Here is a 72,089-nt window from a genome sequence, read left to right on the forward strand (position 1 = left end):
TTTGTTAATACACACATGGTATATCTAGCAGTAGTACAGGTAAGTGTTATGTTCGTACACGCTTGATATATCTAGCAGTTATACAGGTAAAGTGTTATGTTCATACACGCTTGATATATCTAGCAGTTATACAGGTTAATGTTATGTTCATACACGCTTGATATATCCAGCAGTTGTACAGGTAAAGTGTTATGTTCATACACGCATGATATATCTACCAGTAGTACAGGTGAAGTGTAAGGTTCACACACGCATGTTTTACAGTTATACAGGTGGTGTTTAATGTTCATTCATGCATGATATATCCAGCAGCTGAACAGGTAAAGTATTATGTTCACACACGCATGATATATCTAGCCGTTGCGCAAGTAAAGTGTTATGTTCATACACATATGATATATCTAGCAGTTACACAGGTGAATTGTTATGTTCATACGTGCATGATATATCTATCAGTTTTACAAGTAAAGTGCTATGTACATACACGCATGATATATCTAGCAGTTGTACAGTAAAGTATTTTGTCCAGACACGCAAGATATATCCAGCAGTTGTACAGGCAATGTCATATGTTCACACATGAATGATATATCTAGCAGTTGCACGGGTAAAGTGTTATGTTCACACATGTATGATATATCTAGCAGTAGCACAAGTAAAGTGTTATGTTCACACATGTATGATATATCTAGCAGTAACACAAGTAAAGTGTTATGTTCACACATGTATGATATATCAAGCAGTAACACAAGTAAAGTGTTATGTTCACACATGTATGATATATCTAGCAGTAGCGCAGGTAAAGTGTTATGTTCATACACGCATGATATATCTAGCGGTTGCACGGATATAGTGTTATGTTCACACATGTATGATATATCTAGCAGTAGCACAGGTAAAGTGTTATGTTCATACACGCATGATATATCTAGCGGTTGCACGGATATAGTGTTATGTTCACACATGTATGATATATCTAGCAGTAGCACAGGTAAAGTGTTATGTTCATACACGCATGATATATCTAGCGGTTGCACGGGTATAGTGTTATGTTCACACATGTATGATATATCAAGCAGTAGCACAAGTAAAGTGTTATGTTCACACATGTATGATATATCTAGCGGTTGCACGGGTATAGTGTTATGTTCACACATGTATGATATATCTAGCAGTAGCACAAGTAAAGTGTTATGTTCACACACGCATGATATATCTAGCGGTTGCACGGGTAAAGTGTTATGTTCACACATGTATGATATATCTAGCAGTAGCACAAGTAAAGTGTTATGTTCACACACGCATGATATATCTAGCGGTTGCACGGGTATAGTGTTATGTTCACACATGTATGATATATCTAGCAGTAGCACGGGTAAAGTGTTATGTTCACACATGTATGATATATCTAGCAGTAGCACAAGTAAAGTGTTATGTTCACACACGCATGATATATCTAGCAGTAACACAGGTAAAGTGTTATGTTCACACATGTATGATATATCTAGCAGTAGCACAGGTAAAGTGTTATGTTCATACACGCATGATATATCTAGCGGTTGCACGGGTATAGTGTTATGTTCACACATGAATGATATATCTAGCAGTAGCACAAGTAAAGTGTTATGTTCACACATGTATGATATATCTAGCAGTAACACAAGGCAAGTGTTATGTTCACACATGAATGATATATCTAGCAGTTGCACGGGTAAAGTGTTATGTTCACACATGTATGATATATCTAGCAGTAGCACAAGTAAAGTGTTATGTTCACACATGTATGATATATCCAGCAGTAACACAAGTAAAGTGTTATGTTCACACATGTATGATATATCTAGCAGTAGCACAAGTAAAGTGTTATGTTCACACATGTATGATATATCTAGCAGTAGCGCAGGTAAAGTGTTATGTTCATACACGCATGATATATCTAGCGGTTGCACGGATATAGTGTTATGTTCACACATGTATGATATATCTAGCAGTAACACAAGTAAAGTGTTATGTTCACACATGTATGATATATCTAGCAGTAGCACAGGTAAAGTGTTATGTTCACACATGTATGATATATCTAGCAGTAGCACAAGTAAAGTGTTATGTTCACACATACATGATATATCTAGCGGTTGCACGGGTATAGTGTTATGTTCACACATGTATGATATATCTAGCAGTAGCACGGGTAAAGTGTTATGTTCACACATGTATGATATATCTAGCAGTAGCACAAGTAAAGTGTTATGTTCACACATGTATGATATATCTAGCAGTAGCACAGGTAAAGTGTTATGTTCATACACGCATGATATATCTAGCGGTTGCACGGGTATAGTGTTATGTTCACACATGTATGATATATCTAGCAGTAGCACAAGTAAAGTGTTATGTTCACACATGAATGATATATCTAGCGGTTGCACAAGTAAAGTGTTATGTTCACACATGTATGATATATCTAGCAGTAGCACAAGTAAAGTGTTATGTTCACACATGTATGATATATCTAGCAGTAGCACAGGTAAAGTGTTATGTTCATACACGCATGATATATCTAGCGGTTGCACGGGTATAGTGTTATGTTCACACATGTATGATATATCTAGCAGTAACACAAGTAAAGTGTTATGTTCACACATGTATGATATATCTAGCAGTAGCACAAGTAAAGTGTTATGTTCACACATGTATGATATATCTAGCAGTAGCACAGGTAAAGTGTTATGTTCATACACGCATGATATATCTAGCGGTTGCACGGGTATAGTGTTATGTTCACACATGTATGATATATCTAGCAGTAGCACAAGTAAAGTGTTATGTTCACACATGAATGATATATCTAGCGGTTGCACAAGTAAACTGTTATGTTTACACATGTATGATATATCTAGCAGTAGCACGGGTAAAGTGTTATGTTCACACATGAATGATATATCTAGCAGTAACACAGGTAAAGTGTTATGTTCACACATGAATGATATATCTAGCGGTTGCAGGGGTAAAGTGTTATGTTCACACATGAATGATATATCTAGCAGTAGCACGGGTAAAGTGTTATGTTCACACATGTATGATATATCTAGCAGTAGCACGGGTAAAGTGTTATGTTCACACATGTATGATATATCTAGCAGTAGCACGGGTAAAGTGTTATGTTCACACATGTATGATATATCTAGCAGTAGCACAGGTAAAGTGTTATGTTCATACACGCATGATATATCTAGCGGTTGCACGGGTATAGTGTTATGTTCACACATGTATGATATATCTAGCAGTAGCACAAGTAAAGTGTTATGTTCACACATGTATGATATATCTAGCAGTAGCACAGGTAAAGTGTTATGTTCACACATGTATGATATATCTAGCAGTAGCACAAGTAAAGTGTTATGTTCACACATGTATGATATATCTAGCAGTAGCACAGGTAAAGTGTTATGTTCACACATGAATGATATATCTAGCGGTTGCACGGGTAAAGTGTTATGTTCACACATGAATGATATATCTAGCGGTTGCACGGGTAAAGTGTTATGTTCACACATGAATGATATATCTAGCAGTAGCACGGGTAAAGTGTTATGTTCACACATGAATGATATATCTAGCAGTAGCACGGGTAAAGTGTTATGTTCACACATGTATGATATATCTAGCAGTAGCACAGGTAAAGTGTTATGTTCACACATGTATGATATATCTAGCAGTAGCACAAGTAAAGTGTTATGTTCACACACGCATGATATATCTAGCGGTTGCACGGGTATAGTGTTATGTTCACACATGAATGATATATCTAGCAGTAGCACAGGTAAAGTGTTATGTTCACACATGTATGATATATCTAGCAGTAGCACAAGTCAAGTGTTATGTTCACACATGTATGATATATCTAGCAGTAGCACAAGTAAAGTGTTATGTTCACACATGTATGATATATCTAGCGGTTGCACGGGTATAGTGTTATGTTCACACATGAATGATATATCTAGCAGTAGCACGGGTAAAGTGTTATGTTCACACATGTATGATATATCTAGCAGTAGCACGGGTAAAGTGTTATGTTCACACATGAATGATATATCTAGCAGTAGCACAAGTAAAGTGTTATGTTCACACATGAATGATATATCTAGCGGTTGCACGGGTATAGTGTTATGTTCACACATGAATGATATATCTAACGGTTGCACAGTAAAGTGTTATGTTCACACATGAATGATATATCTAGCGGTTGCACGGGTATAGTGTTATGTTCACACATGTATGATATATCTAGCAGTAGCACAAGTTAAGTGTTATGTTCACACATGTATGATATATCTAGCAGTAGCACAAGTAAAGTGTTATGTTCACACATGTATGATATATCAAGCAGTAGCACGGGTAAAGTGTTATGTTCACACACGCATGATATATCTAGCAGTAACACAAGTAAAGTGTTATGTTCACACATGTATGATATATCTAGCAGTAGCACAAGTAAAGTGTTATGTCCACACATGTATGATATATCTAGCAGTAACACAAGTCAAGTGTTATGTTCACACATACATGATATATCTAGCAGTAGCACAGGTAAAGTGTTATGTTCACACATGTATGATATATCTAGCAGTAGCACAGGTAAAGTGTTATGTTCACACATACATGATATATCTAGCAGTAGCACATGTAAAGTGTTATGTTCACACATACATGATATATCTAGCAGTAGCACAGGTAAAGTGTTATGTTCACACATACATGATATATCTAGCAGTAGCACATGTAAAGTGTTATGTTCACATACATGATATATCTAGTAGTTACACGGGTAAAGTGTTACGTTTATACACATATGATATATCTAGCATTTGCTCGGGTGATTTTTTTATGTTCATACAGGCATGATGGACCATGCAGCTGCACAGGTTAAAGCACAGCTCGGTATCGACATCTGTGAGTATGGAAAGTTAAACGAACCTGTCAAGTTCTTTATTTGATCGCACGGTTCTAACTCAAAATCGAATTTTCATTTCGTTCTACTTTATTGTGTTTAGGATGCATTATATTCTGCATAAAATGGAACGAAAGTCAGAAATCCTTTTATTTTGCATTAAAACTAGATACCCTATTAGACTTACTTGTTTGCCTACACATCGTTCCAAGTTTGGATGTCTCAGATTTATGTTAACTCAACAAAGCTTACTCGTGTCAAAAAATGAACTATATACAGTATTAACATCTTTAGCGTTTCTATCATGGAAGATCTTAAATTTATGCCGCCAATGGTTTTCAAAATCAGACAATTAGGAAATGTATTACAACATTTTTTAGATTTCGTGTTAGGTTACGAGTTGCATAATATGTAGAATTCAACAAAATATATATTTTATAATATACCTTTACACGAGTCAACAAACCAATTTGAACTGTGAAGAAATCTAAATGGATTTCAGGAACAGACTTATATTTTTCATACATTCAAGGACTTTGTTTGAAACCTATGGAAAACGACCATTTGTGATATTTTAAACTTTAACAATAAATACCCAGCTGTAGAAGAGTAAACTTGCCTTTAATCTGAATAGATATTTATCTAAAATGTAAAAATAACGACTGATCGCATTCATGGAATGTGTTCACGCGGCCTCCTGAACTCATAGAGATGAACACACACATATGGGTCTTATATTAGTTAACCAGACCAGATGCCGTAATTTAAATTCCTATTTTATAACGCACAAATGTGGGCCTTATATCTTGTACAGCATGTACACACAAAATGATGACTTTGAGTAATGTAAACAGAGGATGTTATATAATATTATTGCTGCTCCCAATGAGTTGCATAGCAAAAACGTTGTTGTTTCTACATCATCTGTTTAACATGTGCACAGACAATTTGATAAGAAGTTTGTTTGGGAAACATCAGTATAACATTTTGTTAAAGAAAAAAAAAGATATTACATCGAGCACGAAGTGTTTACAAGAATGGGACAAAATGATAAATGAGTTCTTATCTTCCATTCTTACCTACTTTTGTGAAATTTACGTCACCATAGTGCTCAAACACTTGGATTGATCGCTAATATATCTGCATATAAATTATGAAAAAGCAAGATTTGAATATAAGTTATATGATCCAAAAAGATGAGCATAAACAGAAACAACTTAAGAGTTGACACCTTGTGTCGACTCTGGTAAACCAAGCTCTGTCATTAGTTCATTGACATTTCTTATTTAACCACAAACGAATTTTTGCTTATAGAATTGCATCACCCATTATCTTGCCGATAAGGCCGATATGTTTCAGTTTGTGTTTATTTATCATATTTTAAGCAATCATAGACCTGTTGAACACACATCCCCAACCCCTTCCTCCATGCACGCGAGTTGTTTTTGCGCTCATTAATTACAACCGTTCTTTAATTTAAGAAATGTTAACATGCGTATTACTCTTGTTGATTGAATACGACCGTTTTGCGCATCTCATACTCGTATAAATTTGAGATAATAGTTTCAAAAATAGACATGTTCAAGTACACATTACTTATACTACACTAATTTAATGGTTTTAATTCTTCCCCAATAAAAACCATCTCAAGAACACTGCAATGTTTTGGTGACATACAATTCATACAATCGCATTTTGAGATAACCGTTTCAAAATTCGACATGTTCAAGTACACAATACTTCATTATACTGATGTTTGTAATTCTTCTCCTATAAAAAGACCTAAAGAACACTGCAATGTTTTGGTAACGTACAATTCATACAATCGCTATTTGAGATAAGAGTTTCAAAATTCGACATGTTCAAGTACACAATACTTCAATTATTTGATGTTTTTATTTCTTCCCCTATAAGACGACCTAAAGAAATGTTTTGTTAACATACAATTCATACAATCCGCGATATATCCGCAGTATTTTTCTGTGTGTTATTTTAATGAAGTATAACTTATCATTTAAGCTTATTACATTTTTAGAAGTAGAATAAAATAAACACTTAATTACCTGTCATGTTTTTACATTGTACACAAGTAGTGAGTTTTGATAAAAGCAAGTTTCTTTTCAATGAATTGAATTCGACTCGCTAATCACTGTTGTCATTTCTTCATTTAAGTCTACCTTATAAACACCCGCGATACCTTGGGATATGCATATTTCATTATTTCCTATGAGTATGCTTGCAAAGTAGTCGTGCAGACTGGTACAAACATATTTCATCAGGAAAACATGTGTATTAAATCAGGGCATTGCTTCCGTTGCAATTACATTATTTATAATGTGAGCAAATGCAGACTTCGATGGTAGGAATCCCTTGAATTACTTTCAATTTTTTAGCTGAACATCGCCATTTGAAAACTTATTCACGTCACTTAATACTCAATCATTGAACTTTACGTCCGAGTGTCTCACTCCGTCATTGAAACAGTCAAGAGTATGACTGTATTGTGTCGGAGTATCGATACAGTACATAATAATAAACCAACTAATAAGATAATCAATAGATAAAGGATATACTAGTATTACTTATGTTTAATCGAACTTTAACCATTTTGTAAAACTAAACTTCACTTGAAAATTATCAATTTGTGTAATCGTTCGTATATTTGTACACATATGATTTATTTAATAAATAATAAATACATATTTTAGTCTCATTATATGTAGAATAAGAACGTTCATTATATATTTCACTTTTGACTTTATGTTTGCATTGTATTCACGTTTTAAATGTTGAAACATTTGAACTGGATCATGTTTAAAATCCCAAATGTTTGCGAGTAGCTTGTACTGAATGAAGCAATAAGTGTTTTAACCTCTACTATAGCTTCACTGTAAAATAACGGTATTATAACAGTTAGAACAGAATGTGATAATAATTTGCAAATGACAACAATCATTCGATCTGCTTTAATATGACAATCAGCCAGATGTCTTTATTAAATGCGATTGTACTAACAATTTATGAAAGGTATTAAAAGAATGATAATATTTTATCAAATATGATCCTTAGTATACTTTTATTTTACCAGGTTAGTGCATTGGTAAGCGCACTCGTTCCGGGCTCGATTCCCGACATGGAATTATGTGAGATTTGTTTAGCACTATGCCGGACATGTGGTTTTTCTACGGGTATACCGGTTTCCCCAAAACAAAACTAGATCCGTGTTTGCGTAACATGAGTGTCTTAGCATAACCTGTTTCACAATCTCTGTAAATAAAAAGTGATTATGCTTAACTTATAAAAACATGAGTCATGACCCTTGTATTATTTCCGGGAAATGCGCAGTGTGTCAAAATAGTCAGTTTATGTCTCAAGACAACATATTTGGAGAGTACAAACAATTATGACTTGAATTGTCATACAAGTATGCTTTGAAATTGCAGTGTTTTGATTTTAAGCCACTATCAAACATATATCAAGAACTATCATTACCACAAACCTTTATAAAAACCCATCATTGACATAAAACTAACCTGAATAAGCACCAACTGCGACGTCGCTGACTGAGATTTACTGGGGAAATACGCATTTAAGATGAATTAGTTCGCTGAATTAGCTGTTACAGATTTTCTTCTTCAATTTAGCACAAAACGTGTTCCTAAAAATTCCAGTCCGAATAAATATTTCTAGAAATGGTGTAGCCAAGCTGTAAAACATATTTCCTTAAATAGGAGACGTAAACTAAACAGCTGATGAAAGTAATAACATCGAATCAATAAGAGCATTCGAATCAAAGACAAGTACTTGGTTATTTCTGATTATTCTTTTAACATATTTTTCCATTACTTTCACGTATGTAAACGAATATAACGATCGAGGCTGCATTGTTCCGAATTAAAATGCCCCAATGGAAACTTAAGGGTAATTATATTTTAATACCAATATACATTGTCTTTCATAAACTTGGTTGAACATGCCATATATATCTAGCAGGTATACAGGAAAAGGATTATGTTCACATACGCTTGATGAATCTAACAGTTGCACAGGTGATGTGTTAAATTCACACACGCTTGATATATCTAGCAGTTGTAAAGGTAAAGTGTTATTTTCACACACGCATGCTATATCTAGCAGTTGCACAGGTAAAGCATTATGTTCACACAAGCATTATATATCTAGCAGTTATACAGGTAATGTGTTATGGTCATACACGCATGATATATTTAGCTGTTTTACATGTAAAGTGTTATGTTTATACATGCATGATATTTCTAGCAGTTGCACAGGTAAAGTGTTATGTTCATACACGCTTGATATCTAGCAGTTGTACAGGTAAAGATTTTTGTTAATACACACATGGTATATCTAGCAGTAGTACAGGTAAGTGTTATGTTCGTACACGCTTGATATATCTAGCAGTTATACAGGTAAAGTGTTATGTTCATACACGCTTGATATATCTAGCAGTTATACAGGTTAATGTTATGTTCATACACGCTTGATATATCCAGCAGTTGTACAGGTAAAGTGTTATGTTCATACACGCATGATATATCTACCAGTAGTACAGGTGAAGTGTAAGGTTCACACACGCATGTTTTACAGTTATACAGGTGGTGTTTAATGTTCATTCATGCATGATATATCCAGCAGCTGAACAGGTAAAGTATTATGTTCACACACGCATGATATATCTAGCCGTTGCGCAAGTAAAGTGTTATGTTCATACACATATGATATATCTAGCAGTTACACAGGTGAATTGTTATGTTCATACGTGCATGATATATCTATCAGTTTTACAAGTAAAGTGCTATGTACATACACGCATGATATATCTAGCAGTTGTACAGTAAAGTATTTTGTCCAGACACGCAAGATATATCCAGCAGTTGTACAGGCAATGTCATATGTTCACACATGAATGATATATCTAGCAGTTGCACGGGTAAAGTGTTATGTTCACACATGTATGATATATCTAGCAGTAGCACAAGTAAAGTGTTATGTTCACACATGTATGATATATCTAGCAGTAACACAAGTAAAGTGTTATGTTCACACATGTATGATATATCTAGCAGTAGCACAGGTAAAGTGTTATGTTCATACACGCATGATATATCTAGCGGTTGCACGGGTATAGTGTTATGTTCACACATGTATGATATATCTAGCAGTAGCACAAGTAAAGTGTTATGTTCACACATGTATGATATATCTAGCGGTTGCACGGGTATAGTGTTATGTTCACACATGTATGATATATCTAGCAGTAGCACAAGTAAAGTGTTATGTTCACACACGCATGATATATCTAGCGGTTGCACGGGTATAGTGTTATGTTCACACATGTATGATATATCTAGCAGTAGCACAAGTAAAGTGTTATGTTCACACACGCATGATATATCTAGCGGTTGCACGGGTATAGTGTTATGTTCACACATGTATGATATATCTAGCAGTAGCACGGGTAAAGTGTTATGTTCACACATGTATGATATATCTAGCAGTTGCACAAGTAAAGTGTTATGTTCACACACGCATGATATATCTAGCAGTAACACAGGTAAAGTGTTATGTTCACACATGTATGATATATCTAGCAGTAGCACAGGTAAAGTGTTATGTTCATACACGCATGATATATCTAGCGGTTGCACGGGTATAGTGTTATGTTCACACATGAATGATATATCTAGCAGTAGCACAAGTAAAGTGTTATGTTCACACATGTATGATATATCTAGCAGTAACACAAGGCAAGTGTTATGTTCACACATGAATGATATATCTAGCAGTTGCACGGGTAAAGTGTTATGTTCACACATGTATGATATATCTAGCAGTAGCACGGGTAAAGTGTTATGTTCACACATGTATGATATATCCAGCAGTAACACAAGTAAAGTGTTATGTTCACACATGTATGATATATCTAGCAGTAGCACAAGTAAAGTGTTATGTTCACACATGTATGATATATCTAGCAGTAGCGCAGGTAAAGTGTTATGTTCATACACGCATGATATATCTAGCGGTTGCACGGATATAGTGTTATGTTCACACATGTATGATATATCTAGCAGTAACACAAGTAAAGTGTTATGTTCACACATGTATGATATATCTAGCAGTAGCACAGGTAAAGTGTTATGTTCACACATGTATGATATATCTAGCAGTAGCACAAGTAAAGTGTTATGTTCACACATACATGATATATCTAGCGGTTGCACGGGTATAGTGTTATGTTCACACATGTATGATATATCTAGCAGTAGCACGGGTAAAGTGTTATGTTCACACATGTATGATATATCTAGCAGTAGCACAGGTAAAGTGTTATGTTCACACATACATGATATATCTAGCAGTAGCACAAGTAAAGTGTTATGTTCACACATGTATGATATATCTAGCAGTAGCGCAGGTAAAGTGTTATGTTCACACATACATGATATATCTAGCAGTAGCACAAGTAAAGTGTTATGTTCACACATACATGATATATCTAGCAGTAGCGCAGGTAAAGTGTTATGTTCATACACGCATGATATATCTAGCGGTTGCACGGGTAAAGTGTTATGTTCACACATGAATGATATATCTAGCAGTAGCACAGGTAAAGTGTTATGTTCATACACGCATGATATATCTAGCGGTTGCACGGGTATAGTGTTATGTTCACACATGTATGATATATCTAGCAGTAACACAAGTAAAGTGTTATGTTCACACATGTATGATATATCTAGCAGTAGCACAGGTAAAGTGTTATGTTCATACACGCATGATATATCTAGCAGTAGCACAAGTAAAGTGTTATGTTCACACATGAATGATATATCTAGCAGTAGCACGGGTAAAGTGTTATGTTCACACATGTATGATATATCTAGCAGTAGCACAGGTAAAGTGTTATGTTCACACATGAATGATATATCTAGCAGTAGCACAGGTAAAGTGTTATGTTCACACATGAATGATATATCTAGCGGTTGCACGGGTAAAGTGTTATGTTCACACATGAATGATATATCTAGCGGTTGCACGGGTAAAGTGTTATGTTCACACATGAATGATATATCTAGCAGTAGCACGGGTAAAGTGTTATGTTCACACATGAATGATATATCTAGCAGTAGCACGGGTAAAGTGTTATGTTCACACATGAATGATATATCTAGCAGTAGCACAGGTAAAGTGTTATGTTCACACATGTATGATATATCTAGCAGTAGCACGGGTAAAGTGTTATGTTCACACATGTATGATATATCTAGCAGTAGCACGGGTAAAGTGTTATGTTCACACATGAATGATATATCTAACGGTTGCACAGTAAAGTGTTATGTTCACACATGAATGATATATCTAGCGGTTGCACGGGTATAGTGTTATGTTCACACATGTATGATATATCTAGCAGTAGCACAAGTAAAGTGTTATGTTCACACATGTATGATATATCTAGCAGTAGCACAAGTAAAGTGTTATGTTCACACATGTATGATATATCAAGCAGTAGCACGGGTAAAGTGTTATGTTCACACACGCATGATATATCTAGCAGTAACACAAGTAAAGTGTTATGTTCACACATGTATGATATATCTAGCAGTAGCACAAGTAAAGTGTTATGTCCACACATGTATGATATATCTAGCAGTAACACAAGTCAAGTGTTATGTTCACACATACATGATATATCTAGCAGTAGCACAGGTAAAGTGTTATGTTCACACATACATGATATATCTAGCAGTAGCACATGTAAAGTGTTATGTTCACACATACATGATATATCTAGCAGTAGCACAGGTAAAGTGTTATGTTCACACATACATGATATATCTAGCAGTAGCACATGTAAAGTGTTATGTTCACATACATGATATATCTAGTAGTTACACGGGTAAAGTGTTACGTTTATACACATATGATATATCTAGCATTTGCTCGGGTGATTTTTTTATGTTCATACAGGCATGATGGACCATGCAGCTGCACAGGTTAAAGCACAGCTCGGTATCGACATCTGTGAGTATGGAAAGTTAAACGAACCTGTCAAGTTCTTTATTTGATCGCACGGTTCTAACTCAAAATCGAATTTTCATTTCGTTCTACTTTATTGTGTTTAGGATGCATTATATTCTGCATAAAATGGAACGAAAGTCAGAAATCCTTTTATTTTGCATTAAAACTAGATACCCTATTAGACTTACTTGTTTGCCTACACATCGTTCCAAGTTGGATGTCTCAGATTTATGTTAACTCAACAAAGCTTACTCGTGTCAAAAAATGAACTATATACAGTATTAACATCTTTAGCGTTTCTATCATGGAAGATCTTAAATTTATGCCGCCAATGGTTTTCAAAATCAGACAATTAGGAAATGTATTACAACATTTTTTAGATTTCGTGTTAGGTTACGAGTTGCATAATATGTAGAATTCAACAAAATATATATTTTATAATATACCTTTACACGAGTCAACAAACCAATTTGAACTGTGAAGAAATCTAAATGGATTTCAGGAACAGACTTATATTTTTCATACATTCAAGGACTTTGTTTGAAACCTATGGAAAACGACCATTTGTGATATTTTAAACTTTAACAATAAATACCCAGCTGTAGAAGAGTAAACTTGCCTTTAATCTGAATAGATATTTATCTAAAATGTAAAAATAACGACTGATCGCATTCATGGAATGTGTTCACGCGGCCTCCTGAACTCATAGAGATGAACACACACATATGGGTCTTATATTAGTTAACCAGACCAGATGCCGTAATTTAAATTCCTATTTTATAACGCACAAATGTGGGCCTTATATCTTGTACAGCATGTACACACAAAATGATGACTTTGAGTAATGTAAACAGAGGATGTTATATAATATTATTGCTGCTCCCAATGAGTTGCATAGCAAAAACGTTGTTGTTTCTACATCATCTGTTTAACATGTGCACAGACAATTTGATAAGAAGTTTGTTTGGGAAACATCAGTATAACATTTTGTTAAAGAAAAAAAAAGATATTACATCGAGCACGAAGTGTTTACAAGAATGGGACAAAATGATAAATGAGTTCTTATCTTCCATTCTTACCTACTTTTGTGAAATTTACGTCACCATAGTGCTCAAACACTTGGATTGATCGCTAATATATCTGCATATAAATTATGAAAAAGCAAGATTTGAATATAAGTTATATGATCCAAAAAGATGAGCATAAACAGAAACAACTTAAGAGTTGACACCTTGTGTCGACTCTGGTAAACCAAGCTCTGTCATTAGTTCATTGACATTTCTTATTTAACCACAAACGAATTTTTGCTTATAGAATTGCATCACCCATTATCTTGCCGATAAGGCCGATATGTTTCAGTTTGTGTTTATTTATCATATTTTAAGCAATCATAGACCTGTTGAACACACATCCCCAACCCCTTCCTCCATGCACGCGAGTTGTTTTTGCGCTCATTAATTACAACCGTTCTTTAATTTAAGAAATGTTAACATGCGTATTACTCTTGTTGATTGAATACGACCGTTTTGTGCATCTCATACTCGTATAAATTTGAGATAATAGTTTCAAAAATAGACATGTTCAAGTACACATTACTTATACTACACTAATTTAATGGTTTTAATTCTTCCCCAATAAAAACCATCTCAAGAACACTGCAATGTTTTGGTGACATACAATTCATACAATCGCATTTTGAGATAACCGTTTCAAAATTCGACATGTTCAAGTACACAATACTTCATTATACTGATGTTTGTAATTCTTCTCCTATAAAAAGACCTAAAGAACACTGCAATGTTTTGGTAACGTACAATTCATACAATCGCTATTTGAGATAAGAGTTTCAAAATTCGACATGTTCAAGTACACAATACTTCAATTATTTGATGTTTTTATTTCTTCCCCTATAAGACGACCTAAAGAAATGTTTTGTTAACATACAATTCATACAATCCGCGATATATCCGCAGTATTTTTCTGTGTGTTATTTTAATGAAGTATAACTTATCATTTAAGCTTATTACATTTTTAGAAGTAGAATAAAATAAACACTTAATTACCTGTCATGTTTTTACATTGTACACAAGTAGTGAGTTTTGATAAAAGCAAGTTTCTTTTCAATGAATTGAATTCGACTCGCTAATCACTGTTGTCATTTCTTCATTTAAGTCTACCTTATAAACACCCGCGATACCTTGGGATATGCATATTTCATTATTTCCTATGAGTATGCTTGCAAAGTAGTCGTGCAGACTGGTACAAACATATTTCATCAGGAAAACATGTGTATTAAATCAGGGCATTGCTTCCGTTGCAATTACATTATTTATAATGTGAGCAAATGCAGACTTCGATGGTAGGAATCCCTTGAATTACTTTCAATTTTTTAGCTGAACATCGCCATTTGAAAACTTATTCACGTCACTTAATACTCAATCATTGAACTTTACGTCCGAGTGTCTCACTCCGTCATTGAAACAGTCAAGAGTATGACTGTATTGTGTCGGAGTATCGATACAGTACATAATAATAAACCAACTAATAAGATAATCAATAGATAAAGGATATACTAGTATTACTTATGTTTAATCGAACTTTAACCATTTTGTAAAACTAAACTTCACTTGAAAATTATCAATTTGTGTAATCGTTCGTATATTTGTACACATATGATTTATTTAATAAATAATAAATACATATTTTAGTCTCATTATATGTAGAATAAGAACGTTCATTATATATTTCACTTTTGACTTTATGTTTGCATTGTATTCACGTTTTAAATGTTGAAACATTTGAACTGGATCATGTTTAAAATCCCAAATGTTTGCGAGTAGCTTGTACTGAATGAAGCAATAAGTGTTTTAACCTCTACTATAGCTTCACTGTAAAATAACGGTATTATAACAGTTAGAACAGAATGTGATAATAATTTGCAAATGACAACAATCATTCGATCTGCTTTAATATGACAATCAGCCAGATGTCTTTATTAAATGCGATTGTACTAACAATTTATGAAAGGTATTAAAAGAATGATAATATTTTATCAAATATGATCCTTAGTATACTTTTATTTTACCAGGTTAGTGCATTGGTAAGCGCACTCGTTCCGGGCTCGATTCCCGACATGGAATTATGTGAGATTTGTTTAGCACTATGCCGGACATGTGGTTTTTCTACGGGTATACCGGTTTCCCCAAAACAAAACTAGATCCGTGTTTGCGTAACATGAGTGTCTTAGCATAACCTGTTTCACAATCTCTGTAAATAAAAAGTGATTATGCTTAACTTATAAAAACATGAGTCATGACCCTTGTATTATTTCCGGGAAATGCGCAGTGTGTCAAAATAGTCAGTTTATGTCTCAAGACAACATATTTGGAGAGTACAAACAATTATGACTTGAATTGTCATACAAGTATGCTTTGAAATTGCAGTGTAGAAAAATGACTTAAAAAAAATGATGCTCTGTATTCAAAAGATGTGCACATGCTATTGGGACTTTTACTCGTTAAATTGTTATACGCTAGTGTCAAACTAAACACATCAATGGATAGATAATGTTCTGTCTATAATGTTGCACCTGTTCTAAGAAAATAAAGTTCGTTACATTGTTTCATGCTTTAACCAAACTTTACACAGCACAGTATAAACTTACATGGACACTACTTACAGTGCCGTAAAATGTCTTTTACAGATGCTAAAGAACGGAAATAATGGTATTGTATTGAGCGCAAACGTCCAGTATTTCACAATGGTTTAAAATAAAGCGCGGAAATGTCTTGTTATATTCTTTATAGACTGATCCCACAAACAATTTAAAACAGATCCATGTCAACTTCTCTTCTTTTAAAAATATATTTGATATGCCAATTCAATAGCTTATTTCAAGTTACCGTTCAAACATTGTTAAAATACAGTATCTCTGAAGGAGTCATATACGTCTCAGACAGTTTGTTGTTTCAAACGTATTGGACACAGTGATATTCATGCCGTATTTGAAGTTAAAGATTCTCGGTCAACAAAACTATTGGCTTGCTAACATGAAGAAGTATTGGTAATGTTAGCTCATTTTAGAGGACTTCCCGAGAGAGAGAAAGAGAGAGTGTTAAAGTCTGCTGACCTTAAGTAAACGTTTGCATTTCAAAGACCCATCCCCAAAAATAATAAATTAACAATTAATGACCGAATATACAGTACGTGTTATAGCAATAGGTATTTTTGCCCTTAAAAACTAAATTCGGAAGTGAACTTACCCTTTTTCAATATTCAAAGATAAAAGAGCGTGGTTGCAATACTTTTATCAATTTCCTGCCCGTTCAAATGTTTATCAACATTGTAAAGGGGAGGACGTAAATGTTCAAAGTATTGTGTAAATCGAAAAATCTTTACAGAACTTAAAATTGTCAATGAGAAAATCAGAAAATGATATATTTCATTCGATGTTATAAAACTCTCTTCAATCTCATACCAGTACATTACATTCAGAAGTATATATAGCAGTTATAGTATTTATTATTTCAAAAGAATGTTTAGCCTAGCAATATTATATTCTATGAAAGCAAGTACATCCCAAGTACTTCTATGATTAGGGATTCCGACTCTATCTGCAGACAGAGGAATACAGTTAAGAGTACCTAATGAATTTTTTTTTCAAAGAATATGATGCTGTTATTGTTTGAAATTATGGAAATTCCAAACAATATGCCTTAGCATATAAAAGGTTTACAAATGTGTGATCATAAGGGTTTCATAATGAAAAGCATCATTATACTAACACTTGGAACAAACAATGAAACCATTATCAAAATTAAAAACACAATATATATTTGCTAAACTCTTCAGGATGAGTACCCTCAGTAAAATATTGAAAAAAAAGAGAAGTCACACGCTGAAAAATTCCTTGCGAGCACAAAACGGTTTTAAAGATGACACGAATCTGATTGTTTATACTAAAATCAAAGGATTGAAAGCTTAGTTATGTAAGGACGCCATACCAGAAGGCAAGTACTCTTCAAAGTATTGCCATTATATGCACGATTTTTTAAGGTCCGAGTAATAAGTGGTCTATCTGTCAAACTACCTACTGAAATCATTTCAATTTTACGAAATTTCCTTAAACAAAATCACCAACAAAATCGGAATGAGCTTAACTATAAGCAATCAGCGGTTAAGACTACTATCGTACTTTGATATACCTTTTAATGACAATTGACAATTTTTGAGAAAGAATTCTTTATGATATTTAAAACCCTATTTTAGAAATTTTCAGTCATAAGTTTACTGGGGGAGATGTTTTTTTTTTTAATCTGTGCATATTCTAGCGAATCTTATCAACTGTGCGAAAAAAACACCATATCATGGTGAACTAGGAACATGTCCATCTAAAGAAGGGTAATCATTTTTTTTAATTTAAATCATCACAATTTTCATTTAGATTGATACTCAATTCAAATTCCCTTACGAGTTGCAGATCTAACTACAACGCTTTTATACTGGATGTATTAGATATTTTAAGATGCAATTTTGAAGGGTAAATTGAGTTAATTTTATCTGTAAATACCGGGTTATCCAATCTTCGTCATTATATCTAAAAGTATTATTGAATTGATCAACTGTAAATACATATTGAATTGATCAACTGTTAATACACATTAAACGAACAACAGTGTTTACAATCTCCATTCTAATGATAATCATCATCAGAATGGAAAATAAATTTATAATATATTGTTTAGTGAAACATATCAAGAAAAGTAATACACCTTTTTTCCCAACGCCATCAATACCATAATAGATCATGATCAGTGAACAACTACCATTGTCATATAGCACTGCCTTAAACGATATTGTTTCCAAATCATTTCTGAAACCAATTTGATGGACAAAAACATATAACTCATGCAGACGAAACAGAGATGCCGAAACCTAAACTCTCTTAAAAACATAACAGAAATGGCTCAATGGGACGCAATTGACCATTTAAATACTGATTTTGCTTAATTAAATGACATCTAACCCTTTTATGCAAATATTTCACAAAATAAAACTGCACTAGATAACCATATTAAACACTATCCCCAAATAGCGTTAACAAGACGTTAAAACTTAAACAGGATCATAATTCATGTTCAAGTAGTTTGTCAGATATTAAAATACTGGCCTAGGTGCAGCTGTACGGTTTTAAAGTGTCGTAAAATATGCAAACATTTCAGTTATTTATAGTTTGTAAAGTTTTGTTTTAATGAGTTCGTATGGAATGCCTTGCGTCGCTGGCAAATTTGGAAATATATGATATATATACGATGTTCTCTGTTTTCGCTGACAGGTCCAAGGCGGTGAAAACATATCGTTCCAAGGAATGGTACTCGTAACATCTTTTAGATATTACTTAAAACAAACCAATTTACTAAAACTTAATTTTCGACAATTAGCAAAAATACATGTTCGCCCTCCATGGCCGATGCAGGAACGTTTTCAAGGCGGTCACCTAAAACATTTATTCTTGAACAATTCATTTATACATATGCACACTGTTCAATTGTATTGTCTTCAATGTATGGTATTTGTTTGTTTATATGTCTGTTGCTTTTGGCATGGTCCTTTTGTCTATTAACAAGAGCATGGGTAATATTTGGTGTCTATGCTTGTCCGTGGATTGCTTCGCTTTGATTTTTCATGAAGAATTTTAGGACAAATAATATTAGCAAACATAAAACTAATTAGCGACATAAACATATAGAATATTAAATTTTTTAAGATCTTCTTACATTTTCGCATCGAATAGCTTTGAGTTAAAAAACACAAACACAATGTTATACATTATTGAAAGCTACGAACAATGTTTGCAAACGTTTAACCACAGACATAAATTGTAAACTAAACAAAAGCTTTACTTCGAAAGTATACAAGTAAATGCTCTTTGAAATATCTTGTGCATGTTCGATTAAATCTAGAATGTGCATGTACACAAACATTTACTAGTTGCAATACACTTCGTCCATAAGTAGCGGACACTGATAGTTGTTATACCCACTCTAAAATCATGTTAACAATATGCATGCTTGTTGAATCATTACATATCGTTTGATCAATAACATTTGAAGAAGTACTAATTAAGTTTATTCATATCTTACATTCGGAAACGTACATTCGGCCGCAACATTAAACGTATACATATATACGGATATATGAGTTTTGATATTCGTTAATTTAACCATGTTATATCTGCTGAAATCATTAAATCAATGTCGACATTAAAGCAACAGCAGGGAGACAAAAGCTTCTTTCTCTATTATGTCATGGATATGTTGGTTTATACTTAACACCTGTTTATTGGTCATTATGAGCAAAGTAAATCTCATGATAGTGAACTGTTTTCGTAAGTAGACGTACTTTTAATAAACGGAAATGGTTGTTAAATATCAATCTTAACATAACTTGTCGGATATCCGATTTTCACATGACTGTCATACTGATTTGATGTTTGTTTTAATGAAGGAACTGAAGAATTGCTTTCATATTTATTGCATTTGTTAACTCAAATATAACAATAATCGTACGATTGGCTTTGATAAAAATGGAGATATTTCACCGAATTCGTTAGATGTTTGATCCTAAATGATTTAGTTAACGTTATTTTCAGTGTGCTGAAATGTTTTAACCTTTAACCACGCTCAGCGCGTTTTCGCATTCTTAAACAGCCACCTGGCGCAATTTTGCAGTCTTGTACAGTCTAGATGGGGACTTTCGCCTCCTTAAATTGCCTTGCTCATATTCGTATATATAGTCTAAACATCATTCTGACAAGCGTTTCAGTGTGTTAGCCTGGAAATTTCTGATTTATGCTACCCTATATATTCTACCCTTCCCGTGTGAAACGTCTCACGTGCATTTACGCGCCGTTCCAATTATTTTTTATAAATTATGATACTACAATTTAGAAGAGCATAGTCGGAACAATGTACACCAACAAAATATCAATGCAAAATTAAACGAAAATCTAAAAACAGCGACGTGAATTGGGAACTATTTTACGTTGACATTTAATAACTGCGCTTCATGGCGCTAGCGTCAATAAATATTTGTGCACGAGTAGTTTGGTTGAATATCTAAAGCAATATTTGAATTTACGTTATGAAAGAAAATATTTCGTAAACACCTGTTCACAATCGGCCCTCAGGCTGGTTGCATGGTCATAACTGGAAAAGCCCTCTTCCATATGTGCCCTCGGATTGCAATTTTTTATTCGCCACGCATACATGATAAATATCTTTGCATTTATGCTCTGCCACATGACGCCTTTGTTTGAAGTATTCTTTACATCCCCGTTGTGTAACATTGACGTAGTTTTCAACCCCCAGAAAGGTGGAGCCAAGGTCATTGACCCGGTGTTTGAATATACGTAAAACGAACTCGGAGAAACTACTCCTGTGACATTGCATTGAAGGGGAATGAAAAAATTTATGAAATTGTGATGTTCAAATTTCTCTTAGAATAGAAATAACAAATCATATTCGGTAATTCTCGAATTCAAAAATGAATTCGTACGTTTCCGAAATCAACTGAAGTTATTGAACTGATTTACCTAAGTGTCACAATTCATATAGTGTTCACGTTCATTCCATAGCATTTGTCAATTTAACAAAGGTTATTATGGGTGTCATGTAAGCAAAACAAATCAATTTATTTCGAGACACCATTGCAAAAACATTATTCTTAAAAACATCACAGTGTCCTTAATTAACCTATTGACACACATTGATTAAACCTTAATCGATGCTTGCCCTTTATACAATCAAGAGATGGAACGCACTTCCTTTCAGTGTGTGCTCATCGCCAACACTTCAGGAATTCAAATCAAAACTAGAAAACAGAACAATAACATGGTCAGCATATCTTTATAAGTTCGGCACTAGAAGAATGCATATATGCAAAACACGCCCTCGACTTGGATGTCTGCAGTTTGAACTTTCTTCAAAGTCAAGCATACTGAAGCAACTCATTTAGTATGCACACTCACATAACATTATTGTTTTTATTATTCACCACGTTTCTGCTACTTAGTATGGTTTTATTATTTTGCGACACATCCTAGTTTACATCCTTATCAGCTATTTTACCGAACTTCATTACAATCTAGAACTCCATGGAAAGGAACGTATTCAACTGATAAAGCATTAAAAATGCTTGTCTTCCAATCCATTCAAAAACATTTTATACATTACATATTCGTACATTGTGTAATGATTTCTTGCGTATATTGAACTGAATAAATATGTTAAAACTAATTAAACCCTAATCGACTTTAAAAAGTAGTCAATGATTCAGTTCGCAATGTTATTTTAGTTCGATTTGTTTGGCATTAAATAACTGATGCCTTGGTATGTCATATATCAAGGATATTTGTTGATTTTAGTGTAGGATCGTATGTTATTCATGAGTGTAAAGAAAGACATATTTTCACGAGTGAGTTGCGATCTTACACTGAAATCAGCAAAACACAAAAGTTAAGTTGAATTGACGTAGCAGTCAATTTTATATTTCCTGTTCTTTAAGAAACCTTTTATAATCACTTTTCAATGAACGTTTATTAATGCATCTATGTTTCAAATAATAACAGTTAAATGACGAAAGCATTCTAAAGTAATCAGGGCATGCGTACATGACCAAATTTAATACTACGCCATCAATTATTAAATGGAGGTTTGAAAGGTCGAACATGTTAGCAAAACATTGGATCAAACATTGTTCTTACCTCAGAGTTTGATCATGATACATGGGTATTCAGTCATCCTTTACTGTCAGAAACCAGACTGTTTCGCTTCAAGACAAATCGTTTTTCAGTTAAATAGTGATTACCACACTATGTTGTTGACAAATGTTAAAGGTGGGGTAAACTATCATCAATTTAACTGTTAATTGTTTGTGTTAAGTTATTACAAAATAAAAACTATAAGCCCAATAAATCCTTAAAACAGATAAAAACAGAACAAAATAGTTTACAATCGTTTACGTTTTTTGTTTCTTTTTCCATTAACATCTTTTCATTTAAATATTTATTCAATTAGTTTATTTTGAGTTATAGCCGGCGTTTTTGCATCATGGCATATTGTTACATGATGGTACATTAACACAAAATATGATATGGAAAATAACAGTGGCACAAAAGCAGGGCAATGTTATATCGTTTAACGTTATCTAAATAAGGTCATGAAAACGGATAAGGTGACGATTTATTTCAACATCAGTTAAGGCTCTTTCCAAAGTTCTCTAGTCCATACATTAGATACACTTTAATATGTTTATTCTGCCTTTTTTGCTTTATGAATTTGAACAGATACTTTATCGCTTAAATGAACTAAATGGTCTGACCTGTTTACATGACAAAAGTTTTAGTTATTGAAGATTCCAAATAGAAGTGTCTTATCTGTATGTTAACCGTGTGCTATCTTAAATACTCTTTGTTCATATAGGTCAAACAAATCCATTTTTGTATCCAGCAGATATAATATAGCGAGGATGAAAGCTTTATTTCTTTTAAGTTTGTTTCCAATTGTTCTTGGACTGTCTGTGGATGAAAAATTGAAACAGTTAGAAAGGAAATTTAATTATCTTGAAAAGGAAAACGTTGTGCTGAGAAATGATTTACAACAAATGAAAACTGCGTCAGCGAACTTCAGAGGTAATGGAGTTAATAATAATAATGACTATGAAAATCGTATAGTACTATATTTTTGCAACCAAAATTAAATGCTGGAAACGCCACATTACGATGAAACTTTGGGTCTACGGTTGGCACAAACAAGTGAACGTACGTGAGCTTAGACGCACAACACTTTGATTTGATCAAGTTTGCTCATTTCCAAAGTTGAAAACTTGGGAGCGTCCCAGCATAAGTTTGTACATGCTTGGAAACGTGAAGCGAAATAAATAAATTACATACAGTAAATTAATACCTAAATAAAATTGCATATAAAGCTGCATTGCGACTTAACAGGATTTTCAACATTATAACTTATTATTTGTATCTTAGTACAAGCACGCTTGATTTGCTCGCACCAGCCAAAGCCGCTACTTTTCTACATACCAAAGCCGATATCCGACCTACAAGTTATTGTGCTCAAATCTTGCTACATTTCAAAGGGATACTCTTATTCAAATTAACTTCATACACATGTGTAACAAACACAAATTTTAAGTGGTACATATTTAACTTCATACCAAATAATGCATCATACGGAGTACATCCCCTTTAATAGCTAAAAAGTCAAAACTATTAAATAATTTATTTATTCATCCTTTTTGGTATATTAAAACAATTGTACTAATTGTGGTAATTCTTTTTTGGGAGTAAAAGTGCCAGTTTAAGGTTTATTATCCAACTACATTGTAAATAGTAGTGTTAGTTCAAGCCCAAAACTACCTTCCCGACCCGTCCGAGCGGCCGCAATTCTTTAATTAAAGGTGAAAACCTGGTTGATAATATCAGTGTTGATTTAAGGTGTTTATTCTTAGTTGACGGCACCAACACCGTATGGTCACGTAAGGTATGACATTTGTGGCTTGGTGTGGAGTTACATGCTAATTGTTAAGTATTCATATTTACAGAGCGTCGCCAAGGGGAACGGGCTGCATTTTCAGCTGTGCTTGATCACACAGTAGAGCATGTCCAGATCGGTCAAAAGATTGTGTTCAACAAGGTCCTGCTGAACAACCAGCGTGTATACAGTAGCAACACAGGGGCTTTCAGAGCTCCTGATGACGGCCTCTACATGTTCACCTACTTTATTGCACAAGTACAATATGTTGAACATGGACATGTTCATTCCATACGTGTTAAAAAGCATACTATTACAATGAGTAATAAGAATTTCAAACACAGCTCACTAACACATGCCCCATTCTTTTTAAAGGGCTGTAAAGTCTGGATCCATATTTTGTATAACCATAGTTACATGAAGAATCCTTTCATTAGTCAATAAAAGTCTCAACAACTTTTAGGGAACAACAGGACAGTCGTGGGTGCAGCTTATGAAGAATGGCCAAGTCTTGAACGCAGCGGTGGCGGATTCCCAGAGCCAGTTCCACGACACCCAGGGCGGTAACGTGGCCATTGTCCAGCTGCAGGCGGGCGACGAGGTATGGGTCGAGGAGTTCCACCAGAGTAACGCCAGGGTCTATGGCGGCGCTCCGTTTTCAACGTTCTCGGGAGTTATTCTCTAAATCAGTATTGAATGATACAATTAAATTAAAGGAAAAGATCGTCAATTCTTGAATTTAATTCGAAAAATACATCAGTCATCTGACTGCACGTTACAAGCGTTGCTTGATTAAGACCTTTAAGTAAACTTACTCAAATTAACCATTTTTTTTTGTTCCAAGGCGGTAGCTAACAATCCCTGATAAACATACCTTGTTTTTTTTATATAGTATGTATGCAATGTGCTGTTTGTGGAGTTTTGTGCTGTTTTTCCCATGTTTCTTGTTTGTGATTTTTTTGTTTTTATCTTCTATGTCTGTGGCGTTTACCCAGTGCAATTAAACCGGGTTTATCTTTATAATTTTGCTACTGAGCTTGTTTCTGTAGCTTTTTGCATAAATGTTGTACACATACCTTTTACAGTTATTTCAAAGACGAGGCTTTTGAAGAAAAACAAACTGAATTTTACTTACAAAATGAATTCTACTTTTCTACATTATAATATCAAATTTTCATTTTAATGCAATTATAAAAAGATACTACGAGTACAAGATTGACTTCATTTCAGAAGATAGATGGAGCTCATTGTCACACTAAAAATGCAAATTTAGGAATCGAAAGGAATTCAGATATATGCATCATACAGTTTACCATGCCGATTAGATTTAAAAAGATCTTGAAGTATAAGTATAAGAGAAGCACCCTCCTTAGCAGTATTTAAAGGAGAAATAAAACACAGCACCATAAGTACCGTCATGTTATCTAGAAGGTGAATGTCAATTTGCAATGTAATTGCAGCAATCTATATATATTTGAATAATTTTCATTTGTGGCTGAATGTCTAAATTTCTCTTTTAGGAATGACCTATGTTGTTTCTTCTGTTGAAAATATATGTTAATAATTTCAAATTAGGAATTAAAAACGTGCAGTTTAAATTATGTTGGGGGATTATCGTTTCGAAGCAATGTCATTTATCTTTTATTTCTCAAATGTATCTCTCGTTATTTGCAATATTCTCATCTGTGTCAGGTTCAAAGAAAACGCGTAAGGATTTTTATAATGACAAATTGAAAATGCAATTCGAACTGTATCGAGCTTTCACAGGCTTCCAAAGACAATATAATTCTCTATCGGCTAGTGCTATTTTGTACGACTATGGGCTGCAGAGTCCTTAGAAAATGTATTTAATGTTTACCTCTCTTGCATAGACATAAACAAAATTGTTAAAAAACAGTCTAAGAGTATGACGCCTGATTGGAATAATACGTCGGAAACACGTGAATCTAAATACTACACTAACCATAACTTTATTTACAGTTATTGAAACTTGTTCATGTTGAGAATATTCTTTTTCTATATTTGTATTATATCAAACACGTAAAAATACCGCTGTTTTATAATTTCAACTCTTCCTTGGAAGTAGAAGATTCCGATGAAGTCATACAATCAGCGTGACAAAAATCGGTGACAAACCCTGAATAATAGTGTAATGTAGATAAAAATGAAGTTCATCAACATTTTTTTTCTATTTTTATCGCATTTTTGGTATTGTTTTGTTAGGAAAATGCAGTACATAACGAAAATAGATGTCATTGTTAATTTATCTTCATATAGGAAATTGTCTTGACATGTCAATACTTATTGCTACCGATAACAATAAAATGTACCACGTGCTTCCGATACGGATCGAACACCGGGGTGGGGACACGCGCGGTAGCCAGTAATGAGGTTATCCGAGTGATTAGCTTCGCGACTAATACGAAGGTCAGACTTTTCGAAATGGCATGAAAGTTCGTGGTTTGCCGAAAAAATACAATTTCGTGGGTTCTTGAATTCGTGGTTTTTCATTTTTGAAAAATAAATCGAATATGAGATCGTCTGCATAACCTCCACGCACTGGCCCGTGATTTCCGTCTTCTGCGTCATACGGTTTATGACACTCGCTAAAGTGGTACGAGATGCCAATAAGTGCATATACCCATGTCAATTATCGATTTGATTGGGAATTAAGGTCATAAAAGAAGATGTACTCTGATCTAAATACAGTTAGGGGAAGCCATTGAATACCAATTAATAATTATGCAAACTATGAAAACACCGAAAAGGTGAGTATATTTGAGAAAACAAGATCATTTCAATATTTATTCACACGTTTTTGTTTAATAAATATATTGAACGCGTTGTTTTGTACTTTGTCACGATGGGTGCTCAGTTACCTCCAATGTAATCGATTACTTATTTCATTAAATAAAAAAATCGAGTACTGACACTCATCACGCACATCTTGTAAACCTGGAGGGTTTCATTAACAGCACACGTTTAAACACGTGCTTCTGTCATTTGGTTCATAATAACACATTTAATTGATTTGGTTTATTATTTGTTAAAGGCAGATATAATATATTAACAAAACAATGATAGCAAAATATACGATGAGACAGGTATAAACGCTGTATACTGCGACTTCTGTAACGAATAAACTAGTATGTACATAACATGCCAGTTGAAAAAGTGAATAAAGTGTCAATAGTTCGTGGGATCTTAAATTCGTTGATCACCTTACCCACGAAAATTAATGCCCCACGAACATTAATGAGTTCACAGTAGTTCACCATATATCGCGTGAAAGTTTCATGAACAGGAATATTGACGTCAAATAGTCCCTTTAGTCCGCTTTTTAATGATAAAGTTTGTAAAAGTTGCCCTCTTCATATATCGTGTTTTAATTAAATAGAAATATCAAAAAAAACATAAATAGGAAGTGGGGCGTTGTTGAATGTTTTCATCTGTCATGCAGAGGGAAGTGACAGGAGCAGACCTGACATGTCAACCATGTCCGTTGTGCAAAAAGAATCCTGCATTTCCTCTATTCGTATTACCATTTTATTTAATTTAATCCAAACATGTTTCTATGGTCCAATACATCAGCATCTGTTGAAAATTTAAAATTACAACATTACTCAAAATCTGACAAGATATTTTTCGTCAAATGATATTTCAACTTTCTATGCGTATGACGTCAGAAGAACGACGACGAACATGACTTCTTTTAAAACAAACCAGTCTGCGTATTGAATGTCGTTAGTGTTATTATTTATAATATTTGAAAGCATCCAAAACAAATTAATTGGCAATCGTGCTGCTTTCAAAAACTGAAATCCTCGTTTAAACTTCTCTTGCACGTGACCTGTGGCAAGATATTCCGATTTGCATCGGAAACACATTTACTTCCATTATTTTACAAGTAACATTATTCAGTATAACAAATAACATTACTGACCCGATCGGCGCTCCCCATACACGCCGACCCGCAAGAACGTCAAATTAACGGCGCAAATACAATAGTTCCTTTGGGACCAGATTACAAATTGTGTTTTAAAATTGTTTTCTCTTGGTGCTTTGTTAATTTCGTATTTTTGCAATAATACAGGGTTGCAGTAATAACGCCTGTTTACATATATTTACGATTGAAAGAGTCCATTAAATTTTAGCACTCTCAAGAGTTTTTTTACAGGCGGATGGAAAGATCGAAAGAAAAGTACATTGATAAATATCCAATACTCTGCTAAAGTGCAACCAACTACGACACTAATCGGATATACAATGAGTTCTTAAATGTGTTTTCCGATATAGGTTATTAAAAAAAGATTTCCTTTCGAGCGCATGGAAGAACTTAAACTCTAGCTTTTACTCTCAAGAAGAAAATGTATAATCTCCCATTGGTAAAGAAAGCGCTTACTTTGGTATCTAATCGGATGTATTTCCTATCGATCTAATTTAAGGACTGACAAACTACCATTCTCTCAAGCACACATTTGCTTCTGTTTATGTCCGCACTCGTTTAACGTCCTCAATCGTAGATCTAATCTCCCCCTCTCATAAAAAGTAGCATGTGTAAGTAATTCTAAGGCAAAAACGTGTTATACGCTCATCGTGTATCCATTTCCAATATCATATAATAGAAATTGTAATTTTACAAAAGTGCTCTTCAATATGATATCAGATGGTCAAATGGTGCATTTTAAACACTGCGATTGTATGTGTAAACGCCGTTTGAATGCCTTTGAATATGATAAGGACTTACTTATTCAACTACATTTACTGTCAATTAAATGTCAAGTGATATAGAACATTCAATGCGCTTCTTAATACCTTAACGGAATTAACAAACAAACCATTTTATCCTTATGTGAAAGGTGACCATCCAGCACAACACATGGAATGAAGTAATCACATTAAACATATATAATATTTATATTTGGTAAAAGAATATTTAAAAAAAAAATCTTAATAATACTATTCTTTCGCAAAACACATGATTCAATCGGATTAAGTATGGTTAAAAAATACACCAAACAGAAATTTACGTTTTAATTGATCATTTAGAATCAAAACATCTAACAACCTTAGATAACTATTTCCATTTTTATCAAACGGCAATCGAACGATTTTTGTTATCATTGAGCTAACATATGTTATAAATTAGAAAGCTATACTTCAACTCCTTCATATCAAACCGAAATCAAATCAGGATGTGTGAATCGGATATCCGAAAAGTTATGTTAACATAAGTTTTTCCGTGCATTTGAAGTGTAAATATTAAATGTGAAATACATCATAGCAGGGAAAAGTTCGATAAAAACATGCCGACGATAAATTTGTTTAGCGTCTGCCGAAAACACTTTGGAGCGCCGTGAGTGTTTGCTTTTATATTCTACATTTGTTTAAGAGATATTTATTTCAACATTGCAATTTCAATAGTATATTATGAACATTTGAGCTGAATAAAATTTGCTATGGTCGTAATGAACAATAGAGAGGTGTAATATGCACAAACAGAAACAACTATGACATAATAGAGAAAGAAGCTTTGTCTCTCCTTTGTTGCTGTATTATTCTACATTGCTTGCATTATTTCATCAGACGTTATATAGCAAAATCAACGAAAATCTAAATTTACATATGCATACGTTATATGTTGCAGACGAATGTACTTTTAACCGGAATGTATGATACTAGGCAACATCTTATAGTTTAAAGTATTTATGTATAAATACGTCGCTTCATCATACTTTAAACTATAAGATGTTGCTTAGTATCTTCTTACATTATGGTATTGAAGTTGTTGAATCTTTAAATTTTAGTGGATAAATTTGTTATGAAATAAAGGCTATACACAACCAAGCACAGACGCCAAATATGTCCATTGCTCTTTTGAAGACAACAGGACCATGCTAAAAGATAAATCAGAAATAAAAAAGACACAAAAACAACAACAAATATGACTTAAAACATGCCTGCATCGGCCATGGAGGGCAAAAAAAAGTTGTTTTTTTAAATTATTGGTCGATAAAATTTAAGTGAATTGATCTTTGTAAAGTAAAACAAAAACATTAATGAGTGCCATGCCTTGTGACTGTCAGCGAAAACAGAGAACATCTTCAGGTATTATGTATCTCCCGATTGCCAACGATGCAGGTTTTCGATATTAGAATGCAATGAAATAAAACTTAACAAACTAGCAAACAATAAAGGAAATGTTTGCACAATTTACGACATTTAAAAGCCGTGCAGATGCACTTCTGCTCGTATTATAATGTCAGGCAAACTACTTGAGCAAGAGTTATGATCCTGTTTAAAGTTTAACGTCCTTGTCGTTTAAATACAATTGAGGAAAATGTTTAATCAGGGTTATCTAGTGAAGTTATATCTTGAGATATCTAAGCCTAAATTTTTCCAATAAGAAACATCAGTATTTAAATGGTCAAATGTGACACATAGAGCCATTTTTGTATCTTATTGTTCAAGTAACTTTAGGATTTTGTTTTATCATGGCAATTAGGTAGAGTTTTTTCATGGTGATATCTACGCCTTAAAGCTAAATGTGTCGTTCAAATATGCGAAATCATTATTTAAATGTGACACAAAGAGACATTACTTATCCTTCAAAGTGAGTTCAGGTTTTAGCACTTCTGGTTTTTAACCGAATTGTATGTATTCCTCTCAAAACTGTTTCAGAAATGATTCGATACATAATATTGTTTCAGGCAGTGCTATATGACATTAGTAATTGTGCACTTCTTACGATTTTCTGTTGAAAAAAAAACAGTTCCAATTAAACAAAGAATGTAATGTGCATAGTCTGTGTGTATGCTGTGCATAGCGATTTTTCTTCTAGGAGGTTGCCGATGGTTCCTTTGAATGAAAAGCAAATTTATTTGTAGATTGGATGTCTTGATGTGCTTATATAGTAATATTCTGTCTTCTCTCTCTCTTGGAGTTCTCTAAAACGAGCAAACAGTTCATGTTCATATCGACTGACAAAGTATCGTTCATCACGACCAATACTTCTCCATGTAAGCAAGGCAACAGTGTTGTTGACCGAGAATTTTTATCTTTCAGTACGCCATGGATATCGCTGTGTCTGATACGTTTAAACAAAAGACTGTCTGAGACGTGTATGACTCCTTCAGAAATATTGTTTTTAATAATGTTTAGGCGAACTTGATATATATTGAATTTGCATATTGGAAATATCTTTAAGAATAACATTTTTACATGGTACTCCTTTAAATGGATGAATTATTCTATTTAGTATATAATGAGGACATTTCTGTGGTTATTTCTAAAATCTTTTGTGAAAAGCAGGACATTTTAGTTCAATACAATGCCTTCATTTCCGTTCTTCAACATCTGCAAAAGACATATTACGGCACTGTAAGTAGATTTCATTTGAGTTTATACTGTGCTCACTAAAGTGTGGCAAAACATAAAACAAAGTAACGATCTATGTCCTTTGATCAGATGCAACATTTTTCTGTTTTAATTAAACGATATTTATTTAGAAATATTGTGAAGATAGTCATATAACTTATGCTAAGACAATAAGGTTGTGAACAATTGTAGTCGTGTTTTGTGTGGAGGAAACCGGGGTACCCGTAGAAAACCACATGTCCGGCCTAATGACAAACAACACATACTCACATACTACAATGTCGGGAATCGAACTCGGGTCTACTTGGTGAAAAGCGAGTGTGCTTACCACTGAACTAACCGGGCAACATTTCGTTTTACATTTGATGCATTGTACATTCATATTGTTTGTTGGCATTAGCTTCACAAGTGAATTCATTGTTTTAAGTTAATAAAATATAGAGTTGGAAACTAACATTTGTTCGCATTATATGAACTAGTTGTTCATCCAACATGTTGAAACAATTCTCCTCAATACTTAAACGATGAAAAATATAATTATGATCAAATTTGATACAATAAATTATTGCAATCCTTCTATTCGTGCACATACATTGTCGGTGCAAAAAGCATTAACTATTTGTCATATTAAAGCTGATCGACTGATTGGTGTTATTTGTAAGTCATTATCACATTTTGTTCTGTCGATAATACCACGAAGAACTTATTACTACATTTTGCAATAGCTAATCGCAAACATTTGTGATTTTAAACATGCGCCATTACAAATCGCAACATATATAACAAGCCTACAATGCAAACTAAAAATCGAAAGAGAAACATTTAATTGATGTTATCATTATACATATATACAATGGATCAAATAAATGCAGTTATCATTGATAAAATTAATTATAGTTATGTCTTGTGTACTTTTGTCATTACGTTATTTGTACATACTAATAAAAGTTTGAACAAACATAAGATTCACGTTAAAAAATAAATAGCTCAGCCTTTTTGTCAAGTAATAGTATCCTTAATTTATTGATTATCTTATTAGTCTTGTTTGTTTATTATTATGTATTGTTTCGATACACCGATATAATACAGTCATACACCTGTCTGTGTCAATAGCGAACTGAGACACTTAGACATGAATTTAACGATGGAGTTGTTCAAGCGGCGTGAATAATTTATCAAATGACGCTGTTCAGCCAGAAATTCAAAGTAGTTTAAGGGTTTCCTTGTGTCGCAGTTTTCATTTACCCACAGTATCACATAATGTTGTTGCAACGGAAGCAATATCTTGAATTTTTACCTTTTTTCCTTAAGAAATATTTTTGTAACAGTCTTCACGACTACTGTGAAAGCTTAACTCATTGTGATGATAAAATGTGTATCCTCAAGGGCATCGCGTGTGTCTGTAGGGTAGAAAAAAGAGAAGACATTTTCTATGAAACCACCAAACAGCGATTGGCATACAGTTTATTGAAAAGAAACCTAATATTAGCAAATGACAAATAAAATGTTGCTGTTGTTTTAAAAAAAAAGAAAAAAAAATGTAATAAGTTTAAATAATAATATAGATGGATAGTTTATTTTGAATACATGTTCAATAAGCCACATGGCCCGTGAGAAAAACTAAATACATGATTTAAATTTACAAATGACATAGCAAGTGGAGCACGTAAGAATTGTTTAAATTTTACAACATTTTACAGGTAACGAAGGTCATGATTAGAGACAACGTTTTCCTTAAGGTGCAAGTCGACATCATATACGGAGAAGGTGTTCATATACCTATAAATACATACAGTGCCAACATAGTGCACCATAGAAATCTAAGAAAAGTGAACTTTTTACACATTATACATTTACAAATTCCAAAGACAAAAATATCGATCTTGAATACATACAAATCAAAGAAAAAATTACTAATACATACAAAGAAAGAAAGGCAACATATTATAACAAAACAAATAAAAATAAAGGTTGTTTATCTTTGTAAACTTTTTTTAAATTTAAAAGCCTTATCTACGTATGTGCATAAATACTGAGTTTAGAAATATTATTACTTTTGAAGAGCCGTTTCAGTTTATACATACTGGGATTGGACCAATAATATTTTGGAATGTATCTTTTACGGAGTTTAGCATATAAATTACATTCTATCACAAAGTGATAGCGTCTTCCAAATACTTCATAATAAGAAAACAATGCAAAATATACGCACCATATCGCGAAGAAAGCAAAAGAAAAGACACGTTGTTTGCACTACGACAGATTATCGTACGATTAGGAAGTTCTATGTAAGTGAGTGTCACAAAATCAAAATAAACGTCAAGTTTGACTCGTTAAACAAATAATCACTTTCTAAACTGATACGTTAAGCTCGAAAAGATATACTAATATGTACTAGATTTTAGTTAGATTTTCATCGGAACGCTAAAATAAACCCATAAATATGAAATGCCAAATTAACTTCATGTGTGCAATAACATTCAGTGAACGATATTTTATTTAATTATTCAAATAACAATTATACATTAAACTGTACATTACCAAAACATTGCAGTGTTCTTTAAGCATGATAATAGGGCACGAAATAAAATCATCAAATAACTGTAGTTGAAGTATTGTGTACTTAAACATGTCGTAATATGAGATTTTTATCTTAAATATAAACGAGTTTGAGATGCAGAAAATAGTCGTTCGAACAACAAGAGGTACACACACGCACACACGCGCACACACACGCACACACACGCACACACACGCACACACACACACACACACACACAAACATTTTTTTTTCACTTTTGTTGATTTATTATCGGTGGTATTACTCCGCGTCTGAACAACTAACGTCCATGGAGGAAGGGTTGTGTGGATGTGTGTCAAACAAGTCTTTGATTGCTTTCAATATTGATTAGGAAGAAACAAATTGAAACATATACACCTTATCGGCAAGATGGGTGATGCAATTCGACAAGCAATCATTCGTTTGTGGTTAAATGAGTAATATCAATAAACTAACGATGTACGCAAATTAACTTAAATGCATCTATATTATCTCATATACAGGTGAACGTATTGACAATGAATGGAGAAATATAAGTATTGCTTCATCTAGGCATTTAATAAGTAGGTCCACGTATCTAAGAGAGTTTTGCCGAAAGACGAAATGTGTAAGAAAACCATCAATGATAAATAAAAACCTACCTGTACATACATTTAAGTGCTGAGCTGGTCGAACACGGTTGTCAGGGAATCCAATGTTGTATCCCTTTCTGACATCGGGTGTTAAAGTAGACTAGTTTAATCTCGCAACAAATCAGGTGACCGGTTGTTTCCATTACCGTTGTATGGAGGAGTTTGTATCTATGTGGTAACCTTGAACACGTTTTGTACTTGCGTGTCTTTGTATAATCAATACAAACTTTCATTTGGACACAACTGGTAGTATATACTAGAACAACATAAGGCATTATAAAACAGTTTTGTGACGACTGAGTATGCCTTCCCTTATAAACGCTAAAAGTCTTGTGTGAAAACAATGAACGCATTTGTATCAAAATGGTAAAAAAACGCTTCAGACATGATTAGATATCATTTAAAAGTCGAAACTGCCGTATTCCTTCCAGCTACAATTACAAGAAGTACGCTTGAGGGTGTGCAATTTCCGATAACATATTGACCTATCTTGTAAATAAATATGTAAACTCTTATAAAAAAACTAATCGGTTCTGTCATAAAATGTTCATTGCATTTTTGAACATCATTAACACATGCATATTCACACCGACCAGAATATAGACAGGGTGGACAAATTGCAAATAAGAAGTCGATGATATTGACACTGTCTTATAATATACTCGTACTTTAATACAACGTGTGCCTGAATATATTACCATCTCGAAGTAACGTTGTTGTTATAAAAACAGTAATATCTCTGTTTATATTCAACTTGCACTCAAATATTCCTGAGTTCCCGTCTAAAATTGCGGTCCAAATCACCTAAAACCTTGCTTTGTTTATCTCTTTCTCGTATAGAATGTTGACGTTCATTGTGTTTTATGATAATTATGTTAAATCACTGTTTGTTCCAAATATTAATTTGCAATAGAGACGATTTTGAAAATATTTTATTACGTTGTTTTGTATTTGTATTTTCTGATATCAACCGTGGTTGTTATTGCTATTTCTCATCCGGATGTATATGGCGACACTCTCAAAAAGCTACGTGAAACTGAAATGCTTTCTCCAAAAAGACTCAAAAATCGACTTAATGACCTAAAATATACTTATTGAACTCGAATGTATGTTGGCTCTTTTTTACATGATACATGCCTTTTAGTATTTGAAAAAGTGATTTACTTGAATTAAAATTCATGTCAATCTCAACCCCTTGGAACGACATTAATTGACAAACGTTTTAACTCTTTTGACATTTTTGTTTTAAATTCCACAAGTGGTGCTCTTATTATGTTTTTAAAAGACTTGATTAAGTTTGACATCAAATTCAAGATGCAATTGACCATCATCTCAATTTCTTTTTCTAATATAATAATATTTCCTAAACTTGGTTTTGATCGAGGTGAGCGTTGCAGTCCGCGAATGGTTTTCGTGGAGAATAAAACGTATCTTCTTCCTTTGATTTAAGACCATTTCTTGGCTGACGGCTGTGCGCATGTACAAAATATACACAGAATTTATATATTTTTATTGTCCAATTACATCTCATTTTCATTTTCCATCTAGTTTTTACAGTGATACTTTTATTCTTAGACTAAATGAATATATACTATTAAAAATTGTTTAGGAGAACTATGTTTAAAAGTTGTCTTTGAGTGACTTTATTGTAACTCTTTAAGAGCTATTACTGTTGTTCAGGCTTGATTCCTTCGTGTACAGGGGATGCTGATATCCGGTCGTTAAGTACTTGAAATTTATTGAACAGATTATATGTTGTTGTTTTTGTTTTTTAATCTTCATTGTTTTAAGTTGATGAGTGCTCTGGTGAGGCCAACAAGTTTAAGCCCCAAGTTGACTCGAGTTCCAGTGAACTCTTGTTTTAGTGACTTATCAAACGCGGTTATCCTATCGTCCAACGGTAAAGCATTTTCGATAATAGTATGTTCTTTTGTGATGTTTTTATTGCTTTAAATGTTGTTAGTTTGTTTTGGGTGTTTATATTTCTCTATGTGATATTAATATATGTGTGCCTATAATTCAATGTCGTTTGAGCCCATGCCTTGTGCCCTTATATAGGGCCTATTTTTGAATTTTCAACTGCTTGGCTTATGCCAGTTGTTGTTTTTCATAATATTAAATTTAACAAACATGATTTCCCAATTTAGACGCCTAGTGTAGGAGGGATAATGAATGCGGTGCATCCAGTAATTGTGTGTGTTTTTCCCAACATTCTGTATTCCCAAAAAAGTATTTGTACTTGTGTTTCAACTTTTTGAAGTAAAATAGATTATAGAAAGATATTTTAAATCAATAAAGCAATATAGTAAGAAAAATATAAATGTACGTGACATAAATCTTGTCCATTGAATTATTGTTTATTTAGACAAACGTATAAAGACGTTTACAAGCATTTTGCATTTAAATACCAAATAAATTATGTATTCAAGGTGAACAATTATGTACCTAAAGTGTTATCATTCACATCAGCTACGATGAAGATTTGACCCAAGCGTATCATATAGGCCACTTAGATAGACATCAATACTGAAAACTACTGACACATGCCCAGCAGCCGTAAACCTATTGTTGATGGATCTAACATAAATTCATTTAAAGCAACACAATGTTATTATCACTCATTATGGATAGATATAAATATAAATCCATTTAATAAAAAGACATGTTGAGAGGATTATTTATCAGGCGTGGATCAAGGACTCTGGCAGGGCGGCAGTAAGTTTTCCTTTAGTAAATAGTTTTACTTTAACTTAATTGTATACTCGTGGTTCCCAAATAAACTTCTGATAGAACTGCAATAACTATTATTTTTGAATCTACATATTATCAAAGTGATCAACCATGTTATCAAAGACAATGCTTACTGGTTTATTCCTTTACCCTAAAGCTCCAAAATAGTTTAAAACATTTTGAGAAAAGATATCATAATGATATTTAAAGATTTTACGGGTAATTCAAATTGTATTTCTTTATCGGAACATTTTATTTCGAAACAATGTAACCTCGACCATAATATTTTTCTTCATTCGTGAAAGTAATGGAAAAAGATGTTCAAACCAACGGCAAGAAATTATCACATACTTGTCTTTTATTCGTATGCTCTTATTGATTCGATGTTATCACTAGAATCAGCTGTTTATTTCATGTCTCCTATTTAAGGATATATGTGCTAAAACTTGGCTACAACATTGCTAGAAAGATTTATTCGGATTGGAATTCTTAAGAACATGCTGTTGTTTAAATCAAAGAAGGAAATTTGTTACAGCTTATCCAGCGACTATTTCATCGTAAATGCGCATTTCTCAAGTTAAAGTCAGTCTGCGACGACACAGTTTGGGCATACTAAGGTTAGTTTTATGTCAATTAGAGGTTTTATTCAATCTATAGTAATAATAGTTCTTGCTATATGTTTGATTATCACTTAAAATCGAAAGGTACCGTTTGAGTCATAGCAACGTTTCTGTAATACAAAATTTATTATGTCTTTCTATATAGTGAAAACAGATATGTGTTGGAGAAATATTGCGTAAAATTAACAGTTCTTCGTTTATTTGTATACGTTAGTCAATTAGTGTTGCAAATGATTTGTTAACGTTTATATCTCCAAAGTATGTTTTGAATTATAATATCATATACTTTTAATAATATTTGCACAAAGTATCATCTACAATAAATAAAGAAGAAAATATACGTATATCTTTTTCTTGGTATTACTATAAAGCTGGTGCATGTACTGTTTACGGTTTAAATCATTCATGGTATTCAGCCTTTCAACATATAGGCATTAAAATGATTTAAACATCGGTCACAATCAATTTACTTAAACTCTTAAAACATTAGGTAAATGCCTAAAACGTAGCTAGCGATACTTTCAGAGTTCATCCAATTACAATCTTGGTGTTAATATTTAACTTATGTATTAAAAAGAGAGCACTAAACACTGAGCACACATTGGGATGTATAAGGTCAGTTTCTTTCCGTCTGACCTAAGTTTGTACCTCTACGTTTACGTGTCTTGACCGTGATAAATGGCTTCTTTCAGCTAATTGGTTTTATTTGTATGTTTCATTTATGGTAGAATTTAACATTATCTAAGATTTTAGCAATATTTTGTTTGATAAATGAAGGTTTTGTACAAGAATAAAAGGGTCGATAGAAATGCCCGCGTTAATAGATGGATATATAAATAAAATAAGGAAACCAATATACTGCAAATGCTGAATAAATCCATAAATCAATGTTTTACGGTCACAATCAAATAAAAACTGTTTGCTTCATTAGAATTCCACCACAATTTCATCCGCAGCGAAAACGACAAAATGCAGTACTGCTAAAGGCGATGACTTCATCAGGGTATTATCAGGTATTACAACACAAATTGATAATTCAGATATTATGTAGACATCTACACTATATTATTAACGTATTTTGGGTATTAATATTTCACTGGTGTTCCCTTAGTTCAATTATTGACTTTATATTAACATAATTGCTGATTTGGGGTGACATGTTCTGGTTTTCTCTTTCAATTAAACACATACTTCGACTGTGAATACATATACCATTTATTGAAATTTAAATTCCATTATGCAGACGAAATGGTGAAAAGAATTTTGAAATACCTGAAATTCAAGGTTTATTTTAATGTAAATATATATTAAACTACACCTAATATTCTCTTGATTCTACTCGTTCAACATAAATATTGGAATTATGGACGAAATTCCTAAATTGCTCCACTTCAATCATTTTAAGTCGACAGCTTCCAAACAATGTTTTGCCAGTCATGTTTATTGCCTTTGTTTAGCCAGAACGAATTGTTAAATGATTGTTCTAGAGCGGAAGCTCCAATAAACCTATTCTTGTATAATGTAACCTTATGCATTGTCTAATGTTTTGCTTGCTTTTTGGTCTATTTTGTGCTTTGACCTTTTATTCAATTGCCAAAATGTTTAGACTATAAAGGACGAATGCAGAACCATCCGAGAGCCAACACTAAAGATAACGTATATATGAGATAAAGTGAAGGAATAGCCAACTAACGTTTCACATGGGTAAAACATTATTCAAAATGCATGTGTGCATTGAAAATAAAAGCCATCATTAAGGAGTTGCTCAAGTGCAATGTGAAATATTACCCTCTTAAAGTGCAATGTCCTCTTTAAGTCTGGCTGACGTTTTGATTACCTATTATAAACACTCGTTCATACCTAACATTCATATATCACGAGCATAATTCATTTACCCGAGATTTAAGATGATAAAATAAAAATGATATGCATTAAAGGCTCTTGCGATAGCGGTTTGAAAATATTACCGTGATTAAAACAATGAAGGATAAGAAAACGAAATGGATTGCTCATTTTTGCAACAATGTGTAAGTATTTTTTTATGAAATCAATGAATAAAACGATAATTAGTTTTGGTTTAAGAAACAAAATGTATTTCCATGTAACGTGAGAAAGGTGTGACGCTCTATGATGTGTTTAATTTCTGTTTAAATCTTTAATCGTTTTGATTTATTTATACACACGAACATATGCATTAAGGCCACTGTTGTGGGATAAGTGTGTAATTGTATGGACACAAAGAAGGGAAATAAGCGATTGAACACCCAAAAGATGATTGAATTTGATTATATTTAATTGAATATTTAAAAACATTGAATTATATAGTTTACCGCAAGAAATAAGCAAGGTCATCGTCCGTCCGTGGTTTGAATGTTGATGATTAAGGCATATTTCAGGAACTTGTACTAATTCACGTACATGTTAGTGACTGATAAAAAAGTATATCAACAATAGATATGACTGTCAACATACATCAGCAAAATACAAACATCTGCAAGTATGTTTGGTAAATTGTAATATAAAAAGCAGTGCGGATTTTCAAACAAAAAAATGAGTCGAGAGATAGAACCGACATTTATGAACGGAGCAGATAAACCTTTAGGTAGGAGACAATTTCAGTACCTTCCTCTTTCAGAAACATGGGAACCATTGACCACCAGCGGATACCGTCGGAAGATGCCGACGACGAAGACGCAAACAGTGAGGGAGCGTCGACACCGCCCGCCGACGGAGGCACTAGTGAAACGCGACCGACGGAGATCTCGGAAACAGAGGAGGACCAACCGGACTGGGAATTGGGAATCCGGCGGTCGACTTCTTCAAAGGTACTTTCTTGAACTGAATAATTTGTTTATGTGTTACAACATTTACAGTCAGATTCGAAAATGGTAAAAACGTAAATAATCCAGGTAGAAGATCCCGACTGGTAAGACAAGTATCGAATCAGTTCGATAGAAGTTAACAATGCTACTTATCGAGATTCTGGCCATCGAAAAAGCCACTTTTGCAGATTGTGTAGTAATGGTGGTCGAATTTGGTTAAATCGACAATAGCCTTGTTTGGAGTATGTAGAAGAAATGTTAGTCACATTCATACACTGATAACAATTATAATTTGTGGTTTAGCTTTTGTGTTTTGCAATAATAAAATAATTGACTATGTATGTTCCTTGCACTTAAGGCGGTATTACGTCTATGGTGATTCTACAGAGTCAATTATGTTTATGAAATTAGTAGTCAAGACATGTAGCATAATAGGATCTTGGAAATATTAATTATGACTTTGCTGAGAATAATCGAATGAAATGTATGATATGCTAAAATAATTTTAAACACAACCAAAATAGTACGCTAGTAAAAAATCTATATTTTGCGTTTTATAGTTTGTGAAGATGATACGGTCTTCGAATACCTTCGAAAATAATATTTATCTTCATAGAAACTTTAAGTAGAGAAGTATTAATTAACACCAAGACAGCAGATTCTTGTTTTATTTTGTCGCTTTGCATTTGCCAATCCTGTTTGATGTGACTTTTATAAAATATTGAGACTACTGACATACAAATTACGTACAGTTCTACATCATCAAATCTATATCAATAGTAACGTTTGACGTTTCAGAAATCTATTTTCTTGCAATTAAAAACATTAGCAGAATAAAAAGTTTAATAACTATCTTATTCTTTTAGTGAATGAAAGTGTTTGGTATCTTCAATTGCTAAATTTACTAAAAGTATTCAATGCAATAACATTCATACCACATATGATGGATAAATACTCTCATTATTTTGCTTATTTAATAACGACATATTCGATGTAAATACATCCATACCTCATATGATTGATAAATATTAACTTATATTAGATGTCAGTGTAGGTAACATTTCGCTTCCTCATTTAGTAACCTTGAGCTAAGTGTGAAACGTGACCGCTTGATGAACACAGACAAGATCATAGTATGACTTATCACGTTTAAATGTGAATTTCTGACAACTGCGAATTAATTAAATTTGTATTAATGATACATAATATTTTGTCAAGCTTTTTCGGCGGAGTTTGCGTACAAACACCTTCTGGCTTTCTTTCGTTAAGAGGTTAAGCAACGAACATGTATTTCAGTAAAATAAGGCTATTGACACTCATGTGCAGTTAAGGAATACACCATATTCTATGAATTGTTAGCAAACGAATTCCGTGATAAATTGACAACAATTTTGCAATGTTTCTCTCTCTATGTGTACATAATATCACAATCTGGGCTTTCATTGAATATACCCAACTGTTTACTCAAACAAAAACGGATATGTATATACTTTAAACAATGTTTTGCCTTCATCAACTCATTATCATAGCAAGAGCCTTTTTGGGTGCAGACATACACCTTCAGGGAAAAACTTACCACAGTTAATCAACATGACCTCATTGAAAGGGTATTTGGCATGAAAATGAATACTTAATTAAGAATGACGAGCGACTTACAATTCTTATCGTGTAAACATAACAGCAAACCAATTGGTTCACCAGTCCATGTGTTTTTGCCGAGGAAGAGCAACGTCACTGTTCGTTGTCAAAAACATTCATACAAATGTGATGAAACAACCACAAAATCCACAAGGATTATTACCACCTTAAACGTAGCAATACACTTTATATGTGGGACAAACATAATTATGCAAGACCAATAGCTTTTAGAAATGAATTTCAAAACAGGATAAGAACGGAAACACAAAACTCAGCCAACTAGGTGACCTTTTAACTACCACAATCTATATAACCAGACCACCAACACACCTAACGTAGTGACACAAAAAAAACGACATCAACATCAGCAATAACAGTGGCAATTATTAGCAACTATAATCATGCTTTACTGTAACTGTCTATGTTACTGTAGAGATCCTGAAATAGAATATAATCACTTACAAGGAAACATTTGCAGTAATATTGGACTGCAACATTCCTTCCAGATGATTGGGTTATGCAAAGTGTCTAAGATTTAAGAGATGCAATTTATTTGTAGGAAGGAAATTAAACAAAAACATCTGGGGAAAAACATCTTAGGAACTTTAATTGTTACAATAGGTATATGAAAAACTACAAAAACAAGATCAGTTGCCAAAAGCTTAAACATACACCCCGTTTAATGGCACAGGGTAAACCCCAAAGACATAGAGCACAAAAAAAATCACAAACAAGAACCACGATTCAACAGCACACAACTAACACTTCTTGGAATTAAATTTTGCATTCAGTATGTTTTTTAATTAAAGAAGTTTTGTCAAACTGTCTAGGAATGTAGCTAATAGATTGTTATTCATAAATGAGAGAATCACATTATATATTCGTTAACAAATGATAACATTAAAAGAAGGTGTGTCTGCTGAAACGGAAACAATTATTTTATGTAAAAAATTCATATCTTCAATTTTTTTAGAGGTAATTTTAAGTGAATTTGTGAAAAAGGCCAAAGAATCATTATTATAAAATTAAATTATATAATTATATAATTCTATATCATTCCTGTTATTATTTGCTATTGAATCACCAATTACAGGACTCATATAAGCAGCTATCAGTTCATATCCACCTGTATCATCATTAATATCAGATGCTATTCGGTATTTAGGAGACCCTACAACATATAAATTTAAAAACAATGTGTTTTGGTGGGAAAGAAACATTTTAAAACAAAATGAAAAGACATATACATTAATTCGCAAGTAACAACAATAGCATTTATCAGAAAAAATATATTCACGCATTTATTAATTTTTTTTCATCTATTTCATCGTTGATCCTAACTTTCAATACGCGGAATAAAGACTGTTGTCCGAAATTATATAATTTGGTTTAGTACTAGTCTAACTTCAAAGCATGCATTATCGTAGATGTTTTAATGCTAAGATTAAATAACATCATGTGATTATTGTTAGCATTCATATGCACTGTGTCATCCTTATTCATTGCTTTAAATGCATATACATATGTTTCCAGAACAGCCGAATTGAAGACCTAACGCTGTCAGATATTATTCTCGATCCAGATGGAATTATAGTTTATTACTGGCTGGTAAGACCACGATAATTATAGGAAATGAATGGGTTTTGTCTGTATGGCAGATTTGTCCGTCAAGGGAAACGTATAAAGCGAGAATAAAAGGGAATATTGTTTCTCGGGAGGATTTTTTATGTAATTATATATTTAAGTCTTTTGTTTCTGGGTAAAACGCACTCAGAATGGTAATTTCTATGTAATCAACTATCATCTAATTTTGAATACACGTGAATGTAGTTTCACTTTCGTCTTGCTTAACGATATTGAGTTTGACCACCATAAAAGTTATGAGAAAAGATAAAAAAAGCCCCTCGAAAAACAATTAGGGTTTTGGCTTAAATTGGAAAAGTCGATAAACTGAAAACAGAAGACAAATGGAATTAAGAAATGGTGTCTATTGTTATGTATCGGGAAGTTTCCTAATAGGGCTCAGGTCGAGAAATATCCCCTTGGCGAGAGGTTAAAAACAATAACAAAAGTCAAACGTTCACCATAGTTTAACCCTTTTATGTGTTTAAGGAGATATGCCTTGTCTGATATACAAATATTATTCTACTACTTGATATAACGTATTGTTTTATCTCTTCTTTATTTCTTTGTTTCCAGGGAATCGTGACAATGGCAATCGTTTATAACATCACAGTAATTGCGCTCAGAGTTGCCTTCAAGGAAATGAAGGATCTGGTTTGTTATATTTCAACATTAAAACAGATGATAGCATAATATAGGGATGCAAACCTAACGTGTATAGTTAAGAATTAAGTGTGGGATTTATCATCATTAATAATTACCTTTATTCATATATCTATAGTGTAATGCTCGTAAATTTTCCATATTATTTGACATAAATATAATATCTGCTAATAAATAATCAGCAGGGATCTAGTGATAATGAGTTAAAGACATAACCATTTATCAGCGCTTCATTTTTGATGTTAGAGGGAAAATTGTCGGACTGCGACTATTTGTATGTTGAGAACTTGTAATCTTTCTCAGTTATTGCAATAACCAGCTACATCTTAAGTCAATTTTAAGACATTGGCATCGATGTTATATCTCTTGATTGATACAAAGCTCTTTCAGATACATTAAGGACGCAAATATAACAAGTAATGAGAACGGATCACCGTTAAGGCTATACGCAAAACAATATTGGCGAATATTAGAGAAGCTCTTGTCATATTATCGTCAGTTTATCCATATCAGGAGAATACGAAACGTATTTACACAGAACTTAAAAGAGAAAATGTAAATTGGAGCCTGATGATATGCACGGTATTGAATTAGAATGTCAAAATGTTTCTGGCACTTTTTTAGGAATGTCTCATGGGATGATAAGTCAGGATTTAAACATTCCAGTGTCTCTGTTTGTTATTCAAATGAAAGCATAACATATACATTTACAATCGAATATATAATAAGCATGGCTTATCCCTACAATTTCAAATGCTCTGACCTCTCATCCATAGATGTAACTTATAGATAAAGAAAGTCATTATGTTACCATTTTCTATCATCAATAGCACTTAGGTTTTATTTTTTCAGGCTAACGAAGAATCATTTTTTCCGCTATTAGAAACGATCGCAGATGTGATATTCCTCCTGGATATAGCCGTTCACCTTCGAATTTCGTTTTATGAGGAAGGCTGTTTAGTAAGATATTGATTTTACAGTGTACCAGTTTGTCAAGTAATTGAAACATAAGTTATTATAATTATTTATTTATAAAAATACAGATGTTATTCATTATTTTTGTCATAGCCTTGTGCGCGCTAACGTTTGATTTGCAACCAAGAGATGGTTTTAATTTCAAAACAGTGAAAAATATCAAAATGAAATTTCAAACATTGAAATATGATTTTTTTTCACTGATAAAACTAAATTAACAATCCGAACATATCACACATGATTTAAATATTTAAATACGATATGTGAGGTTTGTTTTATTTTCTCTCTGTTCAAAATGTTACAAAGAAAGACGCGCGTAAAACATGATAACGCTTTGTAGTTTCCTTTGACAATAATTGCAAGACAACGCTGAATGAGAGCAAAGATATATCCATCAAAATCAGACACTCGTTAAACTCATACAAATTATATTAGACAACATTTGCTAAATGCATGCCACTTACCTTGGCTTGTATTTGTAATTCAAGTTAAGTCATTTCCGAACTGAATTAATTTTCCTTACATACGTATTTCGCTGATCAAAGGATACAGTTACTTGATACCGTTTGAAAGACGCTATTTACTCTCGATTTATTATAACATTTTTCCCTTTTTAAGGTTTTGGATCCTGGTCATATTAGGAACAAGTACATGAATAGCCGTGAGTTCATGATTGACGTCATTTCCGTTCTTCCCATGGGTTATTTCTACATTTTCGTCAGTGTAACCAGCAATCTTATATTTCTTGACATGGAATCGTTAATACCAGGTTAGTGTTTACTGCGGTTTTGATCGTCCCAATGAATTTTCAAAGCTAGAAATACGCTGTATATTAGTCAAATCAGTTCCATTATGACATCAAGTTCTGTGAAGAAGTTTGTAAGTTTTTTTGATGATTTTGTAATTTCATGTCTGGAAATTGTCAATGTGTTCTTAAAAAATCTCCATAAACATAAATAAAGAAAAGAAGTTCATTTTCTAAAGTGTCTCTATTATAAACATGTTGTGTGTTTTTTAATACAGGAAAACTGCAGATCCTGTTAGTACGAGCGCCAAGACTTCTGAAATACTCAACGATGGTCCGGTTCTTTGACCTTACAGACAGGTGCAATGTTTTATGCGTATCAATAAGTGTGTGCAATTCTGAGCATGCAATCCATATAGATATGTTTATGATTGGTTGTGTTAACGCTTTTTAGTCTATTAACATTTTGTCAATACTTTTTATTAACTTTTTAAACTTTGCAAATGATAAGCATATATTTTCAAAAGAAGTCACATACACAAAACACTTTTTTTAGTCGAACGCGGAATCCTAACCTCCTGCGGGCTTTCAAACTGTCGCTTAATCTCTGGATGGTCATCCACTGGATAGGTTGTGTCTACTACCTTGTCTCGGAGTTTGAAGGACTGGGAACCAATGACTGGGTTTACCCTAATGGGACAGAGTATGACGTCTTTGCAAGGTTTGTGTTATGAACAACATAAAGCTTTGTGTATGATATGAGTTTGAATAATGAATATTGCTTGATTTCAGTTTTTCTTACGTGAAGAAATAAATTATTAAGATCTACTTCGTATAATGGTAATTGATACTTTTATACTTTAAGTGTCCCCTGAACTTTGGTCACAGGCCTAAAATATTTTATTTTTCTTAATGTATAAGTATCAGCTCATGTACAATTTTCTTTAATTGTGATATGTCAGTTCTTGACCCGTTTTGAGATGATTTGTAAACGTCTGCGCGAGTTGGATCGTCTCCGGAAAAGTAACTAAACAGATAAATAATAAAATAAGAGAAGTTTTGTAGTTTGACTAGAAAACCGATATTCATAAAAGACGCAATAAAACAAATTTTCAAGGGAAAAATTGATGACATCACACCACCTCATTTATTGTTGGCACTCCGCGTAGCACCGTAAGATAATCAGAATATTTTTCATAACCTAAAATATATTTGTGGTAAAATGTTTAAATGTCTAGTCGTTATAACTGTAAGATCAGTAAAATGAAATAGGCATAAGAACAATCCAATGACCTAGCCATATAAATAGACAATGAACTAATATTTTAAACAGTTCGATGGAATAGTTGAATACTAATGATTACAATTCAATGAAATAGCCATAGGAACAGTACAATTGATTAGTCATGAGTACACAATCACAGAACACAATTGTACAGCTGGAATGTACAGGGGAAGGAAACACAATGGAAACAACACGGACGATCAGGAAAATGACATAACTTGGACATGAAATGTAAACAACAGTGGAATTAGGGGAAAGTACATTGGTAGGAAAAATATTGTAAACAACACGAGTAAGCTGCGATAGTACATGGGTAGAAGTAGAAAACATAATGGGAACGACAGGGGCAAGTGGGGATAGTAGAGAGATAGGAAATATATTGGATAAGACGAACCTTATTTCTTAACCTTTCCAATTACATGAAACAATCGAACTAAAGTTTTCTTTACTGGATACCTATTGTTATCGTAATTATCGTTGCAGACACCATCGTGGTAATGTTTTCTTTACATAATACCTGTAGTCAGAGTAAATATGATTGCAGACACAATCGAAGAAATATCTCTTTCACTGAACACATGCAATTTCATTTAATACTGTCGCAGACACAATCGTGTTAATGACCAAAAAAAATGAATACAAAACATATTTCTTCCAAATCGGATAGATTTATGATTTGATTCTGTGTGTAGATTAACCTAGAGTTTCATACTAATGGTTCGCAAACTCGAAATATTCTTAGTAGTACAGGAATACTATATTTAGCATCCGGTAGTTATATTTTTCATTTATTGTCTACGGAAACAGCCGACTTGCGATAACGGAAACTACCAAACGCAGTTTTGTCACGCATTGATGAAATATTTGTGTCAGGTACTCGCGCGCTTCATATGGTTTGTGAAACGAAACATATTGATTCGATCAAATTGCTGTCTTTTGCCATGCTCATAGTAATTGCACTTTTGAAAGAAATTGGTGCTAACTTAATACGCGTATACATGTAGCCTAAATATGGCTTTACCGACCTTTGCCCGGTTTTAAGCTTGTACGGTAATTTACCAAAATTTAAATTATTCTAATATATATCATACTTAATCAAACAAGACCTGATTTAAAATGATCATATACTAGATGTTGAGAGATCTTCTTTAAATAAAAGAAATCCAAATTATAATATCAGTTATGTCAAACCTTATACAACTGTCCGGATAGATGTAATTATAGTAACTGTGATCCGACAACAATTGTGGTATGCAGAAACAAAATAAATCAGTAAATATGGCTTTTCTTATCTAATGGTGAATGTATTATGTTTTCATTTGTCGTTATCGGATTATCATCGTGAAAAAAACAATTTTAATATTTATAATGCATACATTTATTAAAACATTGGATGTTATTCAGGAAGTATATTCGAGTCACGTACTGGTCGTTGATGACCCTTACAACCATTGGAGAAAGGCCACCTCCGGAGACAGATCTGGTATGGATCATTATAAAACATTTTACATCATTCACCAAAGACTGATCAGGTATTGACCATAACACGACATTTGTCTCATGTACCGAAGACAGACCCGGCTAAGTTATTAATCAAACATTTAACCTTAAAGTTCGCTCAAAAATGTCTTAAAAGTGTATATGTATGTTGTATATGTTTCAACAGGAGTTTACTGGAAGCTTTATTATCAAATATTGTGAAAAAAGCATTGTATCTGATAAGCATACATATTTTGAAAAAAAGTTTGTGAAAAATATATGTAGGTCAACTGTGAATGTTGCTATGAATTTTTAACCTCATCACTTGCTTATTTTTATGATTCCTCCACAACAATAATGCCTTCATAGATTTTTCGTAACTTTTCTTACAGGAGTTCGTCTTCACTGGCGTCACGTTTTTGATTGGCGTTTTTGTATTTGCGGCAGTTGTTGGAAACGTAGGCGACGTCATTAGCAACATGAACGCTGCAAGAACGGAATTTCAGTCCAGGTTTCAATTTTGAATTTTACTTTCTTATTGTTTATCTTTTTCATCATTTAAAATATAATAATATCAATGTTTGAGATATATCAAGAGATTAAGAATATATTCAGGGTCATGTTAAATACACCTTTTAAAAGGAACAGACAAATAGAAATGATCATGGAATATATAAATGTAAACGAAATGACCAACGTTCAATACCCATGTTAGACAAATTTAACAATAGGGTGAACACAGGTTATACGCTATATCCACTTTCCATTCATGCGTTATTTTCTATTTTGTTATTATGTAAGAGTAAATCATTCAAGCTGTATTAGGAGATTTCGAATCTGTTTAGAATTAAACACAGTGACCAACGTTTATTGCCCCTTTAATGACAAATAATTAACAAAACAGTAAACACAGTATATACGATATATCCACTTTCAGAATGGACCAGATCAAATCTTATCTGCAGCATCGACACGTGGATGAGAAACTGCAAAACAGGGTGAAGAGATGGGCGGATTACACATGGAACAGGTAATGTCACAAGTAATAATAAACTTTATCCATGCATGAATAGACGAATCACTGTCATTGTTTTCTGGTGTAGAAGCGGATTGAGTGCGTTCTTTAGTGTAAGATACTTTCATCAACAAAGACTACTGTTTACATAACCTTACCAATACTGATGATATCAATGTAAATGACCTACATACTCAAAACCCTCGAAACGCAAGTACTTTTACACTTTACACACTCTCATGATTGGTAAACAATATTTTCAGAACCCAATCCATCGATGAACCTTCTTCGCTACATATGCTTCCTGATCGCCTTAGAACAGAGATAGCGATCAATGTTCATCTGGAAACACTCAAGAAGGTCAGTAGTGAAACCTATATATAAGAGGCAACCAGTCCGTGTTGGATATGTTTCAGACTGCAGCAAAAAGAAACTCAATATGATTCACGGACAAAAAACGTAACTTTTGCAGATGTGAGTTTGATTAGTGGTCACCAAGCCGGACAAGGGGGTTTCCTCCGTATACTCTGGTTACATCTTGACAACACAAGACCACTCTCTCGCACAACATCGTGCCAACAAGAGTGACTTAATATCAAAACTTTCTTCAAAATCGTTGTAATATATGTTATGTTTATTTTAACATAAAACGTCTGATTGTATCGAATCGTTGAATTACAATTCATTTGAATGTGAATTTAACTTACTGAAAAAGAGATGATTCTTAGTTCCTCTATACAGCAGCCAAACATGAAAATGCAATACCATTGTCTACCAAGAAATGGATATTGTTGCAAATATATCCGTATAAGAGTTGTAGTGTTATGGTAATGGCTGCCATGATATTGAAGGTTTAAAGGACTGTTACACAGCTGAGGCATTCTTAAGGCTAATTTTTTAGCATTTATAATACATACGTACTTTTAAACCTGTGTAGTTGTTTTGAAAACTAAACAATTATTTTCCATTTTATATTTCTTAATGAGGCTTATCTATTTAAACGCTGAAGTGCTTCAATATGATATATATTTCAGGTGCCAATGTTCTTGACATTATCCAAACAGTACTGTATTGTGCCCTTCTCGTAATTTATTTTACTTAAAGAAAGATAGTTGCATTTTTGTAATCGGTAAATGTTATTCACAGTTTTTCAGTGTCATATTTAGGTAAATTTAAAACCATCAGAATGCCACAAATCATTATTATTTGGTAGTCCATTTAATTTCAACACAAACACACAATCGCTCATGTTGTCGAAATTATTTTGCGTTTGAATGCACGTAAGTTCAACAACCCTCTGATAAAATTTGTTTTCAAAGAACACCGTATTATTTAATTGACACTTAAAGGACAAATTGTTTGTGCATCAGCGTGTGGGTTAGAGAAACTAATTGTTCTTTTACAGGTTAAGATCTTTGAAGAGTGTGAAGAAGGTTTACTTCGAGAGCTTGTTCTGAAGCTGAGACCCCAAGTGTACAGTCCCGGTGATTATATTTGCCGCACGGGCGAGGTTGGAAAGGAAATGTTTATTGTGAATCATGGAAAAGTCGAGGTATTGTCACATTCTTGGAAAATTACCTTGTTACATCAATGCGAAATGCGCACTACAGCACGTCATTTAACGTTTTGCATGCCAATACAACTCTATTGCCGCTTTTTTCTTTAAACACCATATAATTATTGAGTTCCCCATGTATGTAAGTATAGGTTTTCCCATGTATGTTAGTATTGGATTCTCCCTTAATGTAAAAATTGGGTTCCCTTGTATGTAAATAGGGTTTTCTTACTGTATTTCTTGTGCTTTTCCTACTATGCAAGTACTGGGTTTCTCCTGTAGGTAATTATTTGGTTTCCCCTGTATGTACGTATTGGGCTTCCCCTTTATGTTAATATTGGGTTTCCCCTGTTTGTAAGAATTGGTTTTCCTCTGTATATAGGTATTGGGTTTCCACTATTTATAAGTATTTTGTTTCCCCTGTATCTAAGTAATTGGATTTACCTTTACAGATACTTGTTTCAAATCCCGTGGCTGGAAAAAGGACATATTTGACAACACTTTCCCCGGGCTCATACTTTGGTGAAATCAGCTTGCTTAAAATAGACGAAGGACATAACAGGTATTCAATTATTATATCAATAGTGTTGGTCCAAGCAAACTAAAGACTGGTTAAACATTTCTCACCATTAGGATCAAATCAGATTAATAACAATGCATGCACATCGATCAAATGAGTACCATTCATAAAGTGAAACATATAGGGTGTTATTCTTTGAAGAAGTAACTTAAACACAAACGTTTAATTTGCTCAATGTTGTAAGTATTTATGACAAATCGGCAGAAAATATAGGTCTATGCCTCTACGCATCTTTGCCCAAAATCGATGAGCATGCGTTTTAATATAGGAACTGACAGATTGCAAAATAAATAAAATCATTAGAACTGATTTTAAACTCTAAAAGCAGTTAAGCTGATTAATAACACAATTAAGCTATCATTTATTAAGCCATTAAGCAAACGTCTAAACGGAAAACAAATATGGTAAAACGTCAGAGCAAACACAAATCTATTAGCAAACGATTGAACAGACACAGTTGTATAATCAATCATCTGAACGAGCAAACATGTATTATCAAATGAATTTATATTCGATATTTTAACAAAAATAAAACACGAAAATAGTACGGTACTCTTACGTCTTTTTACCACATGAAGGAAAGAACACTTAGTAAAGTCCTTTTTTATCATTATCAAAAAGATACATTCACATACTTCAGTAATACTTTAATGATTTTCCAGGCGGACGGCAGATGTAAGGGCCGTCGGTTATTCAGAGTTGCTACGCCTTTCTCGTAGAGATCTTATGTCTGTAGGTATATACTTGTCAATTTTAATTGGAAAATGATTCGCTTTAGAAGAACAGTCTACCAATAAGATCTACGAACCAAAATCCTAATGGGATTTTGACTTGTATAAATAAGGTGTAGAAAGTTCATTAGTTAGTGATACATCTGTTTAGCTGTTGTGTTACAAATGACAGTTTATTTGTGTTTAACAATTCTGTAATAATTCTAACTTTGCAGTCGAAGGAAAGTTCTTATTTTTTTAGTTATGAGTCATTATTGAATACAGCTTACTAAATATGTCCTCTCTGTGTTTGTAATAACGTGGACCTGATAGTAACGTACTAGTTTTGCTTTTTAAAAGGCTCTGGTCGAATATCCAAACGCCAAGCGAATACTTGAAGAAATCGCACGTAAAAGGTAAGAAGCATTATGATAATAGATTTATATGTTATGTTTCTACTTGCCACGTCCCAGAAAATGTATATTGTGTTGTTGTTTTTTAAGATACAATCATTCACTTTATAATCACTTAATCTTGATAATATTAATTTAATTGTAATCTACCGCGCTTGTCCCTGTAGTTTTTAACGAAAATGAAAACTCCGTACACATATCTATGAGTGCTTTGTATATGTTTCATTTTAGCGACAATTGCTCCTCTTCTTTTTTCCATTTTGGTTAAAACAAATTGACCGTGTAGATAATGATGAACTATGTAGGTGATTATTTAACGAAAAACCTAGACCATTTTTTCTCCCACCTCAGATAAGTAGATCCAATAATTCAACCATGCTAGAAATTCTTATCTTGCCCACGGGCGAAGATAAAATGCCCGTATGGAACTCCTTTTTAATGGTCACATTGTAAGTACCCCCCTTGTTGAAGACTGTCGTCTGTAGCATCATGGAAATCTTGTCTTGTGGCAATATTTAGAATGCTAATTAATTATTTATCGCTTCAAATGTCACCATAAAACAGTTTTTACGCAGCTTTTAAGAAATAATGCTTCACTCTGACTCTTTAGAACTATTTAAAGACAGATTTGACTACTAACAGTATCAGAATCACTGCGCGCATATCCATGACAACCACGAATTATTGTATATCAATACGCAATTATTTTCACTAAGCACAAAGAGTTCCAGCAAAAAGTACATTTTTACTTTATTTTGTTTAACTGAGGTGGGAGAAAAAGCATCTACCATAGCCGCTCGTGTTAGATAGGTTCATCCCGACTCTCGCGCAGGGTGTTCTGTGGAAACTCCGTAAAACCTTGTTTCCCCAAAACACCCTACGCTCAGGTCGGAATGAATCTATATTACACTCTCGGCCATGGAAGATACTAGTCTTTCTCTTGATAGAATTATGAAAGTGTATTTCTCTTGATAGAATTATGAAAGTGTATATTTTTGGTTAATAAACATTGAGTATTATATATTTCTTGAACATTTCAAAACCTGTACACTCAATTGACATAACACTTTATGAGATAAATATTGGAAGTGTTTGGTTTTAAGATAAGAGGAAAAAGCCATGATAGGATAACTTTATATTACAATGTTTATGATGAACGAATACTTTTTTATTACACGAATTTAGGTATACATACTATGAGCCATTAACCCTATAAAACAACACATACATAGTCACTCTTTCTACTAAAGTCCGGGGACAGATCGGAAACGTTCGGCATACTTGCGCTCTAACCTTTGTAATGTTGTGGTCTGGTGTACAATCACAGGTATAAGACAACTCAGGGAATACGCCGTGTGTGTTCCATTGATGATCCAGTTGTTGCAGACGCTTCCACAGACACGTCAGGCACATCCGTGCGATCTTCCCGAAGTTTTCTGAACGTAATCGAGTCCGACAACTTCAAGAGGCTTATTGCTGCAAGACGTATGGGCAGACATTTATAAAAAATATGAATAGTTCATACTGAATAAACTAACATTTTAAAACGTCTAGGGTCCATGGTGTGACAAAACAACGGTTCTAACATTATCTATGAAAACAACTTTAACAATAGGACAGATCAAAATTGTCATACACAAACGTTTTAAAGGTGAAAAGCCATATTGACCAATCTTTAAAGAGAACTTTGGTTTACAGGACTCGGAGGTCAATCGTGAAATATATTGACCTATACATTTATGACAAATACCAAGACTCGTTCCCACCATTGACATAGACATCATCGTTTGTTTTGTTTTTTGTATTCATATTAATTTTGGCAAAAACAGTTTATGTGTAATTGTTATTCATTATGCATTATCTATGATGGTGCATCATCCCTTAAAGTTACTCCATGAAATAAGTAAATATTCAATAAGGTTTTAAAGTAGCTTCCTTTTGATGCGTGCAGAATCGACACCTTTAAGTTGAAGTGAAAATTGATTTAAATTCAATTGACAGCTGAAACTTTAAAGTCAAGAACATGCTTGAACCTAAAAATTGTTTTATGTTTACACTAATCAACATGTAAAACCAATTTGACTGCATTACATGTTTTTACTAAGATTTCTCGTACTTGTTTTGCAAAGCAAATGCCAACATCCAATGTATCCTATAATTAAACAGTTGTTTACATATTAGCCGTGAAATATGCTGTTCTTATAGACCCAAATATCCGGACTGACCTACAGGTCAAATATGTTAATTTCTTGCCAATATTACATCATTATTTACTGCAAATAAGTCAATAATCGTCAATAATCATACGAAAGTGTGACATTTTAATTTTACCATTTACATATTAGTAAAAACATAATTTAAATTACATAAAATAATAAGTAGGCTAAAAACACAAATAAGAAAACAGGTATATGCTTAAGATGGTGATTAAGTGTTATGTTTTATGGTTCAATGATCTATTTTGTTCTTTGTTCATTTGATTTTAATACATTAATTTTATCATCAAACGTTATCGTTTACATTTCAGAGGACGAGATGCGTGAATTTAAATATGTCCTAGATGAACTAAAGCGGTTTGACAGTGTAGTAAGTAGAACTTTGATCATGCAAAGTATCATAAGCAATAATGACAAATAATTAAGTTTAAAACTGAATAAAATACAAACAGGCTTAGAATCATCAAATGTTAATATAAGCATATATCATTTTAATTATAAAGGGTCGCTGAGAATCCGAAATTTACTGATTTGTTCATCGGATGCATAAATAATGTTTGGTATCTTATAATAAATCTGATCATTTACGAAAAGATAAACAAATGTATTTCAGGCCACAAAGGAGAGAACAACAGCATTGCAAAAACAGGTATGTGTACTTAAGAAATTTGATTTCGTCCACATTTTTAATAAAGATTTTGTTATACCATCAGTTGGCATATTTTAACGGTACTATTAATTTCGTGTATTTGTGATATAATGTGCATTTGTGTAACAATCAGGATCATCGGACCTTCTTTTGATTGATAATATTATTTCCGTTACCCGGTTAAGGAAGAAAGCTTATCACTGTTACTCGGTCGATATTTTACGTGGCAAATGTTATCCGTTTCTTGTGCTATTCCAGTTATTTGATTAGTTGATAGATGTTTTTTATTTACTCTCCGTACCTACTCAGCATGTATCAATGACGGTGTTTTGATATTTGATTTATATATCTCGTTATGTTTCTCGTTTGTTGTAAGTGTGACCTAGAAACAGGGTCTTAGTTTAAATTTGATGTAATCAAATTTTCATTTATTTTATACATTTTCTCATTGTAGAATGAATCTCTTATTGAAGAAATACAGCTGAGAGACACGGACATTTTGAAGTTAAAAAACAAACTTTCTCGGCTGAAATCAAAAGATATGGCATTTCGAATAATAAATAGGGAATCGCCAAAACGGTCTTTAAAAAATGGACATAGTTATCCTACTCTACAGCAGTCAAATGCCTATTGTAGCGGTAACAGTAAATCTGAATTTTGCAAAAGGTGTGCGAATGAATCAGGTGAGCGTTGTCACGATACCTTGCGAACGTCAAGCCCAAAATGTAACGGTGAACGTGCAATTCCTAGAAATGTTCTTTTAGACACGTGCGGGAATCTGCAACACTCCTCGTCAGAGCCAAATATGTCGAAATTGGTATACTTAAGACGACTTTCATCATCTAAATTAAAGCATGGTCGCGAAGTTCATCCTCACCAAAAGTCGATTTCAGTGTCTAATTCGCCTTTCCAAGAAAAGACGTCTGCAACAAAAAGGCACACTGGTGTAAATCATGAAAGTAAAGCAACAAGCAGTTCTCAGTCTTGCCAAAATGGCCCAGGGGCAGAACAAAGCAAAATCGTTATGTCCGATGCAGAAGCATGTGACCTAAGTGTGATAGAGAAGTTATTGTCTTTAGATTTCTCGGACGCATCCCTCCATTCCTCAGACCAGTCATCAGATGAGCATAGTGAAAGTGACCTTGAAGTGAGCGGTGTTTAAGCAGAAACTACTGTTTCTTATTTTTTCTGTTCGATTTCAGTAACTGAAACATTTACCAAAAATGACTGCGGACTGCGAAATGATGTGTTGTGCTTTTCAAATGTTTTTTTATAAATCGGCAATTCTTCATTAAGGATATCTGTTATACATCGAGATTCTCCCTCACTCTTCTTCTAAAGTAAAGCACACCATCCTGGACCACCTTTAATAATATGCCAAAAATGAGTGTTTTTAGCATATTGTTAACCGACATAAAACACAATAAATAGAAAACGTCTTGTATTTGGATTTCATAACAGACATGACCAAACTCACTTAAACACACGGATGTGCAGACTATCACGCAACCAATCGGCCTCTCTCTTTCAAAACATTTCAAAAGAAATACACGGTATGACAAGCAGTTTCATTGACAGGAGGATTTCTGGATAGACGCTTGCTTGGCAGTTCCTTTGTAAAATACGTGTCACAAAACTAGATTGAATGAATGCGCTGAAAGCGTTGAAAGCTTGCTTGTCTGAAGATCGTGATTTTACATGTTTACTTATTTTTCGTTACGCACCTTAAATTAGTGACGATGTAAACTGAATTTTGGATCATTCCTATTAAATAGTCTGGCATTCGTCTGAAAAATTGTGTTTGAACTCTGCCATTTTGTGTTTCGCATTTCGCGGCGAACTGGCAAAAATGGGAAGAAATCGCAAGGTGGTGGTGGGTATATGCAAATATGCGTCACTGCAAATTAGCGCCAGTTACCGTTCAATAATTCGAGAATGCGCCACGTGGCGTTACGATAATCTAAACCTGAGCCACGTGGCAGTGCATACATGCGAAAAAACGGAAAGCGGCTGTGCAATATTGCGAAAATGGCAACGTAGGCATGTATGTGGGATCGATGGTCAAATCCGACCCGTGGGCATGTGCGGTAGCCGGTATCGAGACTAACTGAGGGTCGGATAGTGAACGGGAGTGAACGAAACATTTTATTTTATAACGAAATTTTGATATCTAAATATTTTATATATTCTAATAAATTGCGCGTGCAAAGTTCAAGCCATGACACGCAGAAATTTAAAGAGAACGTCAAACAGTTCCCGATTGACGTCGCCGTTTCGAGGTATTATTGAAATTTTGTATAAATATTTTTGCTGATGTACATTGTTCTGACTCTGCTCTTCTGAATCGTTCTACTTTTATTTCAGTATCAAAATACATTAAAATGGTGTATGATTTTTTTTAACTGGCGCGTAGATGCACGTGAGTCGTTTCACCCAGACAGGGTAAAAAGAAATTTCCAGGCTCTGAAACGCTTGTTTTGTAAGGCAAGGTGGCGTAAGAATTCGAGAATCCCGCATTTGGCTGTGAAAGTATGCAAACAATGCGCCAGGTGGCTGTTTAAGAATGCGAAACCGCTCCACGGGTGGTTACAAAATGTCACCAAACTAATGTAAACTTTTATTTAAACATTGAGGAAGCAAAACATCTAACGCATTCAATGATGTATACCCATTTTTTTCAAAAAGCAATCATACGAGTATTCTTATCTTTGAGTTAACAAATGCAATAAATCAGAAAGCAAAACTTCAAATGTTTCTCATTTAACCAAGATCAAATCAGTTTGTGTAAATCGGATATCCGAAAAGTTATGTTAACGTTGATATTTAAATAACCATTTACTTGTACTTTATGACGTTTACTCCTTACCTAAACAGTTTATTATTTATGACTAAATAGTAAATACCAAATGTGAAAAACATCATATGATAAAATTGTTCGATACATAAAACATGCCGACGGTAAATTTGTTTAGCGTCTGTCGAAAACACTTTTGAGCACAGTGAGTATTTGCTTTAATATTCTTCATTTGCTTAAACGATATTTGCTTAAACACGACAATTTCAATTTAAAGATTATATCATATAAAGCTTGAGCACAATGATTTATCAACAATATTTCTTTTAACAATATGCTTTCAAAGGATCCTGAAACTCGATATGAATAATGCAATCGAAACTATACACGAACAAGCACATGCATCAAACATAACACGTGCTCTTGTTTAAAGCAACTGTGCACCAGATGATCAATTTGCAAGAAAAAAAAAGAAAATTGTCGAAAACTGTCATAAACTTGGTATTTGTGAATAATGCATTGAAACTTACTAACTGAAGTACCACATAATTTACAATTTATTTAAGTTGAGCAGCTATTTCGTATTTTTCCATTAAAAAAGATTACTGGGTATGTCTACCTAGTAGAATTCATTCCTTATGCGTGATTGGCTAGTGGGTGTTATCACGTGATATTACCGAGTAAGGTGTATAGCTTAATTATGTCACCCGATTAGAGTAAGCTGTCGTAGCTCAGTGGATACTACGCTGCACTGCAATTTTGGCGACACGGGTTCGAACCTGGTCTCCGACACAATTTTTTTTTTTACATTTTGGTACTTTTTGTTACTATTATGATATCAAAGCGTAACATATTCTATTAAATAATTGTCCTGAGATTCGTTACAGAAAAAAAAAAAATTTGTGCCAATCTGGTGTACAGTCCCTTTACAGACAAGAGGACCATGCTAAAAGCAAAACAGATAATAATAATAAAAGACAACTGACAAAATAAATGAACAAATACTATACATTGGAACAACATATTTGAACAATTTGCATATGTATCAATAAATCGATTATGGATGAATGCTTGAGTTTACCGCCTTGCAGCATGCCAGTATCGTTCAGTGGAAGTATTTGTTATGAATGTGAAATAAGAAATTTTTTAAAGGGGTGTTCAGTCTTGGTCAATAAGCCAGATTTGTTTTAAGTAATACAAAAATGAGCTTCAAACCTTGGAACAGTATGTGTTTTATCGCCTTTAAACTGTCAGCAAAGACAGATCCGTTTACATTTTGTTCCCAATCTGCCAGCGACACAAAGGCTTTCGATACGTTAACATAAATTCAAATACAACTTAACAAATTAATTGACAATAAATAAACGAAATGTTTGCACTATTTACGACACTTAAAAGCCGTGCAGCTGCACGCATGCCCGTATTTTGATGTCAGGCAAACTACTTGATCATGAATTATGATCCTGTTTAAAATGTAACGTCCTTATCGTTTAAATATCTATTTGGGGTATAGTTTATTGGAGGTAACATAGTTGAGTTTTATATAATGTTATCGTCGCATAAATCGTCAATGTATCATTCAAATAATAAAAATCAGTATTCAAATGGCCTTTGTGCAAATTAAGAGTCATTTTTGTAATTTATGTTGTTTTGTTTTTTTAAGTTTAGGTCTTGGCACTTATTGGACTTATTATAATTTTTAGTCCCTCAGATTGGTTTCGGAAATCATTTCAATGCAGAATATATTTTAAGGCATTGCTGAATGGCATTAGTAGTTTTTACACTTAGCACGATTTTTTGTTGATAAATAGTCTAAAATGAACCGAGACTGCTGTTTCAATAGTATGGGTGTTTGTTGTGCATTATGATATCAAATCCAGGGGGGATAACGCCTGAAGACACACAATTTATGCTCACTGGTGACGTAGGTGGCCGAATCGGTCAAAGATATGCTAAATAAAATGCTTGTATGTGGATTAAAGTCCGACACCATCATCATTATCATAACCATCATCATTGAGAGCAGCATCATCATGATCCAATATGTTTATGATGGCGTTGGAAAATAAAAGTATAATACTTTGTTTTGACATGTTACCATGGTACCAGTGAGTATAAAGTTTATATCAAAACAAAATAGTATTATTAAATTTCCTAGGCTGACAATGATGATCATTAGGATGATAATAGTATTCTGTTTTTACATCACGCTGAAAATGTTTGCTAAAACAACAGAGCCCCAATATTGATACTGTATGTATGGACACAAAGTCAACACATACCTGTATTATGTTTCTTCACTTTCTTTGACCCTTGAGTTAATGCTTGCTTTCATGGAAAATATTATTGCCGATTGATAAAACATATTTGTACTTATATATATTTACTTATAAATGTAATGAACTCGTAAGAGATTGAAGAGGGTTTTATTATAACAAATGATCTCAATAAAGTTGTTGTTTTTTGTTGTCACTAGTTTCCTTATTAAATATTTTAAGTTCTGTCATTCAGGTGTTCGATGTACAATAAGGTGAACAGTTGCTGCCTGATGACCCTTTATTATGTTGATAACATTTGAATGGGCTTAATATGTAGAGAAGGAATTCAATTAGAATAATAAAACCAAGCAATTTTATCCATGAAATATTGATAAATTGGTATTTTTTCTTTCGAATTCAGTTGATAAAGAGCTAAAATAATTATTGCCATAACATTATCTGTCATGTGTTTTATTTCATTTAGTCTTCATATAAATAGTAATCAGTAACCGAAATCGATTAAAATTTTACTAAAGTCACATAGGGTCAGCAGGTATTAACATTTACATCGTTGCCAATGGCTCCTTGAAATGGAAAAGTTTGCATCCGGTCACCAGGTTTCAACAATTATCATGATTGCCAAAGGCCCTTTTGAAATGAAAAAAACAAAACTTTTTTATATATCGGATATCTTAATGCCATCATATGTGAAACTATGTATAGTTCTTTGTCTTCTCTATCTGAAAGTCCACTAAAGTGAGCTAACATCACATTTACTTATAGACTAAGGCATTATCATTAATCACTACCAATACTTCTCCATGTTAGCAAGCTAACAGTTTTGTTGACCGAGAATCTTGAACTTAAAACACGTCATGGATACCGCTATGTCTGATACGTTGAAAACAATAAATTGTCTGTTACGTCTATGACTCCTTCAGAAATATTGTATTTTAACAATATTTGAACGATAACTTGAAAGATATTGAATTGGCATATCAAAACTATTTACAAGAAGAGAAGTTGACATGGATCTGTTTTAAGGTGTTTATGGAATCAATCTATAAAGTATATAACAAGGACATTTCCGCGCTTTAATTAAAACCCTTGTGAAATACTACACATTTGTGCTCGATGCTATGCCTTCATTTCCGTTCTTGGGCATCTGCAAGACATTTTACAGCTCTGTAAGTAGATTTCATGTAAGTTTATACCGTGCTATGTAACGTTTCGTTAAAGCATGAATCAATAAAATGAACTTTGTTGTTAGAAGTAATGTGAAAAAATTAAAAGACTGAACATTTTATTTCAATTGTGTCTAGTTTAACAATAGCGAGCAATGGTCTTAAATGCATGAGGTCATTTTTTTTAAATATAGATCATCAGTTCAATTTTAAGTCATCTTTCTACACTGCATTTCAAAGCATACTTGTATGATAATTGTTGCCAGTCATAATCGTTTGTACTCTCCGTATATGTTGTTTTTGGGAACCAAACTGACTATTTTGACACACTGCGCATATGGCGAAAATAATACAAGTGTCATGACGCAAGTTTAGCTTAATTTATATTTATTAACAATGATTGTGAAAAAGGTTATGCTAAGATACTCATGTTGCACATACATGAAGTCTTGTTTTGTGTTGGGAAACCGGGATACCCGTAGAAAAACCACATGTTCGGCCTAGTGCTAAACAAAACTCACGTACTCCCATGCCGGGAATCGAGCCAGGCACGATTGCGCTTACCACTGCACTAACCTGGAACAATTAAAGTATACTAAGGATCAAATTTGATAAAATATAATTATTTTTATTCCTATTCGTATATTGATAGTACAATTAGCATTAATTAAAGACCTCTGACTGTTTTGTCATATTAAAGCAGGTCATGGTGATGTCATTTGCAAGTTATTATCACATTCTGTTTTATCTGTGGATAATACCGTTGGTCTACATTAATGCATCTGTGTTGTATCGATACGCCGACATAATACAGTCATACACTTGACTGTTTCAATGGCGGACTGAGACACACGGACGTAATAGTACAATGATGGAGTTGTTCAAGTGGCGTGAATAATTCATCAAATAATTCATCCCACATTATAACTAATTCGGTTGGAACGGAAGCAATGTCCTGATTTAATACATTTTTTCCTTATAGAATATTTTTGTAACAGTCTGCTCGACTTCTTTGCAAGCATTCTCATAGAAAATGATGAAATATGTATATCCAAAGGTCATCGCGGGTGTTTGTAAGGTAGACTTAAAAGAATAAACTTTTTATGACAGCAGTAATTAGCGAGTCGAATTAAATTAATTAACAAGAAAACTGCTATAAGCAAAACTCACTAGTTCTGTGCAGAGTAATAAAATGACAAGTAATTGTTTATTTTACTTTAAAAAATGTAACTAGCTTAAATAATAGTATATACTTCTTTAAAACACAGAAAAAATAGTTCACACCATAGTGCAAAGAAAGCAATAAATACATTATTGTTATTTCGACAGAATATCGTAAGATTATGAAGTTTATTTGTTAGAGATTGTCACAAATTCAAAAGCTAGAAAGTGTCACAAAATCAATAGTAAGAGAGTGTTACAAAATCATTTAAAACGTAAAGTTTGACTTGTAAATAACCCTTTTCTAAACTGCTTAGTATGGCTCCTAGTTTTAGAATAGATGTGCACAAATATATAAGATTTTAGGGATACTGTTACTCTCAGATAAACACCGTAAATATTCTAGAAAATAGTGAAATACTAAATGAAATATACAAGTAAAAAGCTATTATATTTGAGTATTTAAACTATCTAATGAATATCGTTTTTCTAACAAATTACGTTACCAAAACGTTTCAGTGTTTTTAGGTGGTTTTATAGAGGAAGAATTAAAAACATCAAATAATTAAAGTATTGTGTACTTGAACATGTGAACTTTTGAAATTCTTATCTCAAAATGGGATTGTATGAATTGTATGTTTACAAAACATTGCAGTGTTCTTGAGGTGTGTTTATAGGGGAAGAATTAAAACCATGAGATACGTGTAGTATAAGTAATGTGTACTATTTTTGAAACACTTATCTTGAATCAAAACGAGTTTGAGATGCACGAAACAGTCGTGTTCAATCAACAAGAGTAATACACATACAAGTAAACATTTATTAAATTAATGAACGGTTGTATTGATCCGCGCAAGAACAACTCGCGTACACGGAGGGAGACGTTGGAGATGTACGCTAAACAGGTATATGGTTGATTTAAATATTGATAAATAAACATTAATTGAAACATATCGGCCTTATCCGCAAGATGATAGGTAATGCAATTCTACAAGCAATTATTAGTTTGATGTTAAATAAGTACGAGGTAATTTCAATGAACTTATGACAGAGCTTGGTTTACCAGATTCAACACAGGGTGTCCACACTTACGTTGTTTCTGTTTATGTTCTTTTTTGGATTATATAACTTATATTAAAATCTTTCTTTTTCATATTTCATATGCAAATATATAAGCGATCAATCATTGTCTTTGCCCACAATGGTGACGTCATTTTCACAAAAGAAGGTGAGAAAATGGAGGATAAGAACTCATTTATCATTATGTTCCCTTCTTGAAAACACTTCGTGATCGTTGTACTTGTCTCAAATGAGCTGGTTCAAAACATTTCGTATTGTTTACAGTTATACTCTAATATAATGATGGAGTTCGATATACGAAGCTGAAATCTATCAGAAATCTAACCGTTTTAATGATACAATAATGCGTTTGAGAGTTGTGCAACAGGGAAACACAATAATGATGTGTTTTTCGTATGGTAATTATTATAATTGCTGTGTATATTGCCAACTGGCAATTATTTGTTAGCAATATATATAAAATATGATCTATCTTAATTGAATTGTATTTGTAGTTATTTGTCAGATTAAATCATGGGCAAATTGTAAATAAGATGTTCATGATATTGACTATGTCTTTCAACGTACTCGTATTCTCATACTACGTGTTTAAGACCATGTCTTATGATATACCCATACTTTAATACTACGTGGGTCTGGATATATTACTACCTGGAAGTAATGTTGTGGTTGTGAAAACAATATCAAGAGTGTTGGTTGTAAAACTTGCAATCCAATATTCCAGAGTTCCCGTCGATTTTTTTCAGTCCATATTATCTTAAACATTGTTTTGTTTATCTCGTGCTCCTGAATGTAAACGTTCATTAAGTTTCATGATAATTATGTTCAAACACTGTTTCTTTTATTTATTATTTAGCTATCGAAACGATTTTGAAAATATTTTATTATGCTGTTTTGTATTTGTATTTTCTGATTTCAACCGTGGTTGTTAATGGTAATACTCATCCGGATTTCTATGGCGACATTCTCAAAAAACTACGGGAAATTAAAATGCTTTCTACAATAAGACTTAATGATCGACTTAATGACCTTTAATGGTACTTTTCACCTGATACATGCCTTTTAGTATTTGAAAAAGGATTTTCTCGAAGATAAAATTAATGTTGATCTCAACTCCTTGGGAATACATTAATGGACAATTAGTTTTAACACTTGTGCGATTTTTGATTTAAGCTCCACAAGTGGTGCTCGTATTATTTTACTTTAAAACATTACTAAGTTTGACTTTAGGTTCAAGCTGCAATTGACCTTAACTTCATTTACTTTTTCCAATATCATTATATTTCTCAAACCCGTTTTCGATCGAGGTGAGCGTTGCAGTCCGCGAATGGTTTTCTTGAAGATTAAAAGTAATCTTTAAGACCATTTCTTGACTGACGTTTTTTGACTGATGTCTTTGCCGCATATACAAATGACTGTTCGTGTTTTCAATTTCGTGTTCACATCTCGAAGAATATTACACATAATTAATATATTTTATTGTTCAATAAAATTTCATTTTGCTTTTCAATGTAGTTTTTTTATAATGAGACTTACTTTTTACCCTTGTTTAGGTGAGCTATGTTAGAAAGTTTTTTTTTAATGACTTTGTCGTAACTCTTTATAGCTGTTACTGTTGCTCATGCTTGATTTCTTATTTACAGGTATTGTTGCTATCCGGTCGTTGAGTACTTGAAATTTATTGATCAGTATATATGGTATTTTTGCGTTATTTTTCATTGTTGATGCCTGCTCATGTGAGCCTTATTTATTTTATTTTGTAAGAATTGATAAATGATAGGACAAGTATGATGTTATGGCCATTTTAACTAGTTTAAGCCCCAAGTATATACAGGTTTCAGTGACCTCTTGTTTCACTTACTGTTCAAAGGCGGTAATCATGTCGTTTAACGGAAAAGCAATTTTGATTTTGGTATCGTTTGCTTGTGGTGTTTGCATTTGTGCATGTAATGTAAATATGTTTGTTTCTACAGTTCAATGTCGGTTGGAGACTTTCCTTGTGCCCCTAAACAGGTTTTTTTTTTCGACTTATTGGTTTGTCCTAGTATTTTCAGTGTATATTTTTTATTGTCGCTCTGTGTAAGATTAATCATGAATGCGGTGCAACTAGTAGTTGTATTTACAACGTCTGCATATAGAGGTGATAAACAAGTGTAAAAAAGTATTTGTACTCGTGATTCAACTTGTAAATAGTATAAAGACAGATAAAGACAGATATTATAAATCAATAAAGCATTACCAGTATGGAAAGTAAAACAACACGTGACATAAATATTGTCCATTGAATTATTGTTACTTTCGAAAAACGTTTCAAAAAACCGTTTACAAGCATTTCGCATTGAGTTACCAATTTAATTATGCTTTCTAGGTCACCAAGTCCAAATATTACCAAATGATTTATCATTCGGATCAATTGAGATGAAGATTTGACCCAAGAATATCATGAAGGTCATTTAGATACATATCGATACTAAATACTAGAGACACAGGCCCAGCAGCCGTAAACCTTTTGTTGATAGACCTAGCACGAATTCATTTGATGCAGTACAAGGTTATTATCACTCGTTGTGGATAAACATAAATATAAATTCATTTGATACAGCGACATGTTAAGAGGATTATTTATCAGGTGTGGATCTAGGACTCTGGCAGGGCGGCAGTAATATTTCCTAAAGTATATATTTTCCTTTAACACAATTTAATAATGGTGTTTCTCACAAAAACTTCTTATTTAATTGTCTGTGCCCAAGAAAACAGATGATGCAGCAAAAACAACGTTTCAAAGTGAAATGTTAAATAATAATCTTAAAAGAAAATTTGAGATTTCACGCAAAAAATATTTTTAGCCAGAGAGCATGAAACAAAACACAGTAATTACTTAACTGAACAGAAGAATATTTCCAGTTGCTTTAATCAATAATATCATATAACATCGTCTGTTTACACAAATCAAAGTCAACATTTTGTATGTTCATACTGTACAAGATATATGGCCCACATTTGTGTGTTGTAAAGTTTAAATTTAATTACGGTATTTTTTCTGATTAAACATTTTATGGCCATTTTGTGTGTGTTTATGCACTATGAATTCAGGAGGCCGCATGAACACATTCCATGAATGCGATCAATCGTTATATTTACATTTAAAATAATGATCTATTCAGATTAAAAGAAAGTTTACTTTTTTACAGCTAGGTGTTTATTGTTAAAGTTTAAAATATCCCAAATTGTCGTATTCCATAGGTTTCAAACAAAGTGCTTGAGTGTATGAAAAAAATCAGTCTGTTCCTCGAAACCTTTACGATTCGTACACAACTTGCATTGTTGCCTCGTTTCAGGTATACTATAAACCATATATTTTGTTGGATTCAACATTTTAAGAACATACTTTGCTGCTCCTACCCTAATCTTAAGTCCTGAAAGTGTTGAAACACATTTCCTAGTCGCCTGATTTTAAAAATCACTGCCGGCATAAATTAAAGATCTTACGTGATAGAAACGCTTAAGATGTTAATACTGTAAATAGTTCATTTTTTGACACTTTGAGAAAGCTTTTTTGAGTAAACCTAAAACTGAAACATCCAAACTTGAAACGTTCTGTAAGCAAACAAGTAAGTCTAATAAGGTACCAAGTTTTAGTGCAAAATAAATGGATTTCAGACTTTCGTTTCATTTTATGCAGAAGATATATGCCTAAAAACACGATTAAAGTAAACAGAAATGAAAAGTCGATTTTTGTAAAACCGTGCAATCAAAAAATGAACGAAAACAGGCTCGTTTAACTTTCGATACTAACAGATGTCGTTTCCGAGCTGTGCTTTTACCTGTTCAACTGCAAGGTCCATCATACATGTATGAACATAACACTTTACCGGTGCATCTGTTAGATATATCAAGCGTATATAAACATAACACTTTACCGGTGCAACTGATAGATATATCAAACATGTATAAACATAACACTTTACCTGTGCAACTGTTAAATATATCAAACATGTATGAACATAACATTTTAACGGTGCAACTGTTAGATATATCAAACATGTATGAACACAACACTTTACCTGCACAACTGTTAGCTATATCAAACACGTATGAACATAACACTTTACCTGTGCAACTGCTAGATATATCATGCATGTATGAAACTAACACGTTACCTGTACAACTGCTAGATATATCATGCATGTATGAAAATAAAATTAACCTGTACAATTGCTTGGTATAGCATGCGTGTATGAATATAACACTTTACCAGTGCAACTGTTAGATATATCAAACATGTATGAACATAAAACTTAAACTGTGCAACTGTTAGATATATCAAGCGTGTATGAACATAAAACTTTGCCTGTACAACTGTTAGATATATCATGCGTGTATGAACATAACACTTTACCTGTGCAACTGCTAGATATATCAAGCGTGTATGAACATAACACTTTTAATACCTGTAAAACTACTAGATATATCAAGCGTGTATAAACATAACACTTTACCCGCGCAACTGCTAGATATATTATGCAGGTATAAACATAACACTTTACCTGTACAACTGCTAGATATAGCATGAGTGTATGAACATAACACTTTACCTGTACAACTGCTAGATATATCAAGCGTGTATGAACATAACACTTTAACTGTACAACTGCTAGATATATCAAGCGTGTATGAACTTAAAAATTTACATGTGCAACTGCTAGATATATCAAGCGTGTATGAATATAACACTTTACCTGGGCAACTGCTAGATATCAAGCGTGTGTGAAAATAACATTTAACTTGTACAACTGCTAGATATATCAAGCGTGTATGAACATAAAACATTACCTGTGCAACTGCTAGATATATCAAGCGTGTGTGAATATAACATTTAACTTTTACAACTGCTAGATATATCAAGCGTGTATGAACATAACACTTTACCTGCACATCTGCTAGATATTTCATGAATGTTAAACCAAGTTTATAAAAGACAACGAAAATTGGTATATATATTTCCCCTTAAGTTCATAAATATTTTTGAACATTTTGAGAAAAAAGGGAAACATTTGAATGGTTTGTCTCTATCGGGAGAATTTATTTCGGAACAATGCAGCCTCGACCATTATATTCGTCTGCATTCTTGAAAGTAATAGAAAAAAGATGTTCAGACAACGACAAAAAAGTTACCAAGTACTTGTCTCTGATTTCAATGCTCTTATTGATTCAATGTTATCACTTGCATCAGCAATTTATTTCATGTCTCCTACTTAAGGATATATGTGTTAAAACTTGGCTTCAACATTGCTTGGAAGATTTTTTTACAACGGGAGTTCTTAAGGACTTGCTGTTGTTTAAAATCGGAAATTTGTTGCAGCTTATTCAGCGAACTAATTCATCGTAAATGCGCATTTCTCAAGTTCATCTCAATCTGCGGCGTCGCAATAATGTCAATTATGGGTTTTATAAAAGCTTATGGTAGTAATAGTTCTTGGATTTTGTTTGATTATCACTTAAAATTAAAAGGTACTGTTTGGGTCATAGCAACTATTCTGTAATGAATCTATCATTTCTCTATATTATAGTGAAAACAGAAAATATGTGTTTGAGAAATATTGCGTAAAATTAACAGTTCTTTCTTTTGTATACGTTGGTCAATATATATTTTAAATGATGTGTGTACATTTATATCTTCAATGTATGCTTTGAATGATAACAATTATGATAGAAATAACACAAGATAGTGCTTGTATCTTCTACGGTTCAATATAGTTGAAAATATACGTATATCAGTGTGTTCATATCGATATAAACCTGATGCATGTACTGTTTACTGTAAAAATCATTCATGATATCCAGCCTTTCAACATCAATGCATTAAAACGATTACAAAATCGTTCACAATAAATTTTTACTCTTAAATAATACATTTCTTAATATGGTAAAGACCTAAACGTAGCTAGTGACACTTTCAGGTTTCATCCAATTACAATCTTGGTGTTAATATGTAACTTATGTATTAAAAGAGAGCTTTGAACACTGAGCACACATTGGGATGTATATGGTCAGTTTCTTTCCGTCTGACCGGAGTTTGTACCTCAACGTTTACGTGTCTTGACCGTGATAAACAGCCTCTTTCAACTAATTGGTTTTACTTGTATGTTTAATTTATGGTATAATTTATTATTGTCCAAGATTGAAGTAATATTTTATTTGATGAATGAAGGATTTGTACGAAAATAAAAGGATTCGTAGAAAAATGCACGTATGAATAAATGAATATATAAATTATGAAATAAGCAAACAAACATGCTAGAAATGAATTATAAATACATCAATTTATGTTTTACAGTCACGATCAAGTAAAAACTGTTTTCGGTATTAGGATTTTATCGAAATGTTTTACAAAACGGACAAAATGCATTACTGCTATAAGCGATGATTTCATCAGTGTTTGATCTGGTATGTCAAAACAAATAAATTATTCAGACATTATGTAGACATAATACTACATTGTAAACGTATTTTGGGTTTTATCTATTTCACTGGTGTTCCCTTATTTCAATTGCGTGGACATTAAATTGACCTTAGTTGTTGATTTGGGATGAACTGTTCTGGTTTTCTCTCTCATTTTAACACATACTCAGACTGTGAATACATATATCATTTATTGAAATTGTTTTAATTTCATCATGCAGACGAAATGGTGAAAAGAAGGAAAAATATATTAAATCATACCAGGCACTCCTGATTCTATTTGTTCGACTAAGTATTAGAATAATTGACGAAATGTCTAG

At 33.1% G+C, this 72,089-nt stretch overlaps 2 protein-coding genes across 2 annotated transcripts; both read left to right on the plus strand.

Annotated features, from left to right (window-relative positions):
* The first annotated feature begins 23,521 nt into the window (after positions 1–23,521).
* On the plus strand, positions 23,522–25,273 carry LOC128207308 (complement C1q subcomponent subunit A-like). The gene is made up of 3 exons (XM_052910152.1): positions 23,522–23,687; positions 24,614–24,801; positions 25,007–25,273. Exons 1-3 carry the CDS (start codon positions 23,525–23,527, stop codon positions 25,226–25,228), a joined length of 573 nt encoding a protein of 190 aa, XP_052766112.1. The 5' UTR covers positions 23,522–23,524; the 3' UTR covers positions 25,229–25,273.
* Positions 25,274–29,777: 4,504 nt separating this feature from the next.
* LOC128209367 (cyclic nucleotide-gated cation channel alpha-3-like) lies at positions 29,778–58,400 on the plus strand. The gene is made up of 20 exons (XM_052913387.1): positions 29,778–29,899; positions 41,098–41,287; positions 44,456–44,530; positions 45,122–45,199; positions 46,061–46,168; positions 46,802–46,952; positions 47,207–47,288; positions 47,485–47,649; positions 49,618–49,696; positions 50,085–50,203; positions 50,630–50,722; positions 50,971–51,067; positions 52,113–52,259; positions 52,715–52,824; positions 53,505–53,574; positions 53,913–53,968; positions 55,293–55,450; positions 56,493–56,551; positions 56,795–56,830; positions 57,285–58,400. The coding sequence occupies exons 1-20, from the start codon at positions 29,850–29,852 to the stop codon at positions 57,990–57,992; spliced, it is 2,631 nt and encodes an 876-aa protein (XP_052769347.1). The 5' UTR covers positions 29,778–29,849; the 3' UTR covers positions 57,993–58,400.
* Positions 58,401–72,089: the final 13,689 nt, after the last annotated feature.

This window comes from Mya arenaria, chromosome 11 (assembly GCF_026914265.1).
Source record: "Mya arenaria isolate MELC-2E11 chromosome 11, ASM2691426v1".
NCBI classification, from domain to species: domain Eukaryota; kingdom Metazoa; phylum Mollusca; class Bivalvia; order Myida; family Myidae; genus Mya; species Mya arenaria.

Coding starts and splice junctions, on each gene's coding strand:
- LOC128209367 (XM_052913387.1), top strand. CDS start 29,850: ATGCCGACGATAAATTTGTTTAGCGTCTGCCGAAAACACTTTGGAGCG. Junction 45,200..46,060: donor TCAAGGAAATGAAGGATCTG/GTTTGTTATATT, acceptor TTATTTTTTCAG/GCTAACGAAGAATCATTTTT. Junction 51,068..52,112: donor ATCTGGAAACACTCAAGAAG/GTCAGTAGTGAA, acceptor GTTCTTTTACAG/GTTAAGATCTTTGAAGAGTG.
- LOC128207308 (XM_052910152.1), top strand. CDS start 23,525: ATGAAAGCTTTATTTCTTTTAAGTTTGTTTCCAATTGTTCTTGGACTG. Junction 23,688..24,613: donor TGCGTCAGCGAACTTCAGAG/GTAATGGAGTTA, acceptor TCATATTTACAG/AGCGTCGCCAAGGGGAACGG. Junction 24,802..25,006: donor TCACCTACTTTATTGCACAA/GTACAATATGTT, acceptor AACAACTTTTAG/GGAACAACAGGACAGTCGTG.